Source organism: Dermacentor andersoni, chromosome 4 (assembly GCF_023375885.2).
Source record: "Dermacentor andersoni chromosome 4, qqDerAnde1_hic_scaffold, whole genome shotgun sequence".
In the NCBI taxonomy this organism is placed as follows: domain Eukaryota; kingdom Metazoa; phylum Arthropoda; class Arachnida; order Ixodida; family Ixodidae; genus Dermacentor; species Dermacentor andersoni.
Genome location: NC_092817.1, coordinates 200872647 through 200944735, shown reverse-complemented (window position 1 = coordinate 200944735; position 72089 = coordinate 200872647).

Below are 72089 nucleotides of genomic sequence, written 5' to 3'. Positions count from 1 at the left end.
AAGAGAACAGCAGTTTACGATAGGTAGCGAGGCACTGGAAGTGGTAAGAAAATACATCTACTTAGGGCAGGTAGTGACCACGGACCCCGATCATGAGACTGAAATAACCAGAAGAATAAGAATGGGCTGGGGTGCGTTTGGCAGGCATTCTCAAATTATGAACAGCAGGTTGCCGCTATCCCTCAAGAGGAAAGTGTATAACAGCTGTGTCTTACCAGTACTCGCGTACGGGGCAGAAACCTGGAGGCTTACGAAAAGGGTTCTGCTGAAATTGAGGACGACGCAACGAGCTATGGAAAGAAGAATGATAGGTGTAACGCTAAGGGATAAGAAAAGAGCAGATTGGGTGAGGGAACGAACGCGGGTAAGTGACATCTTAGTTGAAATCAAGAAAAAGAAATGGGCATGGGCCTGACATGTAATGAGGAGGGAAGATAACCGATGGTCATTAAGGGTTACGGACTGGATTCCAAGGGAAGGGAAGCGTAGTAGGGGGCGGCAGAATGTTAGGTGGGCGGATGACATTAAGACGTTTGCAGGGACAACATGGCCACAATTAGTACATGACCGGAGTAGCTGGAGAAGTATGGGAGAGGCCTTTGCCCTGCAGTGGGCGTAACTATGCTGATGATGATGATGATGAAAGAAGGAAGTGGCGCTGGTAGAATCTAAATAGCTGGGTTAGTTAAGTCCTCGTGTTACTACCGAGTGTTTCTGTGAAGAAATGCAAAAATTCGATATTATATTGACGCGTGTACTTATCTTTATCGGGCGACCACGTTTCGCCGCCTAACAAATGTAATCGCACAGCGCTGGATGCGCCTGCATGTATCCGAAGTTTCTGGAAAGTTATCGATGCTTCTATTCGCTGTCTGTTGTCGCCGAACCTTATGTTATCTGATTTCATCGCCTGACGCGAATGGTGTAGAACTTTGTGGAAGGCACGCGGGTCCCAACGATTAGTCTGGAACATTCGACGATTGCTGTATAAAAGCCGACGCGCTTGACCCGTTGATCAGATTTCCGACGATCGCCGACCTTGTTCGCCGCTATCGTTGTGCTATATGTGTAGCCTGTTCTTGTGGGCACAGGTTTGCCCAATAAAAGTTAGTTTTTGCCTTTCACAGTATCGCTACTGTGTTCTTAACGTCACCACCACGTGACATCTGGTGGAGGTGCGTGTGCGTTCATGTACCGGACGCCCCCGACAAACCGTGATCCAAGCCCGGACCGCAAAGACAGCACCAACGTAGTCCCGGACCATCGAGCAAGCCGCCGTCTTCAACAACTGCCCCCGGAGCACGGACTTTTGCCTGAAACCAGGAATATCACCACCAAGTCCACCCCAATGGCAGCCCCAGCATCTCCCATCGTGCTGCAGCAGCCCAGGGAGCCTCCGACGTTCCGCGGTTCAACGTTCGAGGACCCGGAAAGCTGGCTTGAGACATACGAGAGGGTCGCTGCTTTTAACAAGTGGAACAGCGACGACAAACTGCGACATGTCTTCTTCGCATTGGAAGACGCTGCCAGGACGTGGTTCGAGAACCGAGAAGCCACCTTGACGACCTGGGAGCTATTCCGAAGCGGCTTCTTGCAGACATTCGCAAGCGTTGTACGCCGAGAACGAGCCCAAGCGCTTTTAGAAACCCGGGTGCAACTACCAAATGAGACCACCGCGATTTTTACAGAAGAAATGAGCCGCCTATTCCGCCACGCCGACCCGGAAATGTCCGAGGAAAAGAAAGTCCGCCTACTCATGCGTGGTGTAAAGGAGGAACTTTTTGCCGGGATGGTACGAAGCCCACCGAAGACTGTCGACGAGTTTCTTCGCGAGGCCACCAGCATCGAGAAGACACTCGAGATGCGAAACCGGCAATTCGACCGCCGCACGAACTTGACAAACTACGCCGGAGTTCAGTCACTGGCCACCGACGACCTACGAGAGACTATCCGAGCTGTCGTGAGGGAGGAGCTACAAAAGCTGTTCCCATCATCACAGCCTCAAGTGGCTACGATTGCCGACGCCGTGCGTCAGGAACTCCAACAACAACTTGGAGTAGCCCCTGAATCGCCGCAGCCTGAGCCGCAAGCGATGACCTACGCCGCCGTCGCACGCCGTCAAGGTCCCCCTCCGCGACCGCGCCAGGGCCCTGTCACGCCGCAATTCCGTCGTCCGCCGCCGCCGCCGCCAGCACGACCACCCGTCGCCCAGCGCACCTACGCAAGGAAGACGGACATTTGGCGCGCTCCTGACCACCGCCCGCTCTGCTACCACTGCGGCGAAGCCGGCCATGTATACCGCCGATGCCCATACCGCGACCTGGGATTGCGAGGCTTCGCCGTGAACGCACAGCGCCCGAGGGAAGGTGAACGCCCTCGTGACATCGCCGACTACCTCGCCGCTACTCAGTGGAGCCCTCGACGACCGTCCCGTTCGCCGTCACCAGGCCGCTACCTGTCGCCGCAGCGCCGACCATACACCGGCCCAGCCCGGGGCCGCTCTGCGAGCCCATATCCGGAAAACTAAAAGCAGCAACCGATGGAGGTGCGGTTGCTGTTCGTCGAACTGACGAAGATCCTCCGCCGCCGACGGAGACGACAAAGAAACCATCTCGACGACCTAATGACGACACGCCGCCGTCCCGACGAAGTCAGGAAGCCAAGACTACACCGACGAAAGATGGCTTGACGACACGACGTTCCAGCTTCAGTTCAACACGACGCAGCCGTGATCCGACGCCAAGACCCAACTGCAACGCCAGACGAAGAACCACCGACCTCGACGTGCTTCTCGACGGCCACGCAGTCACTGCCTTAGTCGACACAGAGGCCGATTACTCCGTAATGAGTGGACACATCGCCGCCCAGTTGAGGAAGGTTAAGACTGCATGGGAGGGCCCCCAAATTCGGACCGCTGGAGGACACCTCATTACGGCGACTGGAATCTGCACTGCAAGAATTACCATTCATGACCGGACTTACCCTGCCACCTTCGTTATCCTGCAACAGTGTTCACGAGACGTCATTCTCGGCATGGACTTCCTGAACCAACACGGCGCAATCATCGACCTGAAGTCGCAGTCAGTAACGCTGTCGGAAGATCAAGCGATACCGTCGGAGAGCCCTCGTAGTCACCACGCCTTGAGTGTGCTCGAAGATCAAGTGAGCATCCCGCCTCGCTGCAGCATCGTTATTTCGGTCGGCACCGAAACACCCGCTGACGTAGAAGGCGTCATCGAAGGCGACCAACGTCTACTACTCGACCGTGAAATTTGCGTCGCAAGAGGGATCGCTCGACTGCACGGAGGAAACACGAAAGTGCTGCTGACAAACTTCAGCCAGGAGTTCAAGCACATCAACAAGGGCACGACGATCGCATTCATAGAGGAAATACAGGTAACCAGCGATGCGTTTGTCCTCTCGGATTCTGTCGTATCTACCCCGACGACCGTAGTTCCCGAGCCAGACTTCGACATAAATCCAAGTCTCCCCGTGATTAAGCAACAGCAGCTCAGAAGTCTCCTCCAACGATACAAAGGCTGCTTTTCGACGTCATCGAGGATTCGACAAACACCAGTCGCAAAGCATCGCATAATAACCGAAGAGTGCGCTCGACCACTCCGCCAGAGCCCTTACCGAGTTTCGACGCGAGAACGCGAAGCTATAAGACAACAAGTCGAGGAAATGCTGCGCGACGACATCATCCAGCCATCGAAAAGCCCGTGGGCGTCTCCAGTTGTTTTAGTGAAGAAAAAGGACGGAACCCTACGTTTCTGCGTCGATTATCGTCGACTGAACAAAATCACGAAGAAAGACGTATACCCCCTCCCACGGATAGACGACGCACTGGATCGGCTCTGCAATGCTAAATACTTCTCATCGATGGACCTCAAGTCTGGCTACTGGCAAATAGAAGTCGACGAAAGGGATCGCGAAAAGACCGCCTTCATCACGCCAGACGGCCTCTATGAGTTCAAGGTTATGCCATTTGGACTGTGCTCGGCGCCTGCAACGTTCCAGCGAGTGATGGACACGGTTTTAGCAGGATTGAAGTGGCAGACGTGTCTTGTTTACTTGGATGACGTCGTTGTCTTCGCCGCAAATTTCGACGATCACCTTAGGCGGCTTGCGACAGTATTAGAAGCCATCAATTCATCAGGGCTCACTCTGAAGCCGGAAAAGTGCCGCTTCGCTTACGATGAGCTTTTGTTCCTAGGCCACGTCATCAGCAAATCAGGAGTACGCCCCGACCCACAGAAGACAGCTGCCATCGCAAAGTTCCCGCAGCCAACCGACAAGAAGGCAGTGCGCAGATTCCTTGGCATGTGTGCCTACTATAGGCGCTTTGTCAAGGACTTTTCACGCATCGCGGAGCCGCTAACACATCTAACCAAATGTGATGTCGCGTTCAAGTGGGAAACGCCGCAGGCCAAGGCATTTCAAGAACTCAAACGACGCATGCAGTCGCCGCCGGTACTTGCACACTTCGACGAGGACGCCGATACCGAAATCCACACTGACGCCAGTAGCCTAGGCCTCGGTGCCGTCCTAGTCCAGAGGAAAAACGGAGTTGAACAGGTGATAGCTTATGCTAGCCGGTCGCTGTCAAAAGCGGAAAGCAATTATTCTACGACTGAAAAGGAATGCCTCGCCATCATTTGGGCTACAGCTAAATTCCGCCCTTACCTCTATGGCAGGCCATTCAAAGTCGTCAGTGACCACCACGCGTTGTGTTGGCTAGCTAACTTAAAGGACCCTTCCGGACGGCTGGCGCGGTGGAGCCTCAGACTACAAGAATATGACGTCACGGTAGTATACAAGTCCGGAAGAAAACACTCCGACGCCGACTGCTTATCACGCGCCCCAATCGATCCCCCGCCGCAAGACGACGACGACAACGACGCCTTCCTTGGGATAATAAGCGCGGAAGACTTCACTAAACAGCAACGAGCAGACCCGGAGCTAAAAGGCCTCGTCGAATATTTGCAAGGGAACACCGACGTTGTCCCTAGGGCATTTAAGCGCGGGTTGTCTTCGTTCACACTACAAAAGAACCTGCTCGTGAAGAAGAACTTCTCACCAGTCCGCGCCAGGTACCTTCTTGTTGTGCCATCAGCGTTGCGTCCAGAAATACTGCACGCCCTACACGACGATCCAACCGCTGGGCACCTCGGATTCTCCCGGACGCTATCGAGAATACAGGAAAGGTATTACTGGCCGCGTCTGACCGCCGACGTCGCCCGTTACGTCAAGACATGCCGAGACTGTCAACGACGCAAGACACCACCGACAAGGCCAGCAGGATTACTACAGCCGATCGAACCCCCTCGTCGACCATTCCAGCAGATTGGGATGGATTTGTTGGGGCCGTTTCCGATGTCAACATCCGGGAATAAGTGGATCGTCGTGGCGACGGACTATCTCACCCGCTTTGCTGAAACCAAAGCTCTACCGAAAGGCAGCGCAGCCGAAGTGGCGAAATTTTTCGTCGAGAACATCCTGCTGCGACATGGTGCCCCAGAAGTCCTCATCACCGACAGAGGAACGGCTTTTACAGCAGAGCTCACCCAAGCCATTCTGCAGTACAGCCAGACAAGCCACAGGAGGACAACTGCCTACCATCCGCAGACGAATGGTCTCACGGAGCGCCTGAACAAGACCCTCGCCGACATGCTAGCAATGTACGTCGACGTCGAGCACAAGACGTGGGACGCGGTCCTGCCGTATGTAACCTTCGCTTACAACACGGCGGTGCAAGAAACAACACAGATCACGCCGTTTAAGCTGGTTTACGGCAGGAACCCGACGACGACGCTCGACGCCATGCTGCCGCACGTCACGGACGAAGAGAATCTTGACGTCGCGACCTTTCTCCAGCGCGCCGAAGAAGCTCGACAACTCGCCCGCCTACGGATCAAGAACCAGCAGCGTACCGACAGCCGACATTACAACCTCCGACGACGCTTCGTCGAGTACCAGCCCGGTGACCGTGTTTGGGTTTGGACCCCTATACGCCGACGAGGACTGAGCGAGAAGCTTTTGCGTCGCTATTTCGGACCGTACAAGATCATCCGACGTGTTGGGGCACTGGACTATGAGGTCGCGCCAGACGGCATTTCGCTATCACAGCGGCGCCGCTCACGACCTGAAATAGTCCACGTTGTGCGACTCAAGCCGTACTACCAGCGATAATGAACTTCGGGACTTCGCGTAACTGACCTTTGGACTTACTTTCTTTTCGTTGTTTTGTTACTTATGTTTAATAAGTGTCCTTTTGTGTTTTGCTCTCTTTTATTTGTAGCATCGGGACGATGCTTTTTAAGAGGGGGGTATTGACGCGTGTACTTATCTTTATCGGGCGACCACGTTTCGCCGCCTAACAAATGTAATCGCACAGCGCTGGATGCGCCTGCATGTATCCGAAGTTTCTGGAAAGTTATCGATGCTTCTATTCGCTGTCTGTTGTCGCCGAACCTTATGTTATCTGATTTCATCGCCTGACGCGAATGGTGTAGAACTTTGTGGAAGGCACGCGGGTCCCAACGATTAGTCTGGAACATTCGACGATTGCTGTATAAAAGCCGACGCGCTTGACCCGTTGATCAGATTTCCGACGATCGCCGACCTTGTTCGCCGCTATCGTTGTGCTATATGTGTAGCCTGTTCTTGTGGGCACAGGTTCGCCCAATAAAAGTTAGTTTTTGCCTTTCACAGTATCGCTACTGTGTTCTTAACGTCACCACCACGTGACAATATCATGAACTATTCGTCGTGAGCAAACCGGTTTAGCAGATTAAAATCAAGGTAACTGTGGTAGAAGTCATATAACCAGCGTTTGTGATATACTTGTCGCACTGCAGCAGGTGTAGCATCATAACTGGATTATTCTTATATGCTATGTTCTTGCGGTCGTTGATCCGTGCATGAACAACCCGCAATGGGCTGGTCTGCGCTCCTTCGGCTGGTACAGTAGCGTTGCCTCCGAGATCTGTTTGTCGTCTAAGAAATAAGCTCTTTGAATAAGTTTACGCAAACGAAGACGTCACCGAAATATATTGGAGGCGACCGCCATAAGTATACAAGCAGAGGGAACGAGAGCGAACAAACGGAAACACCGGAGGAGGCGCCCGAACGCCGCCCGAACTGCAGCAAACGACAAGCGCGAGTCCATGCCCTGACGTCACGCGAGCGGCGCTCGCAGCGCCTCTGTAGTTCGTTCTCGGATAAAATACGCAAGCCCGCGGCCGCAGTGGTGCACAAATGATCAGAAAAGCAATCAAGACGCAGAAAAAAAAAAAAGACCGGTAGCTTCGCGGGAGGAGTTATCTCAATCACACATCTCATCCGGAATGCCGACAAGATGTCTGGCCAGGTGTCTAGCGAAATCTTCTATTCGGTGCCAGCCGAGCAAAGAGCTGCTCCTCTTCAAGGTAAGGCTGATACATAAGCGCACTCGTTTCCAAGTGCCAAGGTGAAGCAACAGTCTTAAAGTGTGGTTCCTCATGGCGCGAATTTCAATTGTTTAAGGCCTATACGCCACGCGGTGGCGAGAAAAGGAACCTGAAGGAAATGTACAGAATTCCTGGCTATGTAGTTCATCTTTGCCGAAAGTTAGATATAACGACATTACAGATGACAGCCCTGCGAGTGTCGATAACGCTTTTAGTAGTCACTTGTTCGAAATTTTCAGTCAAGGACGTAGCACTTCACATTGTAGCCTAAATCGTTCTAACGGCTCCTTTCTTTTTCTTTGTATAGTGAGCCCTGCTGGTGTGTCTACAGCAATTTAACACCCTAGAGACCAGCCCCAGTACAGCTAACATTTCTGCGCGGTACTTAGAACTTGTAGTCGATGTCAGTTGTGAAACATTTCTGTAATTATAAATATTTCCTTCAAAAACGACATTTTTCATAATCCTCTAAAAGTAGCTAAAGTTCTTTTGGTATTTAAAAAGCGGGATAGGCTGTCACTTTCCAATTACCGTCCCATCTGTATTCTTTTTTCCTGAATAAAAATATAAAAAATACTTTCTAATTCACTTTAAGAAATACCCCTGCAAAAATTTTATTTACTGACGTCCTGCCTATTTGGTTTTCATGCGCGAAGCTCCACTAACCTTGCCTTGTTTTCCTTAACTGACTATATTGACACGTGTACTTATATTTAACGGGCGACCACGTTTCGCCGCCTAACAAATGTTATCGCACAGCGCGGGACGCGTCTGCATGTATCCGAAGTTTCTGGAAAGTTATCGATGCTTCTATCCGCTGTCTGTTGTCGCCGAACCTTGTGTTATCTGATTTCATCGCGTGACTCGAATGTTGTAGAACTTTGTGGAAGGCATGCGGGTCCCAACGATTAGTCTGGAACATTCGATGACTGCTGTATAAAAGCCGACGCGCTTGACCCGCTGATCAGATTTTCGACGATCGCCGACCGTGTTCGCCGCTATTGTTGTGCTATAAGTGTAGCCTGTTCTTGTGGGCACAGGTTCGCCCAATAAAAGCTAGTTTTGTATTCCACCGTATTACTGCTTTCTTCACCGTCACTACCACGTGACATCTGGTGGAGGTGCGGGGTACGTTCATGTACCGGACGCCCCCGACAAGCCGTGATCCAAGCCCGGACCGCAAAGAGAACACCAACGTAGTCCCGGAGCATCGAGCAAGCCACCGTCTTCAACAGCTGCCCCCGGAGCACGGACTTCTACATGAGAAGACCAAGAATATTGTGGACAAGGCTACCCCAATGGCAGCCCCAGCGTCCCCCATCGTGCTGCAGCAGCCCAGGGAACCTCCGACGTTCCGTGGATCAACATTCGAGGACCCGGAAACCTGGCTCGAGACGTATGAGAGGGTCGCTACGTTTAACAGTTGGGACAGCGACGACAAGCTGCGGCATGTCTATTTCGCACTGGAAGACGCCGCCAGGACCTGGTTCGAGAATCGAGAAGCCACCTTAACGACGTGGGACCTGTTCCGAAGCGGCTTCTTGCAAACGTTTACAAGCGTCGTGCGAAAAGAGCGAGCCCAAGCACTACTAGAAACCAGAGTGCAGCTGCCAAACGAGACGATCGCGATCTTCACGGAGGAGATAGCCCGTCTTTTCCGGCACGCCGACCCGGAAATGTCGGAAGAGAAAAAAGTCCGCTTCCTGATGCGGGGCGTCAAGCAAGAACTTTTCGCCAGACTTATTCGTAACCCACCGAAGACCGTAGCTGAGTTTTCTGCAGAGGCATCGACGATCGAGAAAACTCTGGAGATGCGCACCCGGCAATATAACCACCAGGGGCACACGCCGCAGTATGCCATCCAAGGACTGGGTTCGGACGACCTTCAAGAGACCATCAGGGCCATTGTGCGCGAAGAACTGCGCAAGGTCCTGCCTTCGTCGCAGCCCCAAGTGGCTTCGATGGCCGACATCGTCAAAGAAAAAGTGCACCGATCGCTTGGAGTTCCCGAGCTGCAACCACAATTACCGCAGCCCCAGCCAGAAGCGATGACATACGCCGCCGTCGCACGCCGTCAAGGTCCCCCTCCGCGACCAAGCCAGGGCCGTGCAACGACGCAATTCCGTCGTCCGCCGCCGCCGCCACCAGCACGCCCACCCGTCGCCCAGCGCAGCTACCCGAGGAAGACCGACGTTTGGCGCGCTCCTGACCACCGCCCGCTCTGCTACCACTGCGGGGAAGCGGGTCACGTCTACCGACGATGTCCGTACCGGGAAATGGGACTGCGAGGTTTCGCCGTGAACGCTCCACGCCCGCAGCAAGGTGAACGCCCTCGCGATATCGCCGACTACCTCGCCGCTACTCAGTGGAGCTCTCGACGACCGTCGCGTTCGCCATCACCAGGCCGCTACCTGTCGCGGCAGCGCCCACCATACACTGGCCCAGCCCGGGGCCGGTCTGCGAGCCCGTATCCGGAAAACTAAAAGCAGCAACCGATGCAGGTGCGGTTGCTGTTCGTCGAACTGACGAAGATCCTCCGCCGCCGACGAAGACGACGAAGAGACCACCTCGACGACATAATAACGACGCGCCGCCGTCCCGACGCAGTCAGGAAGCCAAGACTACACCGACGAAAGACGAGTTGACGACGCGACGTTCCAGCTTCAGTTCAACACGACGCAGCCGCGATCCGAAGCCAAGACCTAACTGCAACGCCAGACAAAGAACCACCGACCTCGACGTACTTCTCGACGGCCACGCAGTTACCGCCTTAGTGGACACAGGCGCTGATTACTCCGTCATGAGTGGACACATCGCCGCCCAGTTGAAGAAGGTTAAGACTGCATGGGAAGGCCCTCAAATTCGCACCGCTGGAGGACACCTGATTACGCCGACTGGAATGTGCACGGCAAGAATAACCATTCATGACCGGACTTACCCTGCCAACTTCGTTATCCTCCAACAGTGTTCACGAGACGTCATTCTCGGTATGGACTTCCTGAACCAACACGGCGCAATCATCGACCTGAAGTCGAAGTCAATAACGCTGTCGGCAGATAAAGCGATACCGCCGGAAAGCCCTCGTAGTCACCACGCCTTGAGTGTGCTCGAAGATCAAGTAAGCATCCCGCCTCGCTCCAGCATTGTTATTTCGGTCGGCACCGAAATACCCGCTGACGTAGAAGGTGTCATCGAAGGCGACCAACGTCTACTGCTAGACCGTGAAATTTGCGTCGCAAGAGGGATCGCTCGACTGCATGGAGGGAAAACTGAAGTGTTGCTGACAAACTTCAGCCAGGAGTTCAAGCACATCAACAAGGGCACGACGATCGCGTACATCGAGGAAATTCTGGAAACCAGTAATGCGTTTGTCCTCTCGGATTCCGCCGCATCTACCTCTACGACCATAATTCCCGAACCAGATTACGACATTAATCCAAGTCTCCCCGTGGTTAAGCAACAGCAGCTAAGAAGTCTGCTCCGACGATACAAAGGCTGCTTTTCGTTCTCATCGAGGATTCGACAAACACCAGTCGCCAAGCATCGCATAATCACCGAGGAGTACGTTCGACCACTCCGCCAGAGCCCTTACCGAGTTTCGCCGCGAGAACGCGAAGCTATAAGAGAACAAGTCGACGAAATGCTGCGCGACGACATCATCCTGCCGTCGAAAAGCCCGTGGGCATCCCCTGTTGTCCTGTTGAAGAAAAAGGATGGAACCCTACGTTTCTGTGTCGATTATCGTCGTCTGAACAAGATCACGAAGAAGGACGTATACCCCCTCCCACGGATAGACGACGCATTGGATCGGCTCTGCAACGCTAAATACTTCTCCTCGATGGACCTCAAGTCTGGCTATTGGCAAATAGAAGTCGACGAAAGAGATCGCGAAAAGACGGCCTTCATCACCCCAGACGGCCTCTACGAGTTCAAGGTTATGCCATTTGGACTGTGCTCGGCGCCTGCAACGTTCCAGCGCGTGATGGACACGGTTTTAGCAGGATTGAAGTGGCAGACCTGTCTCGTTTACTTGGATGACGTCGTTGTATTCGCCGAAAATTTCGACGACCACCTTAGGCGGCTTGCCACAGTACTAGAGGCCATCAAGTCATCGGGGCTCACTCTGAAACCAGAAAAGTGCCGCTTCGCTTACGATGAGCTTCTGTTCCTAGCCACGTCATCAGCAAGTATGGAGTCCGCCCTGACCCGCAGAAGACAGCTGCCATCGCAAAGTTCCCGCAGCCCACCGACAAGAAGGCAGTGCGTAGATTTCTTGGCATGTGTGCCTACTACAGGCGATTTGTCAAGGACTTTTCACGCATCGCTGAGCCGCTGACACTGCTAACTAAATGTGACGTCGAGTTCAAATGGGAAACGCCGCAAGCCGACGCATTTCAAGAACTAAAACGACGCATGCAGTCGCCGCCCGTGCTTGCGCACTTCGACGAGCACGCCGATACCGAAATCCACACTGACGCCAGTAGCCTAGGCCTCGGTGCCGTCCTCGTCCAGAGAAAAGATGGACATGAACACGTGATAGCTTACGCTAGCCGGTCGTTGTCAAAAGCGGAAGGCAATTATTCTGCAACCGAAAAGGAATGCCTCGCCATCGTTTGGGCTACAGCGAAATGTCGCCCTTACCTATATGGCAGGCCATTCAAAGTGGTCAGCGACCATCACGCGTTGTGTTGGCTAGCTAACTTAAAGGACCCTTCAGGACGGCTAGCACGGTGGAGCCTCAGACTACAAGAATACGACATCACTGTAACATACAAGTCTGGACGAAAACACTCGGATGCTGATTGCCTATCACGCGCCCCCATTGACCCGCCGCCGCAAGATGACGAGGATGACGACGCCTTCCTTGGAATAATAAGCGCGGAAGACTTCGCCGAACAGCAACGAGGAGACCCGGAGCTAAAAGCCCTAGTCGAGTATTTGGAAGGGCACACCGACGTTGTCCCTAGGGCATTTAAGCGTGGATTTTCTTCGTTCACGCTACAAAACAACCTGCTCGTGAAGAAGAACTTCTCACCAGTCCGCGCCAGCTACCTTCTTGTTGTACCGTCAGCGCTGCGTCCAGAAATACTGCACGCCCTACACGACGATCCAACCGCTGGGCACCTCGGATTCTCCCGGACGCTGTCGAGAATACAGGAAAGGTATTACTGGCCGCGTCTGACCGCCGACGTCGCCCATTACGTCAAGACATGCCGAGAGTGTCAGCGACGCAAGACACCACCGACAAGGCCAGCAGGATTGCTACAGCCGATCGAACCTCCTCGCCGACCATTCCAGCAGATTGGGATGGATTTGTTGGGGCCGTTTCCGATGTCAACATCCGGGAATAAGTGGATCGTCGTGGCGACGGACTATCTCACCCGCTTTGCTGAAACTAAAGCTCTACCGAAAGGCAGCGCAGCCGAAGTGGCGAAATTTTTCGTCGAGAACATCCTGCTGCGACATGGTGCCCCAGAAGTCCTCATCACCGACAGAGGAACGGCTTTTACAGCAGAGCTCGTACAAGCCATTCTGCAATACAGCCAGACAAGCCACAGGAGGACAACTGCCTACCATCCGCAGACGAATGGTCTCACGGAACGCCTGAACAAGACCCTCGCCGACATGCTAGCAATGTACGTGGACGTCGAGCACAAGGCGTGGGACGCGGTCCTGCCGTATGTAACCTTCGCTTACAACACGGCAGTGCAAGAAACAACACAGATCACGCCGTTTAAGCTGGTTTACGGCAGGAACCCGACGACGACGCTCGACGCCATGCTGCCCCACGTCACTGATGAAGAGAATGTTGACGTCGCTAGCTATCTGCAGCGCGCCGAAGAAGCCCGACAGCTCGCCCGCCTACGGATCAAGAACCAACAAAGGACCGACAGCCGACACTACAACTTGCGACGACGCTTCGTCGAGTACCAGCCCGGCGACCGTGTTTGGGTTTGGACCCCGATACGCCGACGTGGACTGAGTGAGAAACTATTGCGCCGCTATTTTGGACCCTACAAGGTCATTCGACGTATTGGGGCACTGGACTATGAGGTCGTGCCAGACGGAATTTCGCATTCACAGCGGCGCCGCACACGATCTGAAGTGGTCCACGTGGTGCGTCTTAAACCCTTTTACGGACGCTGACCAACTTCGTTATTTTGTTGTTTTCTTTGCTAGGAGTGCTCTTCTTTTATTACTTTCGTTTGTTTGCAGCATCGGGTCGATGCTTTTTAAGAGGGGGGTATTGACACGTGTACTTATATTTAACGGTCGACTACGTTTCGCCGCCTAACAAATGTTATCGCACAGCGCGGGACGCGTCTGCATGTATCCGAAGTTTCTGGAAAGTTATCGATGCTTCTATCCGCTGTCTGTTGTCGCCGAACCTTGTGTTATCTGATTTCATCGCGTGACTCGAATGTTGTAGAACTTTGTGGAAGGCATGCGGGTCCCAACGATTAGTCTGGAACATTCGATGACTGCTGTATAAAAGCCGACGCGCTTGACCCGCTGATCAGATTTTCGACGATCGCCGACCGTGTTCGCCGCTATCGTTGTGCTATAAGTGTAGCCTGTTCTTGTGGGCACAGGTTCGCCCAATAAAAGCTAGTTTTGTATTCCACCGTATTACTGCTTTCTTCACCGTCACTACCACGTGACAATATCAAACGCTCCATTGATTCAGGATGTGTGACTGCTTTTTTTTACACTTCACAAAAGCATTTTAAGCCATTAATGATCTCGTCTTCTCTAACAAACTCGAAGCTTATGGTATTACAGGTCCGGCGCTCACGTTCTTTAAAAGTAACTTGCTGAACAGAAACCGAACTGTATACATTCCAGGCTCTTTGTCCGCTACTAAAACAAAACATCAACGGGTGCCTCAATTTCTTTTTTTTTATTTTACATCAATGATCTTTCTGACAATATAAAGATACGTCGACTATAAGACTATTTCCTTTGCTGATACATGTATTAACGCTTTCACTACTATATTATGTTCCTCTTTAGCGTGCCCAAGTGGTACCAGGAAAAATATTTACGTAATGTGCCGAATAAATCCAAGTTACGGTTTTTAAATCACCTCAAGGGAAGCTTACCTCATTACCGGGCATGCCAATTGACCCGCATTTCATTAGTGTTAGTTATAGTGTATCGTTTCTAAGCGTTCTTCTGGATGCTGATCTTAATTTCACTAACCATATAGCACACATAAGAAAGGTGGCACCATTCGGCATTCATGCACTGCATAATGTACGCTAACATATTTCTCATCAGACTGTTCTTCGTCTCTAGTTCGCTTTTATACATAGTCATATTGTCATGTTATTTATTCTTATCTCATTATCGCGGCGAGAATCAGTGTCGCTCGGCGCGTGTTGCGAACATTTAAAATTTGTTAGCCGGTAAAATTGGCCACCAGAGAAAGATAAAGAAGTACACATGCCACTATCAGGTATGCCATCGGATCACGGGGAAAACATATCCATGTCATCTATCATCCCTTCTGTATTTACGAAATCGGGTTCTCGGATTATATTTTGCTGTTCTCGCGACTACAGCGCCACTGCCCTTCTTCGCTGCAGCCACACCTTGACTGTTAACAACTTGATTGGTTTATTCTATAATGTAAGGCTATTCCAATTCTGCAATCAACCTTCCGCGATTGGTAAAAAACCTTTTCGGGCCAACGCCACTTCTCCTGTCGGTCACGCGACGTCACTAACACCGCGATAGCTCTCTATCTGATATGACGTGTACACAGTGATTATGCATGATAGGACTGAACAAAAGAAAAAGTTATTTCTGATTTGACGCCTTCTCGCCATTAGCCCTCTGCTATTGGTCGGAAGTTTTCGGGCTGCACCCACTTCACCTGCCTGTCACGCAACGTCACAAAACAGTGACATCTCACTGCGTCAAATTGACGTGTACACGTTAACATGCATTGCAATGACGAATAAACCTATTTTTTTTCTGAATAGCCGCAGGCTGCCCCGTTCCGAACGGAATAAAAGATTGCGGCTGCCGATCGTTCAAGCACAGCTGGCTATTAGCACCTACCGGAGAAGACGGGTTTATTTTCATATAATAAAACTTTTTCCCTGGCTGTTTAACAATTTGGAGCACTTTCGGCACGTTTACGATCTTGCTCTGCCAACCCTTCTTTGCTGAGGATCCGTTTAGCGGCATTCTTAACCTTCCGTTGCACGCCGCCGCGATTTTCGACCAGCCAGCGCAAGCTAAGTAAGGGTTAGCGGACGAATCGCCGACATCATCCTCTTCATCTGGTTATCTATATTCAGTGCGCTGGCTCGGCCCCATCAAATCTCTCTCCACTTGAGCGTGCTCCTCGCCTGCTGAAGGCCAACTACAAACAAAAAGCCGCCCAATCGGGGCAATGTTATTCATTTGGAAAGCAACGAAAACTCACCTCTTCTATTAAACGTTTGATTGGGCTGTTCAGGCAACGCTGCGGGTCACTGCCCGATACTTGTGTCCCCCGTACAAAAAAATTTTTGAGAAGGCATTGAATTATTATTGGTCAATGTTGAGTTTTTCATTGAGGGATTGTGGAAATTTTGTTGGAGAATTGTTGGGCTAACTGTTGAGTGGTCTTGAATATTGGCCACTGAAATTTAATTGAAACACAATTGGGTGTATCCATGTTGAATAATTGTTAAGTTAGCATTGAAATTCCATTGCGCTTAGACGGCTCGTTGTGTTCATTTTGTTGAACGGTTGTTGGGTTACCATTGATGCTGCATTGAACTGACGTTGTGGTAGTTCCGTTGACCTGTTGTTGAGTTATTGTTGTCACAGCACTGAAAAGTACGTTGTGGCCCAGTTGAGATGGCATTGAGATTTCAGAAGTGGCCATTGAAATATGATTGACATTTCGTTGGGCTAGTGGATCTTTAGTCATATATTGAAATTGCTTTGCTATTCACACTTGCATGCCCAGGTGCCTGCTAATAACTTTCACAAACACAAACAAAAGCAAAGGAGAGACTGATCAATTTGAAGTACGTTTATTTACACTAAAGATGCGTGCCCATGAAACATTATTACAGTACATAAGGCACCACTACATCGAACCTGGAGACATAGGCTAGTACCTACAGCACTCTTAACAGTGTAAATACATCTGAAAAAAACCTAAACCTATGAATTAAATCAAAACGACCATTGTGGTCTTTACTTGCGACTTAAGTTTATGACAAGAAAGCAAAGCGACTCAAAAGGCAGGGCTTAAGCATACCCTTTTAACCAACTTTGAACACATGAACACTTCAAGCTGCTTGCGTGTGGATACGCACAAGACATCTGAATACGTTATATTAAAATGTTTCGACAATAACCCATCACAGGAACAGTTACGGCTGACTGTGAGAAGGCAAAATAACAGACTTGAAACAAATGACTTCACGTAAATATATACAAGCTTTAGCACACGTCTTTCACCGCGATTAAAATTTAATGAAGTACCAAAGTAGACTTGTCTGAGCTTTTTGTCTTCGAGATGTATATATTTACAGGTTGGCCAATTATTTTATAAAATAACATCACTCAACTTAGCTATTAATTGAAGAGACATCATTTAGAAAGTTGTCGGGCATGGTGAACACCTGAATCATGTTTCTGACGAGCCAGGTTTGCAAGAACAGTACACCATTTGTATATGGTAAATTGAGGTACAGAAGAGTTTGTTGGTGGCATTTCCTTAATTTAGTGAGCTCATTTTCAGTTAATTTTTCTGGACTTGCACAAAGCTAATTAGAGCACCTTTTGGGGCCTTTTTCACTATACACAGCAACTAAGTGGTACCTCAGTCAATAAAGAGATAAGCCAAGGCTAAAACCTTGAACGATGAAGGAAAAAATAATTATTTAGCCCAGAAAATTGGTAGTAACACACGGCTAACACAATTCCAAAGAGCCAAATGGATGGTCACCTGCACTTGCAGTATCAAGTACCCCAGAAATAGTCATAAAGGATGGGAAAAGGTTTCAACGACTGGACAGCCAGATTGGTGAGACAGTGAAAAACGCAAATAAATGCGCATACGAATAACCAATGATGTCAATTGCGCAGGTAAAATGTTATTAAAATGCTACCAGAATTTTATTCCATAATATACATAAAAGTTGCATAAAAATTGGGACAAAGCAGTAAGAAACACGGAGGGAGATACAGCACCCATGTTGAAAAAAACTTACAAGTGATATACATGCATATTTAAATAATAATAATATATGGGGTTTTACGTGCCAAAACCACTTTCTGATTATGAGGCACGCCGTAGTGGAGGACTCCGGAAATTTCGACCACCTGGGGTTCTTTAACGTGCACCTAAATCTAAGTACACGGGTGTTTTCGTATTTCGCCCCCATCGAAATGCACATGCATATTTAAGCTCAAGACAATTGTTTCTCCAATATATACAAAAAGAACCCATGCACTGACGGCATAAAGGAGGTTCCTGCGCCTGAAGAATGCAGCACAGTACAAAGCAGCGTCATGAGAACCGCAAACTAGAGCTTAGTATGTTTAAAAAGTACGAATACCTGCATACCTACAGGCATGTGACATGTCATGCCGTGAATGGATGAAATTCATAAATCTTACACAAATGAAGTTACCATCACTCTTATTGGCTTCCTCAGGGAACTCCTTGAAGTTGAACTAGAAAAATGTACATCTGTGTTAAAACAGAAGATAAGACTCTATAGCGTTCTTCCTGAAATAAACAGTGCAAATATTTCATGTACCAATTCTACGGACACTTCGCCAATTCGGTGTACATTTATATTTGACAACCACACAAACAGAAACGACAAGGATGAATGAAGGTAGGAACACACATGAACGCTGACTCAACTAGAAGTTTATTCGTGAAGACAAAGTTTTTAAACACATTGGCCAACTTCACAAAGAAAGAGCCATGGATGTGCAGCAGAAACAGCCCGGCACAACAAAAAAGGACCGAAAGACATGTCCTGTAGAACAAACATGTGCGTCAAAAACAAAAAAAAAACACATGAAAGCTGAAAGGTTTGTCCTGTAAGCGATATTACCGAGAAATACTGCAGCAACTCTTTCCCACTAAGGGTCACAGAAATCTTGCTTATGAATTTTTCTTCGTGATCAATAAATAATTCTTCCATAAGTCCTCTTGTGTTCTGGTTTTTGTGATGAAACAACAGTTCTTTCTCTCTATACCTCAACACCAGAGGAGTTCCAGAAGCAATATTTATTGATCACAAACGAAACAAGTGCATAACCAAGTTATTTGTTGCCCTTAGTGGGAAAGACTTGTCGTTCTCAAGAGTATTTCTCATTGGGTAGTATCACTCATCGGATAAATATTTCGCTTTTTCGAAAGATTTGTCCGATAGTTCTCGTTTTTCACGCACGTTTATTCTACATGACATGACTTTTTCATATTCTTTTTCTTGTCGTTCGGGGCTGTTTCTGCCACGCATGCACGGCTCTTTACCTTTGTCAAGTTGACCAGCGTCTTTAATACCTCTGTATTCAAAAATAAACTTAGTTGAACTTGCGCTCGTGTGTGCTCCTACCTATTTCGTCGTCCATCTCTGTTCGCGCTGCTGTTTCCAGTACGCAGGTATCACTTGGTTAGGCTGGGAAACACTCTCGCAAGCAAAAGGAAATACCTCCCCCCAAAAGGTAGCCCATCCTCTACTACTAAAAGCCAGAACAAATCGAAAGTAAGCCTTCACAGCGTCCATGCGCGGCAGCTAGTACACCACAGAGCAGCAGAAAAAATAGTTAAAAATCCCACTTGATGGAGAGTGGCAACAGAGATGCGAGCTTGCTAGTGAATCAGCCACATATCAACGGGTGTCTCTTGCATGACGCCAAGCTGCTCTTGGGGTAGAACACTTTAGCATCTGGGCATTTGCTACATGCGCAACCTGCGAGAAGAGTATGCGGACAGAAAATGAGATTGCGCGGATTCAGAATCTGCCACACACTGCACATAACTACGCACAAAATAGTAGTACACACTATAGTGGCAAGTAAAAATTTGCGACTCTTTACGAGTGCTGTCTAGAAAAGGAAGAAATAGGTTGCTACGGTAAATATTAGCTAAGACACGCACAGCGATGTTTCACAGCGGGGAGAAATATTCCCGGCTCTCTCGCAGAACCAAAGACCACGCGACAGTGCATAGCCAACACCAAGCAGATATCGAATCTTTGGGTAGAAGTCCAGCAGCAGGAATGACCTAAATATACGCCGAAAGCGATGCGAGCGTGAGCGTGCCTGTACGAGTGAGAACATGCACCGTTTCTTAGAAGCTAGCTGCTCCGACGTGTCTCCGATCATCCCACGCGATTTGTGTGCAGAACGTCGCGTACACGCCCTTGCGCGTTTTGCGCGGTAGCGTCTGCGCAGTGCCCCCGACCGGCGTCGCCACAAGACGCCTCACCCCACCATCACGATTCACGCCAATTCCACCCCCGTTCCCGTCGTCTCGCATCTCCGGGTGCTCGGGCTGATAGTACAGTCAAACCGCCATAATGCTCACACCATCGACCAGCTCTCGCTTTCGGTTCAGCAAACCGCGCGCATGCTCGCTCGTGTCCGAGCGCGGCGCATCGGCATACGTGAACACGATCTCCTCCGCCTAGTCGACGCTTTCGTCGTTTCCCGTCTCACGTACGGCCTTCCTTATACGCGTCTTCTCAAATCGGAACGCGACAAGGTCGACGTCCACATCCGCCGTGCATACAAGACTGCTCTCGGCCTTCCCCCCCAACGCGTCCACGGCGCGTCTCCTCCGCCTGGGAGTCCACAACACGCTCGACGAACTGATCGAAGCTCACCGCACCGCTCAGGTGCAACGCCTTCATCGTTGGCCGACCGGTCGCTACATCCTCTCTTCCATCGGTCATGACACGTCTTCTCACCCACCAGACCTGGTCTCACTACCGCATGCTCTTCGGGCAGCCTTTTCCATCAAGCCGCTACCCAAGAATATGCTCGCGGGACACCACGACGCCCGTCGCCAAGCCCGTGCGGCCATGCTTCACGCCAAGTACGCCGACCACCCGTCCATCGCAAACGTGGATGCGGCCCGATACGCCTCGCCCAGGGACGCCTTCGCAGTCGTCTACGTCTCGCCCTCCTCGGCACCCTCGGCACCCTCGGGGCCGATAATCACGGCCGCCACCGTTCGAACGCCCTACGTCGTCGAGTCTGAGGAGGCGGCCATCGCTTTAGCCGCCACCTCGACCGACGCCAGCGTCATACTCTCCGACTCCAAGCACGCCATCTCCAATTTCGCCCGAGGTCTCGTCTCGCCTACCACCTTACGGCTCCTTCGCCCACTTCTACTGGAGGACGAACCGTGTCACATTGAACTGGTCTGGGTTCCCGCCCACTCGGGTCACCCCGGCAACGAGTCGGCTCACCAACACGCTCGAGGATTCGTAGACCGAGCGGTGGGCCCCTCCACGTCGGACACCCCGGTGCCGCAGCCCCCGGTCACCTACCACGACATTACCCAGCACTATCGCCTCGAACGGTACGCCTACCCACCCCCACATGGCAGTCTTCCCTAGCGGTCCGAGATCGCCTGGCGTCGCCTCCAGACCCGCACCTTTCCGTGCCCCCTAGTGTATTCGCACATCCACCCTGGTGTCATTGATCCACGCTGCTGCCTGTGCGGCGACGTTGCCTCCTTAAACCACATCCTCTGGGGCTGCCCGGAAGACCCCCCGCCCACCGACCTCGTCTCGCCACCCCCCACCGACGAACAATGGGAGGCCCTTCTCTCCAGCACCGACCGAGACATCCAAACACGGGTCCTGGCACGAGCTGAAGACTCCATCGTGAAGCACAGCCTGGAAGCCTACGTAGCTTAGCCACCCTTATCCCTTACCCCTTCTAATAATAAAGTTGACACTCACTCACTCACTCTGCGCAGTGAGCTAGCTTCATGCACGCGTCATTCTTCACCGCGCAAACGGTGCTCGAGGCGACAACGCGCCGAGTGTGGCTCCTTTCGCTTCTACAAGCAACGCACATTCGGATCGGCCCAGCTCAAAGAGGCAGCAGAGAACGGTAGCATGTTTCGGTTATCGCCAATTAAAATTGTACAGTACGCCTTCAACAGAAACGCACCGCGCTAGATAAAGATGCTTACTGCGGTAGTTTTGGCGGTGATAGGCGATAAGGCGAGCCAGTCGGCGGCTGTGTTCTTTGCCGAAGTCGTCACCACACTGTTCATTTGCGCTGTGTATCCGTGTACAGTCACCGCGCGGAAGCTGTGACTAATCGGTTGGCCGTTCTCCGCAAATCCCAAAGAGGCGAAATCTATTTCGCGGTGCGCCGCATCATTAAAAGCAACCTAAATCGAGGCGCGCTTAACGACTACGGCACAAAAGGTGATCACACTAACCGTATGGTGTACGATGAGCCACTACGGATTAAAAAAAATATTTATGATGTCCTACGTACGAAACCAACGATCTGATTATGAGGCAGGTTGTAGTTGGGGACTCCGTATTAATTTTGACTTCCCGGAAATTTTTACGTGCATACAATGCACAATGCACGAGCGTTTTTGCATTCCGCTCCTTTGGCATGCGGCCGCCGCAGGGATTGTATTCACGACCTCGAGCCCCAAATTGCCACGGCGGCCGCCATAGTTACGAAATGCGTATCGCGCGCTCTCGCTCCGGGGCATACGGTTTGCTTGAAGAAAGTGAACGGTGTGCTTAACATCTCACGCTTGTCAATGTCAAAACAGAAAAAAAGGCTACGTGCCCAAGAAAACGAGATTACTTACCTATCTGCAGAAGTGCGGCTGCGACTGTTTCGGGGTGCCTTCTCTCCAACAGGCGTCATGACCTCTGCCGGGCAACTCATCAAAACAGCCAGGCTCGCACATCAGTCGAAGACTAGTAGCTGAGTCAGCCAACGACTTCAACGGATAAACGTCCCACTTATCGTCGTTAAAACATTTCACTAAAATATGCGTCATGATGACGGAAAAGAAAAAAATACTTTCATCAAAATGCACGAGGCGTCAACCACCACGCAACGGCAACCAACTGAGTCCGAAAGCCGTTCACAGCTTCACTATCGTATGGAGCTCTAAAAACCTTATAACACAAAATAACCGCACGGGAAAACCACTAATTAATTAGTAATAATTTTTCATCAACTAACCTTCATAAAGTTTTAAGAACAACCTAATTTGTAGCTTAAACAACAAATACTACTACCAAAATATGCGACTATGAAACTAGCGGTAACGATGTGTACTGTTGAAAAAGTGTGCTCAAAACGAAGCCACGAAGCTACAACGGTTGCAACCGCGTGCGCGCACACACACACACACACACACCCGAACGCTACCTTGACGTTGGTAGCGCCACCTAGAAGTAAAAATTACTACTAATTTTATTACCTTTACAAAAGTAACACTACTAGAATAGTTTATAGCACCTTTGCAGATGACGAGGTGACAAGTAAGGTATGATAAGAGTCCGCTACCTGTATTTCATTTCCCTTTGGTGTTCTTCTATTTAACTGAACATACTGGACCTGTCCTGCAGGCTTGGGAGACGAGAGGACGACAGTTCGGCGAGGCTCAAATAAATCGCATGCTTCTTGCAAGGCGAGAGTCGGGAGCAGCCGCAGATACAGCGATTAGCTGCGATACTGTTGCGGCTGTTTCTGAATCAGAAGCTCTTTGAAGTCAATGGTTATAGCGGCTGCGCGCTGCGATCTCAAAGTGTGTTCACTGTTTAATCTAGTACCACGGCCGTTCGATAAAAAAAGCTATATTTACTTTCTGGACGGAGGGTGCGTCGCAGGAAATTCGAAGATCTCTCACGTGTATGTTTGCAGCGTGTGCGCCGCTTGGATCCTACGGTTCCCACAGCGCATCGGATGCTCGAAGGTAGCGTCGTCGCGAGTCGGCGCCTGTCTTATCGCCGGCCGCGCTGCCGACGTGTCTACTTTTGGGGAACTCCACATGCGCGTAGTCGCCGTGCTTGAGAGTGAACTTCGCATTCTTCTGCTCCCCGAAACGTGCTAATTTTGGATCGTACCAATTGCTATGTCATCTAGTGTATGTTAAAACGACGATGGCATTTGTACACCGGCGAAGAAATAAATCGTTATGAAGGTGGGCGGTCATGAAGCTAGTCTAACGCTGCAGTTTTTACAGAGAGAAAACGGCTACGAAAGTGGGGCAGTCCCGGCGATAGGCGCTTGAAAGCGCCAGCTTTAGCGACAGTACGAGGAAGTGGCCCGCTGCGCACGCGCCAAGCATTTCAGAACTTACTGGCTTTTCAGAACTTACTTGCGCGCGTTCGTGGCCTAATGGTTAGAGCACCGGGCTCGACGGCCGACGTTCAATGCCACCCCATCGGTCACACATTATTTTCTTTTTATGAAAACGAGGCGAAAGAAGAACCTAGCTGCCGCAAAGTGACACCAATGCGTTTGGAACGCTTCGCATTTAATTTTTGGTATGTCTTCATATGCGAGTCCTAATTATTGATTCTGGACTCAACTGCTACACAACAAAAAAACAACTACAAAAATCAACACAAATTACCCAATAAACTGTTTATTGAGAACACTCAACGGTAATATTGTTGTGAAAGTGTTGACCGAACTCAATTGCTTTTGAAAATTTGTTGAAGTCCGTTGTTTCAACAATTCCCCAACAATATATCAATGGTGAATCAACAGTCATTTTTGTACGGGCCAGTTGCGCAAATTTAACGTCAGGAGATTCGAATAAATCATATTGGAATCGTTTCACGTTATAGGGCCCCTAGTTGTGTTATTGCATAAACAAACAACAAATCAATTTTCTTCAAATTTCATTGATTGAGGACTTTTGATAAATACAATCTTTGCTAGGTTTGCGGAAAAAATAACTTCTTGCTACGTAAGGTTTGTACTAATTACGGTGAATAATCTTCTTTCTGTGCAATGACATTATGGAATCATTTGCCTGCGTCTATAAAATCCACCGTTTCTTTCCTTTCAATGAACAATTCATTAAAAGGTTATAGTTTAAATTGTTCATCTTTCTGTAGCTCTTAAGTCGAGGGTTCGACGGAAGCCCATCTGGTCTGGATGAAATACGAAGCAATAAAACGACAGACGCCGACCAAAAGAAGTGCTAAAAATGAATAAATCTTTGAGGCGTTTCGGCTTCGCTACGGAAGCCTTGTTCACTGTGGGTTGAAGAAAAGTTAATGGGAGCTTATGTATTCTTCAGCACGTCACGTAAGCAGCGCGTGTACGACGGGGGGAGGGTTCCCTCACTTCGATTGAGCGTCTGACCTGTTTTCTGTATCTCCAATGATTCCAGATGCAGCCGCTATTTCAGCTTTGTTTCTTGGCCGACAATTCTTGAGCTACCCAGTCAATCTTGTGGCCCGTTGCATCCGTGTGCTCTGCAAGGGCATTCGAAACTGTTCGTTCCTTTTCGACATCATTTTGATGCTGCCTCAGTCTCCGTCTAAAGTTGCCCGAGTCACCGATGTATGCGTAGTCGCAATCCGCACAGGGTATGTTGCAGACTACGCCAGGAAACGCCTCTCTCGGAAGCCTGTCCTTACCGCCCACGAGTGCGGGCCTCAGGTTGCGCACCTCAAGGTGATAACTGCGGAGAGCGCGAGAGAAGGTTTCGCTTATCCCAAGAACGTAGGGTATGGCAGCACGCTTTCTCGGTCGGGGATTAGCCGGTCGGACGGAATTCGCCAGGCGGGGTTCCACAGCACTCAAAAAAGGCGTGGGATAGTGGCTTGCCGAGAGATCGCCTCGAACGCGGTCCAAGTCGGTGAAACGACCTTCTGCTGTGGTGCAAATGCGGTTCGCACGGTTGAACAGGGAGGCAGCAGCCGACCTTTTGTGAGCGTCAGGATGAACGCATTGAAGGTTTAGGTAGTGACCAGTGTGAGTGTCCCTACGCTATACACTAAGCCGTTTAACGTATACCGTAAGGACACTCACACTCGTTTAGCGTATACCGTAAAGGCAATCACACTCGTTTAGTGTATAGCGTAAGCGCACTCGCACTGGCCGCTACCTAAACGCTCAATGCGTTCATTGCATTGCATTGCATGCATTGCATTGCATTGCACCACAGCACTGAATGCGATCCCAGGACGCGTTTCCTTCGAAAGTGAAGGGAAGTGCTGTTGAGCACGGTAGGGAATCGGCTGGTGTGGTGATATTTAGAAATTTGTACTCTGAGCATCGAATAAACTTCCATAAAAGCAATATACTAAATAAGCTGCTATAGCTCATGGCAATGATGATAAGATGTTGCCCATGATATTTATCTGGTACATGTGTTTATATGCAACAGCTTGTATTTATATTCCATTGCTACCAATTGTTTAATAATAGTTATATCCAGTGCCTGACAAAGTTGAGAAAGTACGAAATAAAAGATTTGAGCCATTTTGTTATTCTTTTTCCTTATGTAATGCTATCATTTGAAGTGCGAGATGTATGAGAATACAGCAAATGTATAAAAAATAGGAGAAATCTATGACTCCTACTAATGGCGAGGGGTGACGGAGAAAATGGGGAAAGGTAATTTGGCCCCTGCTGAACATTGCATGCATTAAACAACTTCACAAAGGCTTCTCGGGAAGTAGCCCACCAGCAGTCGGAATTGCTGCTGCTGTGTTCGTTTTCCGACCTTAAAAGTCGAAAGACTTAAAAAAAATCGCTGCACTAACATAAATTACGAATTTCAGGCATTGTGTACGCCTGACGGTATTATCAAAGCCGCGCAGGCAGAATTCAAAATAAATGTATCGCCGGCCTTTGTCAACGTTGTAAATTGCGAGGAACGGTATAGAGGGCACAGTGACAATGTGTAAGCTTGCGCGTCGTCGGTGAAAAGAAAGAAAAGTAAATTAAGAGGGCGCATAACAGAATAATGCTGCAGCGAGTGAGGCTTGCTCATAAATATGCTACTCTGGGATCGATTCCTGTAGCTGATGCCGGCGTATTCTCTTCTCCTTATTGGTTTCGAGGTCCAAGAAACAAAGCGCAAGGTTCGCCCTTACAGCTGTCGTTATGGCGCGAACCCCGCACAACTCTTTAGTGCTTTTCTTATATATCATGAGCAGTTCCCTGGAGGCATAACAGAAACACTTTATTTAGTATTTTATTTTATTAATCGATATCTTTCTGGGCTGGCACATACAATAAAACAATAAGCCTACGCACTCGCCATTACGGACGACGTAGAATAAGTACTTTCAGTAACGCATAGAACAAGCCGAAAACACAGCTATAGAAAGGATAATAATAGAAGTCTGACTTGTACAATAAAACGAAATTCTTTATTCGAGTTTTTCGATGAAGAATTGGCCTAGACAACAACTCTACTTGGAAATATAACTTATTCAAGACAATTATTGTGTGAAGTAAATCGGCGAATTTATCCTTGCGTCTGATTGTGGGAACATGCACGACATCAAAGATCAGGATGCCAGTTTTCAGTCAAAGACCAAGTACAAACAGGATGCACAATTTTAAAATTGTAACCATGTCCAGTTTTTCTGGCCACGTAGCAACTAGCGCCCCAAGCGGTCGCAGCGCGAAGCTAGCGCGTTTTCAAACGAGTGGGGTTTTAGCGAATAATTAGAAATACAAATCTGCTATTGAAAAAAGTAGGTGACAGACAGTGTCTAGAAGACAAGTGACACGAGACAACTGGAGTGATTATGCTCTGGAAAGCTAGAATTTTGGCCCCAGAGCAGGTAAAAATTTAGCAATGGAAGCTTATGGAAATGACGAAAATTTGTACTTGATTTTCGAGACAGAAACCGTTGCTGTGATAAAGCCACGGTCGCTATCGTAATAGCCGCTGCAGCATATGTACGGTGGAGACTCAGCTTTCGATTCATGCCTATCTCGACTTTCTACGCATGGCGTATTACTGTTCCCAAAAGCAATTTTCGAAGCATAGCCGTGGAAATAAATTCACATGGTGTCTCGATAAGCACAAGCGTGTCATTGTGGAATTGTTGTAAGCCGTGATTGAGGGGTTCAATCGCGTGCACCTATCGTCCCGCGTCATGCTGGTTAGATACCGTCTTCTGTGAGGTTTTCTTAAGCCACATAAGTCTTTGTTCTACAATCTTCGACCAGATGGCAGAAACACAAAACTCAAAATTTAGTTTCAGTTCTGGTTTTTCAGGGCAGCTTTAAAATATTTTATTCTCTATTTTCTCTCCCTGAAACGTAGCATTGTGTTGTTCACTTGTTAAGTCATCCCTTTTATAATAAGAACATATTCCTTGGACGACATAACTACAGTCATGCGCGTGCCTTTTAGTTACGTGAAAAAAGCTTTCTTGCATTGCAGCATGGAATGCACATAAAATAAAAAAATTTCAAGCAGATCCCTGAAAACAAGCAACATATAGTGATATAATCCTGCTTGCAAATGCCTCTAAAACTGCGACAAAGGAATGAAATAAGAAGCCTTGGTTTTTTTTTTTCTATTTAGTAGGAGAGAGGCGATGGTGCGAAGGCAAGCAATGTGCAGAAAGGACAAACTAGTGCTATGCATTCCTTTCTCTGCAAGAGTCACTGGAGTTGACAGAGGTATCGCAACCTTGTAGGCGAAGAAAACACATTATTGTGCCTTGCCGCTAAAGTTATGTTCCATTTCTTTGAAGACCATTTCCATCAATATTGCGGGCAGAAGAAATGGCTTCGTTTCAGAAAGCGTAGGCAAGAATAACGTTCGTGCAAAATATTACCTATGAAACACAAGGGGGTGAATTAGGACAACCTAGAAAAATAGGCGTTATCGACACCGAAACTAACAAAACGCCACTCACTCCCTCAAACGACGCGGAATTCAAGACATTGAGAATATGTTTGGAGTGTGCGTCAAATACGCTAACCACGGTGCGCACGCGCCATCACCTTAAGTGTTATTAGCGGGCTGTAATAAGAGACAAAATCAGACAATTACCGGCTCCGCATCTGTGCCAATATAGCTATTGATGATCATATACGCTACTCATTTATCACCAACTTAGCCGAAGTGCGGTTTCATTGCAGCTGGACTTTATATGGGATATAAAGCGCCACCTGGTCTTCAGCCCTTCGAAGCGATCTCGACACTTCAGGCAGGACGGTGGGAGCCACGTCTGTCTATAGCGGCGCACGCACTTGCGGTAGCTTTAACGCGATAGCGTTAAGGGCCCCGTGTCGCAGAAAATCCGTGTGTAGAAAAGGTTTATTTGAACAAAAGACCATACGAACACTGCGTCACAATCACGGCACAATTCCACCAGGACGATGCCATATACAAAGTACGAAGCATTGTATACATGGCACGTTTTCAAAGTGTCCGAGTCCACACTAACATATAACTACAAAGACCCACGGAAACGCACAGGTACACACAAACAAATTGTCACATTACAAAAAATGATGTCTAGTATATACAGTGTACACAATGGTTATGTACAATGATGATGAGACTTTACATAGTTTTGTAGCGATGCTATGAGATGTATATATACAAAAATGATCATGCGTACTATAGAGCACGCAGAAATCATGGTCAACTAATACATGTATATTCAGTGAATGCATCTGTTGGCATGGCTACAAGTACCAGGCTGGTTGAAAATTAGGCCATACGCGTCCATCAGACAGAAAACGGCATGACCCCTGTCGAAGCAGCCACGTGAGCAGCGAGCAGATGTAATAAAGCGGTTAACACCAAGGCCACGGAAATCAACATGCATTATACCCTAGCAATACCAAGCAATACCCTATGCCCTAGCAACGACGCATTGCAGCAGCACATGCTTGTTAGATTCTTGATGGGGCCAATTGGGACACAGCGAAGATGGGACTATGCCCCACCGCTCTAGTCTGTCACGCGTTAGAAACACTTGCCACCCTAGACGCCATATGAAGTCGAGTAGGTGGCTGAGCAGAAATAACGCTGTTATCGCACCCCACGATACATTATTGAAGCGTGCGCGGCACGCTGGGGGAACTAGAGCTAAGGCTGACATTATATCCACAACACGGTTTTCGAGAACCTCTACATGAGGACATACCTGCTTTACGTGGCGATAAAATGCCACGGCCGTAAGCAAAATGAAGGTGCGTTTAACACTTGTGGTCCACAATTTAAATGTGTGCCCGGTAGCATATAACGAATTTTTGTCCCTAGGAAACAGCAGGCGAGTTCCCGCGCGGGACACTGATCACGCTGTAACACGTGGAGCAGACATCGCAGAGCAAGCAGCCGGCAGCGGACAGACACGGATGGTAACGCGAACCCGCCGCGAGAGCGTGGTTGCCCAAGCGCCACGCCAAAGACCAGTTCTGTACTGCCTAACCAGAATAAGGAACCAAGAAGGGAATGCAATGATCTAGTAACCCGTAAAGGGTGGCTGTACAACGTGAGAAACGTACCTCACATGGCCGCAAAATCCAGACTGTGCTAAATACCTTCTTTCTAATAAGGGTAAATCACACCCTTGAACATTCTGAATATTTCGCTTTACATCTTCAAGAATTGAGAGCCACACATAGTCTGATATTGCATCATAGGTGAAATCAAGGCCTAAAATACAAATGCAATCGCTCTTTTGAAGACGGAAAAGAGGTCTTGGGCGTGTCCGTGGGGAACTAATGAACTACTAACGAGATTTTGAAAAATTTTGCGCAGCACCTGAAATATTTCCGTGCTCAGTGAAAATTGGAAGGCTACGGGATAAGCTGCCTTCATTCCTGAGATACAATTTGATATCATCGGCGAATGCTGTCACCTTCACAATACCGATACCAGGCAGCGGGAGACCGCTCACGTAAGGGCCTCAGTACCGAGCGCAGAAATGGCTCCAGGTTGAGCATAAAAAATACTGGGGACATAGGGCACCCCAGACGAACACCATGCGTGACGGGAAATGGTGCACTTTCACAACCATCAAGAAATAATGTACTTCAGATATTTGAATAGGCATTCCTAATAAGTTCAACAAAATTTGATGAAAAATCGAACGAGGTCACTGCAGTAAATATGTAGCCATGTTCAAGGCGATCGAAAGCCTTTTCTTGATTTAGTGAAACCAAGAGACCTCGTGCTGACCTGGTCAGCGTGTACGATATTATGGCACGCGTTAATGAACGAGAGAAAGCGTATCTCTCTGCAGGGTCTGAGCATGCCTGATGGTGTCCTATTAATGAAGCCATCAGGCTTTCCAAGCGTCGAGTGACAATAACTGTGAAGATTTTGTAGTCAACATTGAGAAGCGTGATTGGCCTCCATTCCTCCAGACTAAGTGATGATGGATCGTGTTTAGGTATTGGCACAATACGGTCATCGCGAGAACTGGCTGGGAATTCAAAGTTGTCAAAGCTGCGGCTGATAAGATATATGAAAGTGGCACTAATATGTTCCCAGAACGTTACATAAAACTTAACGGGTGACCAGTCCAGCCCTGGGGCCGAGCCGCGCTTCATGGAAGATAATGCTGCCTTCGCCTCATCATCTGATGGTCGTGAACAAAGACACTCAGCTACGTCAGGTGCAACCTCAAACAGCCCACTAAGCATTGTACGAGATCCTCGAGAACCAGGATTGATATGCATAGTAGTACGCGCCATGTTTTCAAAATACGTTACAAATAACGAATGATCACGCGTGGGAGGCGATGTAACAGTAAGTGCATTTGGGGCCGCAGAGCCGAATGCATTCGGCTGTCTAAAAAGCGAGTTTCTTGCAAAGCGCAGAACTTCAGGGTGTGCATACGGATTACGTCGGCATCGCCAAGCAGCAGGTGACAAAGACGACGCTACCATGAAGCGTTGGAAACGCCTCCGTAGCGCACACTGCCATAACCGCGCCAGCGGAGTCAGTTGATTGACCCGAAGGGCAATAAGGACCTTCGTGGCAGTATCCGCCAGTTCTTCTGACATACTTCGTCTGAGTGCACATCCTTCAACTGAACAATGCAGACGTCACAGCACCTTAACCCATATATGCCTGAACTTGGGGAAATTGAGAAAAGTGATTTATTTTCCCGTAATAATTGCTTCTGGTACCTCAGAAAGTAGAATCAACCTTTTATTCAAAAAAAAAATTTTTCGAACTGCGTTTTTGTAGCCGTCCTACATATAGGACACTAGGCACATATACTACTCCTTTGAGTGGTACAATTTGAAACATTTCACATGGACTCCGATGTCGCATTTTTCACGTGTTGTGGTCTTCTCATGGCAATGAGCACACCTTGTTTGCTTCTCTTGAGGAATCACTGTGTGGTCAATGCGGTCAAATCGGCTTTGGGCTTCCAGTAAAGATTGCCGGCTTTTTCCACGCAATGGCTTGGTGCCATAACTCTTCATATACGACACCGCTATCGTCCTTCGAAATGTGAGGAGCTCTGTTTTGGTCGTTCCAATTCTGTACAACTGGAATGCATTATTCACACATGCATCAACCAGATATATCAGGAGTGAAGAATACCACTTCTTTCCTCGAATGGCTGTGCGGTACTTTGAAATATTTTGGTCTAGTCTGTCAACTCCTCCCATGTTGCCATTATAGCTCGAAATCAAGAACGGCTGCTCCACCGTGACTTTGGACTTGCTTTCTCTCGAATATCTTTTCACCATTTGTGTTGGCTCGACCCCGTGAGCATTTGAGACGACGGTCACTGTGCTGTTGTCCTTCCAGCGACATACAATAATTTCAGATTCAGCGTCGACTTTGTAATCGTAGAAGCCTCGATTCTTGCTTTTCATTTCTTTCTGTGTCAGGATGGGACAGTTTTCTATTCGGTTCTCCCGCACGGTGCCTGTGCACTTGACACCCATTGACGAAAGCATTCTAACAAGTTTGAGACTTGAAAAGAAGTTGTCAATGAACACATGAAAACAGTAATCAAGCCTTTCTTTCAACCTGGACACCATTTCTGTAACAACAGATCCTCCTAGACCAAGCTTGTTTTTATCATCCACATTGACGCCATACCTCCCTTGGTAGGGCTCAACAGAAAGCAAATAGCCCAATGGGGTGCAAATGCACCACAATTTATAGCCAAATCGGATTGGTTTCCCTTTCATAAACTGCTTGCATCCATGCTTTCCGAAGTACTCGCACATGCTTTCATCAATGCTGAAGCAGTCTAGTAATGGAGCATACAACAGAAACCGTTCATTCAAGAGCCTAAACAGTGGTCGCAGTTTTGTGAATTTGTCTTCTTGTACTAGGTTGTTGTTGTCAGCCACATGTAGGTTGGTGAAAATGGCTTCAAATCGGTCCCGCCTCATAGAGTTCGCGACGAGTTCATTATGAGAATCACGTGAGTTTTCCCACAACATGCGACACCTTGGAACCGGCACATAGCCACTGAGAAGCAGAATGCCGAGAAAACATCTCATCTCACCTGCGTTCACGTTCAACAACCGATTCTTCTGTTGTGCATAGGTGTTGGTGTTTGCAACAAGCAGGTTGATGACTTCATCATCGAAAAATTTTTCAAATGCCTCTACTGGAGTTAGCGGTGCTCCTTCAGCGGAGTCTGAATCACACGAGTGGCGAGTTGGGAAACTCGCGTTCAAATCGCGTTTATCCCACTTGACACGTCGTTTCTGTTGCTTAGCTGGTGGCTCCTGGTCGTTCTCGTCCTCACTTGACTCTGAACAAGTGTCCAGAACTTCAGCATGAAGAGCGCTCCCCGGCAGATGGTCCATGCTGGTGCATTCTTCATCGCCGCTTTCTTCATCTGTCACTGCCGCCGCGTGATTTTCGGGCGGAAGAATGGCCACCGTAGACGGTACATCTTCCCCAGCGTCAATCTGGTTTAGAATGTCGTTGAGCGTTTGCGGATCTCTTCTGCGGTAAAATGAACTGCAGGGAATCTTCTGACTGCAATTGGAAAAAAAAAAGTTTCTGCCATACGTCCATATGTATTTTACTATGCTACTTCAACGCTACGCGCGCGACGCATCGCGCGTTCCAGAGTGACACAACAGCGACCCCCGATCTGCCTAGCGTCCTACATATAGGACACCGCTGTTTGACAGATCGTAAACAAAAAAATGTTGCCTATACCACATTGACATTGTTTTCACAGCATATTCAATTACTCAGGAATAACTGACAAAAATCTCGAAAACATCAAAAATCATTTCAATTTATATTACTTACATTTTCTTTCTCGGCATGGCGTTCGTCGAAGCTCACGCGGAACGCCGATTTTGAAACTGCAAGCACGTGGCGAGCTGTGCTCCCACGCTAACCAAGACTTGCACGCGAGAAGGCCATAGCCTCAGAAACACCCCCTAGGGGGCGCTAGCTTTTTGACAAAAAAAAATTTTCGAGTTATTTGAAAAATTTCAGTGTCCTACATATAGGACACTAGGCATATATGGGTTAAGCGCGTCCAATGATTCTCCCATGTGTGCGTAAATACATCCTAACTTGAAGCCCGTGCTTGACTTGGTTTAAATGACGCCTGTCGCGATGGCGCCGAAGGAAACGCCATAAGCGCCTTGGGCACGTTCACGCCATGGATCATTTAGACCAAGTCAAGGGCGGGCTTTAAAGTTAAGATACATTCCTGAATACGGGGATCTGGAAAGAGAGGCGCGCAAGGCTCTTGACAAACGAGAGCGTGAGCGCACGTCATGTAGAACGCAGATGTCGAGACGGCAAGGTTTTACTGCTGAGGAAGCAGGTAAGCAAATTTCAAATATGTCTGGTCTGTGATCGGAAATATAAACAGGAGATAGGGGTAAAGTTATTACATCAGATCGGGAGACATATTGAGCTAAATTCTTGGCACGCCTCGTCCAGGCAGATGAAGAACCATGAAAAAGTCCTTACGTACCAGCAACGAAAAGTGTTGGACGAGGCGACGCAACTCCCGTGCGTTCCAATCAGGGTGACCCCAGCCAAGGCCTTGCACGTCTGCTTGTGTGTTTAAAACCCCTATAAAATCCCCGACAAGCACCACGTGACGACCGTCCAGGAAATACACGTCCAGGTCACGAAAAGAATCATTGGACTTAATGGCTCGCGCGGGTCCATATATGCACGAAATCCATAACATAAATGAAGATAGTACACAACGCGAATTTAAGTACACAGTAGTAGTAGTACGCGATTTTTAGTACACAATGCGTCCCATCATAAAAAAAAAAAAATGATCTCTCAAGAGAGCTCTATTGAAAATAATAATATCGACTCCACTAGAGCGTGACGTCACGAAAAAGAAAAAAAAAACAGTCTAGGTTGACAGTACATTTGAAAGCAAGAACATCTCCAATTGTGAAAAATATTGTTTCTTGCAAACACAGAATGCCAGAATTTTTAGCTCTGGCCACGAACCCATGTGCGTATAATGAAGTAATATTCAGGATATCAGCCATATTTAATTAAAAGTGTCACCAAACTGACCTGGTCATGTTGTTCAAATCGGCGCCCCGGGAACAAGTCCATGGGATATGCAGTACACACGTCACTTCTTCGACCCTCTCGAAGAAGGCCGAGGCTTTTTTGGCCGCTGTAACTCGGCGCGACGATCCCGGGCGCCGTCCGAGTCAGATGCTGACGCATGGGCACGCTTTGCGTGCCGTGGGGCCGTCATTTCTGCGTTGAGTCCATCGAGGCTTGGCGAAAGTCCAACGCTGCTCTCAACTCCGAGGCTGAAGCTGTGGTGTATGGAATGGGGCAGTGTGTCCTCTGTACGGAAAAACAATGGGAGAAGTTGGGACGCTTCTGCGATGACGCCACCAGCAGGGCGCTGCGATGGACCACCGTGACTAGCGCGCGAACTTGAAACTTGTGCAAAATTTTCTGCATTTATAAACTAAAACGCTCTCAAAGCACAACTGAAATTCTTATAATTTGCAAAAAATAAATAATGCAAACTAGCAAGATACATCAATAACGCCGTCTATGCTTGCACATTTACGACCACAAATCATGCAGTGTTTCTGATTGTCTGCTCAGCCAATGACTCAGCGTTTCGGTTGCAGAAGGCAAACGCTCGTCTGCGACAAACACCGTTCGGTAAGCACGCATATGTTTTTAGTGTCTTGAAAGGCACGAAGACGAAAAACCCGGAAAGAGCACCTGCACTGTGCCTGGCAGTTGCACGGGATTCCTTTCATTTTGTATCAGCCAGAAAAGGGATCGCCAGGTTTCACTGAAGAAAAAAAATAGCCGCTAACGTTTAGGCATTTCGCTCCGTAAAAGGGCGCCGAAGGGTAGGAATACAGCCAATGCTCTCAATGCGCCCGATCTGAAGCAGCCCGCAGTTGTTGTGATCGTTGTGTGCGTGTGTGTGTGTGAGTGCGTGTGTGAGTGCGCGCAAGCGCGCACATACACACAAACACACACACACATACAAAGTACATTTGCAAACCCAGCGCTTGCCGTGCACACACAAAGGATGTGCGAACGCGGCAGGAAAAACCACAGCAAAGAATCGGCGAGCTCCAAACGTACATGCATAACCACTGCGACAACTATAACTGCCGATTTCAGAGGCCCTGTGTTGCACCATTATTTTTCCTCTTGCCAGCGATGACTCCAGGCTGCAGCGACAGATGGCGCTGCAGTAGACCGGCGTGCAGCAGACCGGAAATCAGGGAGGCCACCGAAAAACGACGGTTGGCATCACGGGAACACAGAGAAGCGAAGAGGGCGCAGTTATCTGAACAGGAAATAGGCCAATAATGGGAATCTTATCGACAAAAGAAACAACGAGTGCAGGTCCTAGTCCAGGATAAAATAAACCAGTCCTCTGATCGCTGGCTGGCTGAAGTTCGCTATGCAACTAAAGGGGGGGGGGGGGGGGGGGGGGGTCAAGAAAATTCTGGAACCATATAAGCGGGCTGGGTACAGCGAGTCACAGAAAGCAGGAACAGATTCACGATGCCGAGGGAAAATGTTTAGAGGGAGATGACGCTGTGAACTACATTGGTTCAGTTATAGCTGAGTCATTTAGGAAAGACGATAGGGTAATCGACCCTAATGAGGGAGCAACACAGGATAGCACAATAAAAAACAGCTTAGAAGGGACCAATCTTAACTGGAAAAAGGCGGAAGCAAATGTTCCAAAGTGCACGTCCTCAGAGATAGACGAAATTCTAATGAAGTTAATTAATGAACTTGGCCCAAGAAGCAAGAAAACGCTGATAAAATCATTGGAGGCAGTCATAACAAATAAGCAAATTCCGCACAGTTGGAAACTGAGTACAATAAATTTGATTTTTAAGGGAAAGGCGACAAGACGAACATAAAATCCTTCCGACCAATTACGATAACATCAGTTATATATAGGCTGGCGATGCAGGCGGTGAAATAGAATTCTTGGAGAACTTCAGAACGGGTTCAGAAGTGGTAGGCGCTTACATGATAGCCTGTTCCTGCTTACCTAGTGCACAGAAATAGCTAAAGCGGAAAAGGGACCTCAGTATTTACCCTTCCTGGACATAAGCGATGCATACGACAACGTGAATAGGGTACTCCTGTGGAACATATTAAAAGCTTATGGTATCAGGCATGAGGTAATTGATATTTTACAGGAAATATATCGAGAAAATAATGTTGAAATAACATGGGAAGGAATTAAGAGTACGACGACTGTCGAGGTACACAAAGGATTAAGGCAAGGCGGTCCTCTATCACCGCTGCTGTTCATGCTGTATATGATTAATATGGAAAAAGGGCTACAAAGAAGCAATCTAGGGTATAATCTGTCGTACAGATTAGGCGGAAAGGTTGTTGAGCAACGACTACCGGGTTTAATGTACGTGGACGATATTGTACTGTTAGCAGATAGCCAGGAAGATTTGCAAACTCTGGTAAATTATTGTGGAGACGAAGGAGACAGTCTAGGTTTCAGTTTTGGCGCAGCTAAGTCCGGTGGGATGTTTTTCACCGATACAACTGATCAGGAGCTTACAGTACAAGGCCATAAAATGCCCCGAGTGGCCGAATACAAATATCTCGGGGTATGAATAAACAAAGGGCAGATGTACACGGAAAAGCACGAACAGTCTCTCACAGCAAAGGGGCGAAGAAATGCCGGGATAATGAAACATAAGGCATTGTGGGGGTATAACACGAATGAAGTAGTGAGAGATTTTTTGAAACGAATAATGATGCCGGGGCATACTTTGGGGAATGCGGTCCTGTGCTTAAGGGCAGAGGTTCAGTCGAGACTAGAAGTAGAGCAAGGAGCTGTGGGAACATTAGCAATAGGTGCCCACGCAAAAACTACAAACGAGGCAGTACAGGGGGATATGGGCTGGGCATCGTTCGAAGCACGGGAAGCGAAGAGTAAAATCCTATATGAAAAACGCCTGAGGAAATTGGACGATAACAGGTGGGCAGCTAAGGTGTTTATATACCTATACAGAAAGAGCGTTGACTCACAATTGCGGAAAAGAACTAGGAAGCTAACCCGTAAGTATGCCAGAAACGAGGACGAAGAAAGACAGAGCATTAAACGACAGGTTAAAAACGCGGAAGGCAAAAATCGGATAAATTCAATGGAAAATAAGCATAGAGTGGAACTATATCGATACTGGAAACAGCAGATCAGGAAGGAAGCGTCTTATATTAACTCAAGAGGCAGTGCCCTACTCTTTGAAGCTAGGTCAGGATGTCTTAGAACGCGCAGCTATAAAAATAAATTTAACGAGGATGAAGACACATGTACTGTGTGTGGTAAATCTGTAGAAACAATAGAACACCTCATACTAAAATGTGATGGTATCCATCCCGATGTCGATGCGGGCACAGTCACGCTTCCTGGGGCCCTAGGGTTTAGAGATAACAACAGTCATCTAAATAAATATGCGGTAGAAATTAGCAAAAAGCGATCGTAAGACTGGTGGCTGAAAAACAGAGAAGTGACATAAGGTTAAAAGTGTAGGAAGACGTATTTAAGGAAAATGGCGAATTTTAATAACTTAAAACACCGTTAAACAAAAATAAAAAGCGGAGCATGGCGGCAACTGCCATCAGCGCGTTTCAAATGGGACGCTCCTACCTTCCATCCGTCCATCCGTGCTCAAGCACTCCCGGCCGTTATCGCAAAAAAGAGGCATGTTTTCGCCGCTGGACTACACACTACCTTACTCCAGTACATACTGAAGCTATTTTATGATGATGTCCGTAGCATTAGGGCTGAGGGACAGATTTCATCGCCATCGACAACTTCGGCAGGCAGGGGCAATGGATGCGGCGTTGTAGGCACAGCAATTGAAGCGCATGAAGCCGCAGCGAATTTCGTGGATGTATCGACTGTAAACATCGCAGGGAGAGGTGTTTTAGCCGTGATCAAAACGTCGGTGCGATCAGGAGGACTGATCATAGCAGCCGAAGTGAAGGCGCTATCGGCCACAGCATGCGTGTCCTTCGCTGCTTGGAAGGCCAGCGGGCATGGCGTGTTGTTGTTTTTGTTGTCCTGAGTGGCCGTGGCACATACCCACAGTGAGGGATTGGCCAAGAATCGGGTGGTTGAATAAGGTGCATAAAAATAATAATAATAACAAGGGAGTTAACAATTTGAGCGTTGGAGATTAAAAGTAAATGTTTTGTGTTTGGAGAAAAAAGGGAATAATCACACGAAACCCGGGTATAAAATAATAATAATAATAATAATAATAATAAGAAGAAGAAGAATTAATAATAGATAAGAAATAAAAGAAAGCTATGGTTGGGAGGGAGAACGATCAATCTAACATGGAAATCGATTGGTTTCAATGAGGTAATTTTGGATTGCCAAGCAAACATTTCTGTGGCTGAACCCAATAATGGAGGCTCCAAAAGATAGGATCACAGGCACTGATAAAGTTAGACCAATAGAGCGAAGCGCGATTTCGAGTAGTCGTTTTCTTATAATAGAAAAACGTCTGCACGGCAACAAGAAATGGTATATTGTCTCCGCTTCGCCACAGAATGAGCATAATGGTGAGGGGACCAGACCAGACCTGTGGAGGTAGAAGTTCAATGCAGGTCTGCGGCAGCGCAGCCTCGGATGGACACTTCAATTTTCCGCGTTCGGCAAAAATCTCTGTTCCAAGGGTGTAGGAGATGTCCGTAATCCACAGAGTTACTCAGTGCGTAGCCTGATACTGTCTGTATAATGACACTCCTGCGAAATCTAGCAGCAGTAACATAAACAGTCAAAGGGCAGCAAGGGAGAATCGGGCCACTTATCCATGTTTTGGCTAGAGAGCCTGCAATTTCATTTATGCTTAGTCCTTTATGGCCAGGCACCCAAATCAAACGCACGCTTCTCAAGTAACCAGGTACCAATGAATGAAATGTCCTCATCACGCGAGAATCACTAGAAGCAGTAAGGGATGAGCACAATGATAACGAATCAGTGACTATCACGGCTGACGTAATTGATGGTCCTAATTTGCGTAATGCCAGCACCACGGCCATGAAGTCGGCTAAAAAGATCGGTATGAAATCTGGCAACTGAAGAGAAAATGTCCAATCGAGAATCGGGGAAAATATTCCTACACCTGACTTTTCTTCACATTGTGAAGCATCAGTAGCAATTACAACGTTTGTTTGAAGGTTTTTCAGATGATATTGTAATATACCGTCTAGAATACGGTGTGGAAGTAATTTTGCATTATTAGGAAAAATGTCATCGAATTTAATATCCGTTGCAACAGCTTTGTCGGGAATAGGAAGTACATCGCATATAGGTACGCCGAAAGTGTCAAGTAATTTTTGCACGAATATAATTTGCGGAGTATGTAGTCGCGGCCAGATCACACCGAAGAACAATGCAGGTTGGGAAATAAAAGATTGTTTGGCGATGACGCAGCGGTGATTCATAAATCCTTAAGAACGTCTGCACCGTCAAAAGCCGGAACCTGCACGAAAGTGGAGGAACACGGAAAGTTAGATAAAGAATAGAATTTGCAACAAATTTAGGAAGACTTAAACACAGACGTAATGCTTCTCTTTCTAAGAGGATTAGAAGACGGGACATGTAGTCTGGAGCTCCAGAGAAGAACACGCAACCAAATTCAAATACAGGGCGGACGTACATACGATAAATCATCAGGAGTGTATCTCTTCTCAATCCTATTCGACGACTGCTCAGCCTACGCAATATGCCAATTGCACGGGTACCTTTTGCAGTCACATGATCTATGTGTCAGCTCCATTTGAGATAGGCGTTATACATAATTCCGAGGTATTTAACAGATTCCACCTGTGGTATGTCTTGAAGGTGGTAAGACAATGAAATGTGCACTATGTCACGTATCAGAAAAACGAGAACAGCACATTTGCTGGCATTGAGTGTGAAGTGACTAACATCTAACCACCTATCCAGCGCATAAAGGTAAGTTTGCAGTCGTTGGTATAGCGTGTGGATATCGTTTGCAGATGCAAAAAACGCAATATCGTCTGCATAAACATAAGTAGTTTTTTTCTTGATGACAAGGTAGTGTGCTCACGAGAATATTAAAAAGCACCGGGGAAAGAACTGAGCCTTGCGGTATGCCTCTCGTTTGTTTTTGTTTAGAAGAAGAAACGCTCCTTTCGTAGCAATTGAATTCTCTTTCACCTAAGAATGACTGAATCCACGCTACTATATACCCAGGAACACCACAGGAAGTTAACCGATAGATCAATACAGTGTGCTCCACAGTGTCGTATGCTTTAGCGATATCGAGCGTCACTAAGGCAGCGTATTGCTTAGGACGTCGAGCGAGTTGTATTCGGCTTTCTAAGTCGACGTGGGCATGCCAGATGGAGCATCCGGCCCTGAAACCAATCTGACAGGGACTAAGAATGGAATTATCACTAATAAATTTCATGATACGACGGCGAAGAAGCCTCTCAATGAATTTTACTACGTTTTATGTAAGCGCAATGGGCCTAATGTTCTCCAATACATACCTTCCTTCTTGTTTCTTAAGCATCAATATTACTTTGGCGAGCTTCCAGTGCAACGGAATCCAAGCATATTTAATTGAATAATTCACCAGGTCTAAAAGAACGTTAGGCGATTCTTGTAACAATATTTTTAACATTGCATTTGTGACACCATCAGGGCCAGGGGCTGAATTCGGTAAACATAGTGCAGTCTCATTTAGTTCAGCTAAGGAAATTGGAGTAAAGCCATCCCAAAGATCTAATGTCGAATCAATAGCGGGAAGCCTGGCCGTAAATTGATTTTCTAAGCCTTCGGCAATCTCTTCTAGGAAGGCGCTCAGTTCCTGCGGGGTGAAAACAATTACGTCTAATGTTAAGGGTGTTGGTGCGCACCTTCCTAGCAAGAAGGAATTCAAATAAAGCACGCTTATTTTTTGAATTAGATAGATAATCGTGATGTCTAATATCCTATTCCTCTTTGGCTCGATTAACAGTACGCTTAAATACATCAGCGTGAAACTGATAATGTTTCCGATTTGTCGGGCACTGATTGTGCAGAAGCATTTTCCAAGCGGCCTTTCTTTTTCTATAGTCCCGCGTACACTCATTATTCCACCAACGACAAGCGGTGCCTTTAGGTGAAGAGATGACAAATTCAGCTTGCTTCCGGGAATCCTCTAGAATTGAGCAAATGGTTGAAGCGATTTCCTTATCATTTGCACTGGCAAGTTTCGACACGGCAGAACGCAAGAAAGTCTTAAATTTCGTATGGTCCACAAATGTGCATGCCTGGTATTATGAAGATGTTATTGGACAATTGATTTCAAATGACACAGTAAAATGATCACTGTTGGTTGCTGAGTCAACCGCTACCCACGACAAAACCTTGATGGCAGCGCTACACAATGTTAAATCTAACACTGAACGAAAGTGTCATCTCGCAAACGTTACTTGTCCGGTGTTCTTACATGAAAGGTGACTATCAATAGTCCACTCCCAAAGTCGCATACCACACAAATCTGTTTTTAGCCTCCACGACACGTGATGCGAAATAAAATCCCCTACAAACAAAATTTCTTTTCTACAGGCAGCCACAGCCCTATCAAATTGACGTGTACTTTGCACACCGGTGGGGAAATAAGCATTTATAATTGCAAATGGATGATATCCTGGGAGACATAAATCTATGGCCGAAATTTCGCAGTCGCAGTCCATGATTTGAAAAGAAATTTTTCCCTTGTGACAAATTTTACTGGAAACAAGTATCTTTAGTCCTCCACCTCGCGAGTCTCGATCTAATCGGAAAGACCGAAAACCTTTTAACTGAAAATTTCTCTCTGGTGAAAGCCACGTTTCTTGAAGAAGTAAGCTATCTGGATTGAATGAATAGATAGGCAAGATAAATCTGTTAAAGCTGAAAATATAGAACGACAGCTCCACTGCAGTACTTTCAACTGTCCGATGGTGTTGAACGCACAGCAGCGGCAACTACCGCCTTTAGAATACTTTCTGTAAGCACAGGAGATAGCTGACTCTTTTTTATTTTGGTTTCATAGGTTTTGAAATTGGGGACCCCATGCGTTTGGGAGCTCGAGTGTCAAGTTCCATATCTGTGACACTAAGAGTGTCTGAATAAAAGGGCTCATCCTCGCGTGGTTGGAGTAGCGAAGTAGTGTCTGTGGAATGTTCTGCAACTGTGGAAGGCGTCTCTACCTCGTTGCTAGGCATTCGAGGTGTGGCGTTAGATACTGGGGACAGCATTGGTGTCTCAGTGGTCTGCATTATTTGCATCATGTGACTCGAAATGATTTGCGCTAAGCAATCAGAGACACTGGATAACAATTTATCCATAGCTTTAGCCATTGCTTTTTCCACAGAAGAGTCAATTGCTTCTGAGAGATTAAGATCCACGCTTGGAGCGTTGCGCGCGGTAACACCAGAGTATCCGAAGGCCCTGTCTTTGATAACTGAAATTGCGTCTCTTCGGGAGCAGCGACGGCGGTCGATTATTTCAAGAATTTGTATTTCTTGAGTGCGAGCTGAGCAGTTCGAATAGTCTGCTGGGTGTTCTCCCCCACAGAGGCAGCAGTTTTGAGATTGAGTAGAGCATTCACTTGAAGAATGACCATCCCCGCAGGTGCGGCAACGCAGGCTAGACTTACATCCTCCTGCGGTGTGCCCGAATCTCGAACAATTCTTACACTGGAGACGTGACGCAAGCGGCTCTACACGGCACACAAGAGGCCACACCTTTATTTCAGATGGACATGATGCGCCCACAAACGTTGCAATTTCAGATTCTGTTGGAACTCTCTCGTTATTTGCCAGTCGATTGCAACGGTAGATAGCAATCACGCCTGCTGCGGATAGCTTGTCCAGGGTTTCAGTAGGACTTAATCGGGAATCTGCGCCCGTACAAGACGCTTGGTGCACGCAAGTTGAGGCGGAATGAAAGCACTCACCGGGGTGGAAGCGAATGAAGTGCATTTCAAGAGGTCTTCAACACAGGTCTGGTCGGGTGAACGACACACTATACGTCCCCGTCTGAATCCTCGCACATCAGTGATGGTCTGCAAGTGGTTGGACGTGGCCTTAAGTACCTTCTGGACAGCCTGTGGATTCGTGGTCCTGATGGAACCTCCATCGGTAGGAACAAACGCCACAGGAATGGTGCTGACGCCACTGCGAAAAAATAAATCTACGGCCAATTCATTAGGTGGCAGGGATGCTGACCAGGCGGATCGCGCCTGGCCAGGAGAACTGGTCGACATCAGCTCAAGACGGCTGACGCAAGGAATGCCAATCAACAAGGAACTAAAATAAGGTTATTGAGACACCTGAAACCACCCGATACTCAGCCCAAACACCACTGCAGGTCAACGAAACGGTCGCTCTGTCGAGGCCAGCAGGAACCAGGGAACCAGGACGTCAGTGAACGCGACTGGGCAGACCAGATCGAACGCCTTCCGTGTTGTGATTGCCGAGCTGCATACTTCTTCTTCGTCATTAGCCGAGGCTGGTTATTGCGGTATCAGGGCACTTTCTTTGGTTGCGGTGTCACGCGCAGTCCCGACCGCAGCTGACACAAAGCGGTAAAAGGGAAAAGGCTCCAACAGTAGCGTCCGAGTATAAACGCCGCACAGTGCACGCGACTGTGCGGTGACCATCCCTGCAACGCCGAAAGAACGGTCACATCCATCGATTTTGTGGCCATGGATGCCACAACGGCCACAGAACGCTGCGGTGCACTGTGCATGATAGTGGTCGCTGGAACCGCACCGACGACAGAGGCGTTGCAAGCAGCGGTAGTCAAACGTCATACGATGACGAGAGACTCAAAGGTAATTGGGGACAGGGGTTGGGGCGATGATTTCCATCCGAACGAAGCGGGTGGCTGTGAGCACGCCACGTCGTCCGCTCATAAGACCAGCGTTGACAGACAGAACCTTGCCGTATGGTGATAGTGCCTGGATGAAGAACGGCAAGAAGAGGCAGGTTACGTTGGTGACCTTCGGGCAGACGGGAACGACAGGACAACGCTCGCCACCGATAACAAGGCAGCCAGCATCGGCGATTAGGGTCATGGAAGCCGTGCTCTTGACGGTGACTTGGAAGTTGAGGCGTTCCATAAGCTGAACGAAGCAGACTCCAGAGAGGCTAACTATTGAGGCCGTCGCGTCGACGATGGTCTCGGGACCATTCCCCGTAGGGACAACATTGGGTCTTCGAGGCAGTCCACGACGCTGTAGGCTCCATGGCGTGAGAGGTGGACGTCCCTGACATGAAACACAGAGGGGCGCGCGGCGTCCCGTACCCGGCGTCCAGCATGGGACGTCGCTTCGGCAAAAAGTATTTCGAACCACGCATAATCAACCACGCCGGCCCTCTATAAGGCGCAAGGAAGTTACTGAATTGAATTTCTCAAGGTAAAATACGTAGAAAAATCGCAAAATACGACTTAAGCACAACCTAAAGAAATGATATCGTCGGATTGTAATTGGAATATACGAGAAAATATAATTCTGTCACGCGGAAACTCAAACATAAACACCTTTTAACGCGATAGAGTTTTGCAGCTGCCGTTTGAGGTATGGCTCAGTAGGAGCGGTGCGGCCCCGCGGTTCCTTGCGCACCATCAAAAGAAAGAACCGCAAAGCTTGCCTTAGTGCACAGCCTTCGCTGCCAGCGTTTGCCGGTAAACATTACGGTTACATAAGCTGCAGCTGTCAGCACTCAGGAACCATTGGATGCTATCGCATTCCACTCTTAAAGGCGAAGCTTAAGCGTCCTCGAAATTTTCCACAGTTACCCAGATTTAGTTATCTTGAGGCGGGCACTGAACACTGAGCTGTGTTTCGGGGTTGCTCTCATGACTAATAAGTGTGTCAGTCAGCTGCATAAAATTTGGTATGTCTTCTAGGAAAAAAATATGCCTTTTCGTATTGCGTTTTGCTGGGCGGCGCGTTTTCTTCGACTTTCTGCTGTCCTCAATGCGTACTCAGGGTACTCTGTACACGTAGCTGTTGACATCAGAAAATATCGACCACCTCCGCACGCTGACAGTAATATTGTCAGTGACATCTTCGCATGTACCTTTGACATTACGGAAGAAAGTCGCAAATATGAGTTGACAGATTTTTTTCTTTCACTTAGATTACTCTGGGTACACCGTGATGCTGAATGAGCAACTATAAAATTGCTAGGTTGAGTCGCTGTATGTGTTCACTCATAAAACCTTCGGAAAATTTGGGGAGATACAATGGAGTCAAGTAGCATGGGCAGAGGAAGCAGGAGACTCATCCTCTACCCAAACTACAACGTTTTCGTCAATGATCTAATATCTATTTACCAACAAGCAAAATTTTTAATGTATGCCGATAACACAAGTATTTTCTTATTGTCTCATAACTACACAGAATTACATAGAATGGCAAATGAACTTCTTGATAGGCGTTCTATTTGGTCAAACAAGAATTGTGTACAGGTTAATTGCAATAAGACCAAAGCAGTAATTTTTCAAACTCCAGGTAGAGAAATCCCACAACATCACAATATAATCTTGGATTCTATGAATATTGAGGTTGAGAACGCAATTAAAATTCGTGGTGTAACCTTCTCCAACAGCTTAAAATAGGACGACCACATAGACTCAGTCCTCAAGAAGCTCAGCAGCACAGTTGGTATGCTAAGTCCCAATAGACCCAATTTCACCACTTCTGTTAAAATACTGCTTTATAATGTGTAGTTTGCCTCGCATATCAATTACGGTCATTTCGTATGGGGTACTACCACACAAACAAATCTTCACAATATACTTGTCATGCAGAAAAGGGCGCTACGTATTATTGCCGATGTATCTTACACTGAACACACCGCACCACTCTTCGATAGGTACCACATAAGAAAAATTCATGACTTGTACAAACACAGACTCATACGGGAGTATTACTTCAGTATAAAGAAACGCAATGTTACGCTTGTGTTAATCGCCAAACTGCATCCTGCCTGCTTTCCGCCTTACTGAAATATGGAATGTTGTAAGACATAGGACAAATAATAGCAAACAGATGCTTGAAAATAATTTACCGAGGTTATTAAATTCGTTTAGAGAAATCGGCATTAATATTGGAAAAATGAACCCTCCAGAATTTAAGGTCTTTCTACGCTCTTATACTTAGATGTCACTACATAAAATGTAACATATTCTTCCCTCAATAACTTTTCAATAAATCTTCGATATCGCTCATCTCTTAAAACTAATTTGGAAATCTTACATTGCCTTGTTTACGAGCTTCTTTCGACCATTTTTGTGCTTTATAACCACTAATCTGCCAAGTGTATAGGATGCAGGGCCGGTCAAGCCTCAAGAATGCTTTTTACCTGTCATACTCAACATTGCATTTGCCTTGTATTGTTGGAACAAGTATTTTGATTTGATTTGATTTTACTACTCATCCACTCGAGAACCATGCTGCCCTACCCTGAATACCTGGCCCGAATCTTAATTCTTTCTGGGGTGAAAATTTATCCAAAGAAGGAGTGCATCAACTAGGCCAAGAGGTGCAGCGTCTTGATTGCCGCTGTTAACTTGTTGGCTGCAGTCGTGTGATATTAACGTGTAGATGCAGCAATAAAAAAAGGCGTTTGAATGCCCCCTGCTGCGTTTTCCTCGGTCGATGTACACAGAAGCCGTGGCTAGCCGTTGCTACTGATGATCAACATATGGTGCCCCTCGTACGGTGCAATGGTTCTTTTTTTTAAGCTGTTGCAATGCACTGGTGCATAGCCTCGACCTGTGTATCTGCTGTCTAGGCTCGTTGCCGCGGAAAGGTTTGCGAGAGATGATCCTTGTTGTGGATAGCGGACAGGTTCGCTTAACGTTACAATGAGGGTGGTAGTCAGGCGTGGACAATTTAGCCTTGTTTAAGAATGGCGGTCGCCCACAGGAACTGGCAGGTGGGGTACCTGGGCCGCAATACGGCAGCCTTTTCCGGTGCCTTTCTGCAATTTTCGCGTGGAACCGACGCTCCGACCGCGCTATCAACGGGAGCAGACGGGGCGAACGACGAGAGTGGCCCAGAATTGAGCAGGAGGCTATAAACACTGTGCGGCCGTGAGTGTCCTTCTGCATAGGGGTACTGATATAGCTACACTAACGCTCGCGCGCTAACGCCATCATATTTTGTCTCGCTTGCGCGGACACCAATCAGCAGTATGGAAGCGTTTATAGGCATGCGAGTTTTAATGCAACATATTGCTACGGCATGAGCCGGGCGAGCAGAAGAGAAAGAAGACGTTAGCTGGTGCAGCCTCGGGACGCCATCTTGACTACACCATCAATGTCGTCCCTCAAATAAAGCCGGTTCAACATTAACCGTAACAGTTTTGCGGTGGAGGTGCGGGGTACTTCGACCAAGACGACGGAGCTGCTGCAGCAATTGCCACGCCGGAGCCGACGCCTCGCTCGACTGCCTCCAACACCACTTGATATCCCGTTGTCCCACAGCGGCGGCCAACAGCCTTCTCTGGCTGCTCCAGAGCGAACAACCGGCACCTGGATGCATCAGATGGAGCCCCGACCTTTCTCAGGAAAATTCGGCGAGGACGTGGAGGAATGGCTCACCCACTACAAGCGTGTGAGCAAGTACAACGGCTGGAACTCCACGGCTTAGCTTGACAATGTGGCTCTGTTTCTCACAGACACTGCGCTAGTGTGGTTCGAGAACCATGAAGATACCTTCACAACGTGGGACAGCTTCGTTACTCACCTGACAGAGTGCTTTGGCGATTCCACCACGAAAAGGAAGCGGGCGGAGCAGACATTGCTTCAGCGCGCTCAAGTCCCAGATGAGACCTGTACTACGTACAAAGAGGCGATCCTGAAGTGTTGCAAAACGGTCAATCCTGGAATGTCCAAAGAGGACAAGGTTGGACACCTTTTCAAAGGCATAGCTGAGGATGTTTACAATTATTTAATCGGAAAGGAGAGTTTCGCTTCGGTCGCCGACCTCATCAAGCATTGCCGCACATTTGAGGCCTTGAAGCTGCGCCGTATCACGTCAAAAGTTCGGCAGGTTAGCAAATGTCACAACGGTGGCAAGCGTTGACGAAAACGACAACTACAGTTTTCAATTTGACCTTGCGGCAACTATAAGGCAAATTGTCCACGAAGAACTTGAACGACACACCAAAGGGGCGGATGTCGAACAGCTTGGTTGCGCTTCCAACAAACCTCAAGAACATGCATCGGCTGTGTCCGCATCGTCTGCCATGCCAGGCGTTGCAGACTGTCGAGTCGATCAGCTGCGACAGCACCGACGTACCTTTCCCGACGACATGACGCACGATCAACGAACTCGTCGAGCTGCCACAACGAATCGGAATTCGGAAGATCGCGTTTATTATTCGGAGCGTCCCAGGGTTGACCCAGAGGCTTACAACGTCGGTCGCACATCGCCTGTGTGTTACAGCTGTGGCACCTCAGGACACAATGCTCGTTTTTGTCGCCGGCGCCGACAGACAACATATGGCCCACCACCAACTTGGCCGAATTTTGAACGTGACAGTTATGACGACCGTTGGCCGACAGACCCTGATACTGCAAACACCACAAGCGCGCTACCCCGGAATACCTTCCGTCAATATAGTAGAAGGAGTGGCTCGCCAGCTTCAGACCGCACCCTGACGCCCTCAACCGGTCGCCAACGCCGTTCACCATCACCACGGCGACGTGCTACGTCACCACCGCCGTCTGGAAACTAGCCGCCGCGGCCGATGGAGGTGAGGTCGCCGGGCAGTATGCGTCTCTGCGAAATACTCCTCTGGCTATTATGCTGGTGAAGAACAAAGTGCGTATACATGCAACAGCATTAGTGGATAGTGGTGCTACCGTTTCCGTCATGAGTGTGACTTTCAAAGAGAGGCTGGGTTGGAAAGTTATGTTCCCGTGGAATGATGGTGTGACCTTTCGTGGTGTCAGTGGAGAGTGCCTAGTTCCCCTTGGCATTTGTGTTGCAAATGTCTTATTCGCAGGAAAAGGTCTTAAGACAGAATTTCTCTTACTACCGCGGTGCACTCATGATGTGATTCTCGGGATTGACTTTTTTCAGGATTGTGGTGCATCCGTTAACTGTAGCACAGGCGAAATTACTTTGAATAGCGCGCTTCTCGCCACCCTTGCCGACACATCCTCACCAGTGAAAAACTATTGTGTTGTTTCGAACGATTTGCTGCTACCGCCTTGGTCGCTGTCACGTATCCCGTCAATCACGTCAATTTCGCTGCTGCCGACCTTTCATCGTTTGACGCGCAAGGCCAGCTACTTTCGTCGAGCTGAGCAAGGAAAGATGTACGGGTACCACGCTCTGTCGTGAGAGTAGTGAATGGCGCCTCAAATTTGTGGTCTTTCAATTGTTCTTGCGTCCCTGCTGTTCTCCCGCGTGATATGAAGCTCGCTGAATTTGACGAGAGTACTTACAGCTTCATTACAGTTCTAAGCGAGGAGGAACAGTCTCATACTAGCGATCCCACCGAAGCACTTCTGAAGAGCAGATCCTACGGATGATCAACAAGGCGCTGCCCTCACATGAGCGCCACGCTCTCGCACTAGTTTTGTGGGCACATCTTTCTGTGTTCGATTTCACAGAAGGCGACAAGCAGGCTTCACTCCCGCGTTCTCGTGCTCACCACAGAATTGACACCGGATCTGCGCACCCCATTTGGCAAAAGCCTTACCGGGTTTCTTCAGCAGAGAGAACAGTTATTGCTGAACAGGTGAAAGACATGCTGCGGAAAAGTGTTGTTCAAGAGTCCTCTAGTCCGTGGGCAGCACCAGTAATCTTAGTAAAGAAGAAGGATGAATCGTGGCGGCTTTGCGTTGATTACAGGAAACTGAATGCGGTCACTAAGAAGGATGTGTATCCGCTTCCTAGAATTGATAATGTCATCGATTGTCTACATTCGGCTGCCTAATTTTAATGACTGGATTTGCGATCAGGGTATTGGCAGATACCCATGCAACCAGACGATAAGGAGAAAACGGCCTTCGTGACACCAGACGGTCTTTATGAATTTAACGTTATGGCGTTCGGCCTTTCTAACGCGCCAGCAACATTCGAACGATTCATGGATAGTATCCTCCGAGGACTTAAATGGGAAATTTGTTTGTGCTACCTCGATGATGTGGTGATTTTTGGCAGCACATTGAGTGAGCATAACAGCCGTCTCAGTCTTGTTCTGGATTGTGTCAAACAAGCCGGCTTGACCCATATTTCCAAGAAATGTCGTTTCGGGGACACGAAGACGTTAGTACTTGGGCATCTGGTCGACAAAAACGGTGTGAGGCCAGATTCGCGGAAGGTTGAAGCAGTCAGCTCCTTCGAAGCACCAAAGTCATTGCGGAAGTTGAGGAGTTTCTTGGGCCTGTGCTCGTATTTTCGTCGCTTCGTCCCAAGATTCGCCGACGTGGTGTACCCCCTAACATGTCTTCTCCAAAAATCCGTCCCTTTCAACTGGACCTCGGCTTGCGACGACGCGTTGCGCCAGATAAATTTCAACTAACGTCACGGCCCATATTGCGTCACTTCGATGCATCCGCACCTACGGAAGTGCACGCGGATGCCAGTGGCATCGGCATCGGTGCCGTACTAGTGCAACGTCATCAAGGAGCTGAACACATTGAGGCTCATGCTAGTCGCTCTTTTACTAAGACGGAACGCAATTACACTGTGACCGAGCAACAATGCTTGGCAGCTGTTTTCCCTGTCCACACATTTCGGCCTTATATCTACGGGCGCCCGTTCACTATCGTTACTGACCACCACGCGTTATGCTGGTTGGTGAATCTTCGTGACCCGAGTGGACGACTGACACGTTGGGCTCTTCGTCTGCAGGAGTACGACTTCGTTAGTTCCTACAAGTGCGGGCGTCGCCACGCAGGTGCAGACTGTCTCTCGCGCCTTCCTGTGACGACGACGGAGTGTGACGAAGACAATTTTGATGACTGTTTTGCTCCCATTTCTTCTACATTCCCAGATCAATGACTTTCAAAGCAGAGCAGGAAAATGATATTAGTTTGGAACCTATATTTGTAGCCGCATCGCGTCCTGGAGCCACCGGTCGATTTTGTGTCCGTGACGGCCTGCTTTACAAGACCAATTATTCGGCTAAAGGCGCACGCTTCCTTCTGCTGGTGCCGCAGAGTCTGCGAACGGACATACTGAGAGCCATGCACGACGTTATGACCTCTGGCCATCTAGGATTCATCAGAACTTTGAACCGGACACAGAAGCGTTTTTACTGGCCCAGAATGCGGGACGCACTCAAGCACTACGTCGCCAGTTGCAAACAATGTCAACGCTACAAGCACCCTACAACCGCTCCGCCAGGTCTTCTCTAACCTCTGCCGCCACCTCGCTTGCCATTTGAACAAGTGGGTATCGATCTTCTGGACCCATTTCCCCGATCATCTAGCGACAACCGATGGGTGATCGTATGTGTCGACCATCTGACCCGCTACGCTGAAACTGCGGCCGTACCATCTTCAACAGCTGCGTTCGTTGCAACGTTTTTGCTTCGATTCATTATTCTTCGACATGGTCCCCCACGTGTCATCATTAGCGATCGCGGTCGTCAGTTCGTTGCGGACGCCGTAGAAGAACTGCTTCGTCTCTGCAGTTCGCAGTTCCGTCATTCAACATCTTATAACCCTCAGACAAGTGGGCTTGTACACCGTACGAACAGAACTCTAACATGCTGGCCATGTACGTATCTTCCGATCACAAGCACTGGGATGACGTACTCCCCTTCATCACCTATGCTTATAATGCTGCAAAGCATGAGACGACCGATTACAGTCATTTTTATCTCCTTTACGCACGTTCACCGCTAAGCTGCATTGATACTATACTACCGTTTGACTTTCACAGCGAGTACTCTGTTGCCAAGACGTTTTGTCTTGCCGAAGAAGCCCGGCGTATCGCTCGTCTTCGTACTGTGGCATCACAACACCGATCGAAAGAGCGCTATGACAGCCTACACCAGTCTGTCTCGTACGCTAAAGGAGACTTTGAGTGGTTGTGTACTCCGGAACGTAAACATGGCTTATGCGAAGGGTTTTTACCCCAGTAGACGGGCCCATTCGTCATTGTAGATCGCTTGAGTGACTTGACGTACGTGGTGGCACGCTTGAGGTCCGCTGGTCGTCGGTCTAGCCGGACCCAGTTAATACATGTTGCCCGTCTTAAGCGGTTTCACCCTACGCTTTCCGAGTGATTTGGACTTGCCCAGCGGGCTTGGCTTGGCAACCGGGAATTGCTACGGCATGAGCCGGGTGAGGAGAAGAGGAAGAATACGTTAGCTGGTGCAGCCTCGGGACGCCATCTTGACTTCACCATCAATCTCGTCCCTTAAATAAAGCCGGTTCAACATTAACCGTAACAATATTCTTCGCACCGTTGCGAAACACTGCAGCAGGTAGGTCCCCAGTGAAAATTAAATTTTTTATGGAGCAGTAATTAGAACCGTCATATTAGGTCATAGACGGGTGCTATACCGATAGGTCATATATATACGCAGACATCATACATAGACAGAATAATTGTAAATGTTGTGCTTTGCGGAGTGGAATCTGCACAATTTTCTCCCTCGTTTTCAATGTAGCGCCTATTATTCGATTTTTAGCAACTATGATACAGAGAAGGGGTGACCAAGTGCTGCCCGTCAGCCCATATAGAAATCTCAAGTCTTTATTGTTTCAGTTATTGCGAGCACAATCGGTGGTATTGCTCGAAGCAAATGTTTGGCGGCATCCCAGATGTTGCAGCGGAACGTTGCTACACGAGTGTCGTGACAATTTGCCTATGACTTATGCCTTCGCTAAGAGAAGTGATTCGAAGAATATTGGCCCACAAGTGCAATCTAATATACGCATTCATAATCCCATTCTTTCAGTCTTTGCCTTTGCAGTTGCATTGTAGCATTTCCCTTCCGTGCGTTTATTCACAACTTTTAACTTATTCGACGCAGATCTGCATGGAGCACTCTTATTTTATTTTAAGTCTGACAAGGTTAAGGTCAAAACGCCACATGGTCACACACACACGCAAACTAAACCCTGATGTCCAGGAAAGCTGGAAGTGAGTAGGTTTAGTTGCAAGCGTATGTCCACGAAAAATATGAATTTTAAAACGTTATCATGACGTTTATTTTGGTATATTTCTGTGCATGATCCCAGTATTTACTTGTTAGTCTAAGGCATGGCGAGCAGCCGGAACTTCCCATATCATGTTACAGTTTCAACTAATTCAACTGAGTATTATAGTTGAAAAACCACGCCTAAATGTGTGATAACCTTTCGTAAAAGAATTGTGTTTGCCCAGAAAGCTATTTGTGTGTTTATGAAGCATGTTTCTAAGATTCCTTACGGGGTGTGAAAATCGAAATTGGGTAGTAGTTTTCCGCTAACATTTCTGTTTCATGATTTATGTAATTTATTGTATTTCTTCCACGGGCGCATACATATTCAAAAGTATAATCATCATGATCGTTTATTTATCCTTAAACACCCCTTTTGGGACATTTCAACTCACTTATTTTATTTATTATTTTATTGTTTATAATATATTTTATTTATTCCATAGGAAACACATTGGACACGATGAGTAACCAACACAAAGAGAAACAAGTAACCAAAAAATAACTTAGTATACAGGTTTTAAATCTTCGAGAGAAACAAGTGATATTTTAACTTTACCCAAAGAAAGCTACATATCGAGTTGTCACAATACGGTAACCTATGACAATGTGTTGTGAACGATTCACGCGATAATGAATCAAATATTCATAAGGTGGAAGAGCATAACTACTTGACATAAAGCCCAGTGCAACAAAGTGATCGTGAATGAACGTTTGAAGTAGCACGACAGTAAGTGCTTAAAATTATTAGGATCACTTTCATTGGCTGTAGCCTCCGGTGCGTTCCAGTGTTCAAAGCAGCCGGCAATAATCACTTGTTGAATAATATTAGTGGCACAGTGTAAACGTTGAATATTCAGGCAGGCGCATGAAGTACGGTTGGGTGCGAGCGAAAGAACTTTCCCGAAGTGCGGGCAGGTGAAGTATGGTCGATGCAGTATAGAAAGCCGTGAACTCTTACGGCGAAGCGTTATAGTAGGGGTACTGAGGAACGAATTCTTCCTGATTATTCTTGTAGGCCAGTAAAAATTAGATGTGGTAAAGCGTACCGTGCGATTCTGCACAACTTCTAGCGAGTTAATAAGGTGAGTCTGTTAAGGATTCCAAATACCTTAGGCACTTTCGTCCGGGTGAAAGTTCCATAGGCGAGCTGGCATACGTAAAGAGGAGACCGAAGAAAGCGATCCTTTGAGAAGGCCAAGTGATCTGCAACAGCTATTTATAAGACTCGTAATGTGTACTGTGATTGTGATGCCGGCGTAACGGTACGAACCAACTTGCGTGAGAGCCGCAGAATCTAAGGATGATCGGTGATTTACCGACTGACAGTTATCAGTGACAGTCTGTAAAAAAGTTTGTGACCGATACACGGTACGGGCCAGGGCCCGACAACATAGTCGTGATTAATTTGTAGCGCATATGGCCGCCAAGGAGCCTACGTGGATGGTAAGTGTGACGAATAGTAAGTGCGGTTGCCACAGCACTGCCTTGTGATTTAAAGCTGCAAGGCCGAGAGATCATTCTTCAACCACGACCGATTGCACACCCAGCCGTTGTAATTGTTTTGCGAATGCTTCGGCCGACAGCGTTTCTCTTGATCGATCCACTTCACTGCGAACAGTTCTGCCTCGGCGGCTCGAACCACAAGGTCGTGGCGTCGAAGATGGTGTGCATCTGCGACTCGAACTGATCGTCCTGACTTCTAATCAAAGTTGCGCGGCTGCTCTGGGTACAGTACGGATCAGTATAGGAGTCCGCTGCTGTCTTTACTATAGCATCTAGATTGCTCGTGACATTACCCAGCGTATGTTTGACTGTACACTCATCTTGCCTTGTCGTATGCCCCCTTCTCTTCTGACTGATTTCGCCTTGCGCCGATTTTTACTACTTCCTCAATGTTTACGACGTTAAAATTTCCAATAACACTTAGTTCCTTTTTGTTTATCAGCCCGGATAGTTCAGCGAATTCAATCTGATCTCTTAAGTAAGACACTTTCAGGCTTTGTCATTCCTTCTTGGGTGATTCATTACTCGCGACAGCTTATCTATTTTATCGCTTCAGTTGTTGCCCCTGAAATCAGCCTATAGCTAGGGTTTTATTCATTAACTGTATGTTAGCTTCATCTTGGTATTTTAAAACAGCATATTTGCCGGCGAGCACCAGCCTGTACTGAACTGTTTCTACCCTGACTACGTCTAGGTTGGCCTGCTTTCTCTTAATTTTACTCTTTCTCTCTTGTCAATGATGGTGTCTATTCTCTTTTTGGTCTATATGAAACGACCCTTAAAAATATGGATAGCGATTCAGAGATTCAAAGGTGACAAAAACAGTTTGATCCCTAGCACTTATCTTCGACAATAAAGAATATACTGACACTTCGCTAGTAAACAAATTTAATAACACTTTGCAAGCTGGGGTTACAAATACCATTCGCACGTATAATTACACAAAGGATCTAAATGATCGTGCAACCGTTTACAGTACTGCCGCTATGTTTGTTTCCCCCATGCAGTTAAGTTCAAATCATTAATTTAAGTAGGTCACTAAAAAGAGTCAGTACAGCCGGATATGACAAATCAAAGCGGAACCAATAATTCGTGTTGCTGATATTTTGTGCACCCCGCTGTGTCATATATGCAACAACGCGCTGGTTACTGGTATTTTTCCTGGTCGTGTGAAAATAGCGAAAGTAGTAGTTATCAATAACGGTGTATCCTTAACCGACCTGAATAATTACAGGCCAATATTTGTGCTACGTCTTTTTTTTTTTCTTCAAGAAGTATTACAGCTAATATTAAAGATCAGTTTAACCAAACTTGTGGATCAAAAGCAGCCGCTTTCCGAACATAAGTACAAATTTTGCAAGAATAATTAAACAGAAGAAGCACTACCGAAGGAAAAGAAGGGATACTTAGTAATTTGGCAGATAACGTATGCACTGTCGGAGTTTTTCTTGACTTCAGAAAAGCTTTTGATTCCATCAAGCATCACATTCTGTTTCAAAAGCTTTGTCTGTATGCAATGAAAGGTGTTGCTGTAAATCTTATTCAGAATTATTTTTCCGGTAGGTTTCAGTTTGTAAGCCATAACAGTGTACATTCAGAGTTGAAGGAAATATCGTGCGGTGTACCCCAGGGTTCCGTTTTGGGTCCCCTGTTTGTTATCGTTTATATTAATCATATGGTAAATATGCCGCTTACATCCAAAATGATCCTCTACGCAGATGACATCAGTTTATTCTTTTATTGGTCGTAATTTAGGTCAATTAGAAACAGTAGCAAATGATTGGTTACAAGAGTTGCTAATCTGGTTGTTTGTCAATCAAATTGAGTTAAATGCCTCTAAAACGAAGTTGATTGTTTTTAAGCCCAGGAAAAACCTGATATCACTGATATTTCCCCTTGTTTTGATACGCGTGCAATTGAACGGGTCTCTGTATTTAAATTTCTAGGAGTGCTTTTCGAATAAAATTTAAATTGGGCTCCTCGCTTAAATAAAGTACATTCTAGCACTTCCAGGTCAAACCGAATATTTTCTAAACTCCAGCATCTGGTTTCGACTTGGTTAAACCACCAGTTGTGTTATTCCTGGCTAAATCCAGAGCGCGAACTGTTGGGACACAAGCTGAGGCACAAGAAAAGACAGGGCACGGTGCTTCCGGTGCCTTAGCTTGTGTCCCAGTAGTTCGCGCTCTGAATGTAGCCATGGTTCCGTACCAACTTGCCCATTTCTCACTTTTGATCATGCATTATTCATTTTCCGTTCTCATCTACACTAGTCCTTATTGATCTGGCGCACCGCAAGCAAAACAAACTTAGGTAGGCTAACAGTCCTTCAAAAACAAGCTGTCTTCACATAGAAAACCTCGGATGGCTCGATCAGACAGCAGAGTTCTTCTGAAAAAAGTGAAATACTAAAAGTTGATCAGCTATATAAACTAAAGTTAGCTACACACATACACGGTGAAATACATAACAATGAGTCTGCATTTGTTGACACACAATTATGTAATAACAAGCAATACAAACTAAGATATAGCGACTTCCAAGTTCCACTCTGCACAGCCACGTATAGAACTAAACAGCTTAGATACATAATACCTACTTTTTTAAATCAGCACCCGCAAGTTCTAATTAATGTGAAAGAATGTATGTCAACGTCTCGTTTAAAAAATGTTAACTCCTTTCCTGTACACGTTCATAGAATACGTATGGCCTCAAGCACCACGTGGTTTACGATGTATGTAAAAAAATTTTGTGTGTGTGTTCATATGTGTCACTAATTTTGCTGTGCAAAGTTTTTTTCCCCGCGCAATGCATCCGCTATCTACTAATTGATTTCTTATAGACTGCTCACGCTACTGCTGAAGAATATATCGGTGGTAGGGCCATAGTCAGGCAGTCTACTCGAGCTTTAGCCGTACCTTACCCTGAGCTGTAATGCGTCGGAAACAATGAATGGAATGAAGTGGAATGAAATAAATAACCCTTCAAAAGCCCTTCGAGGCTGTTCGAGGCAGTTTTGTTCAACAAGTTTAATAGAGTCTGCTCCATTCACATTCCACCCAGTTCGTATCTTCGCTAAAAAAAGAAAAAGAAAAGGAAACTGATTCCATGCTCTCATTGACCAGCTCACGGAACGGTTCATTCTGGACGGTGATTTCCATGTCCAAACAGCGTTTTGAGACACTGCCGGTGCAATGCGACAGGTTGGCTGATCGAGAACTCTCTAGTGACCTCCGTAGCGTGTTTTTTTAATAAGAAGGACCCTGTTTACAATAATGTCCTAAATAATACATAGGCGTCCACAGACTTGGCAATTTTCTCTGCTTCTCCTTGTTCTTATTTAGAACGGAGTGTAGACAAAAATCTGTTAGCAGCGATTACCTCCCTATAATACTGAACATAATAAAACAACGCGATTCTTCTCCACATGGCCCTCTATGAAAACTTACATCGACTAATTGGAAACTTTTTAAGGGGTCGACGTAATAAGAGTATATTTTATCAGAAAATTTTGTACTCACGATCTGGTAGCGTATTTTACCGCTTTTATTATCGACGCAGCAGAAAAATGCATTCCGCCAACAAATGGCGTCTTATGTAAACGGCGGGTCGCCTGGTAGAATAATGACTGCAGGAAGGTGCTGCAATAACAAAATTAAGCATGAAATACGGCGTTGTTTCCCAAATGCGGACAATATCACACAATACGAACACGTAAAGCCGCTGGGAAGGCGGACGGGACGGCAAGCAGAGATCGCAAGCTGGGAGAAATTTGTCTCAGCCTTAAATCTTATACATAAAAAACAAAAGTGCGGAATGGGCTGAGAAAACAAAAGTGGTAGCAAACCCACCCCTTGCCCCTCTTGAATAGCTCAGGGAACAGCTTTGATGTCAGAAGAAAAAGAAACGGGCGAGCTCGTAGGAGGTCGCACAAGGTTCGAAACAGCGAAGTTGGTCGATTAGGGGCTTTGCGATCAACCTCATCTTGAAGTGAACGTCAACTGCAGCAGCTTCGGGTAAAACTTCGAGGCAGCAACTCCAGTGTCTCTCGGACGTCCATGGGAACGTTTATCACCTGTCCCCGTATGCTGTATTGGCCATAGCCATGCGTTAGTCGTCTAATGTTAATCAACGGTTTTCGAGGAGATACCATTCGTAACTACACGTCGTTCAAAGGCGGTAGTTTCGCTGGCTTGGGCGGATACTTGAAGCCGTTCGTCACGCTGAACTGCGGCACCTTCCCGCGTAAGACCCTTTCTCGAGAGGTCCTACACTGCCGCATCTCGTCGTGGTCGCTGGCCTCCGGAAAGATGTCTCGCAGCGCACATATGCCTCGCGCACGTTTCTCGACAGACCAAACCGTGTTGGGTGTCGATAAGTTCGAGTAAAACCACAGTCGATCGCACAATCGACAGGAATGTCCAAACTCCAACGAGAGCAACTCACGTTGAAACCGAGGGTCGGCACCCTCGGTTGAAGCGCGAGCTCGGCGTCGCTCGTACTCGGCCTCCCGCACTGCAGCGTCTTGGCGTAATCGTCGACGCTTCGCAGCGATCCTGGCTCTCTCTCGACTGGCGCATTCTGGGTCTTCGCGTAGTCGCCACCTCTTGGCTTCGGCCTCTCTGGACAAGTAGGTCGGATGGGCCCGTCGTTGCCGTTGTTTCTCCCGCATCGCAGCAAGTCTAGCTTCGCGATGCGCAGCCTCTTCTTCGGCAGTGCGAACTTCCCTAGGCCGCCCCATGGCGTTAACTGGCCGAGCGCCCCCGAAAAAGTTGCCCTGACGTCACTCTTTGTGAAGCTAAGTGAAGCCTGAACTTGGCGTTGTTCCGCCATCATAAAGCGCCACTTGTCCACTCTTGTTTACATTTCTCACGAAACCACGCCGCGCTGGGCGCAACCGGGCGCGCGTTCCGCAGCAATACTAAAAAAAGACTTAATCGCGATGTCTCATTGCATTACCGTCGCCGAAGTCATATTGAAAGAAGTTCATAATGAACTTCGCAAATTGGGCTGTGAGGTCGAATCGGCTGCTTTTACCGGCTTTTATGAAGCTTTATAAGGCTAGACAGTTAAACAGTTCTCACCAACCGCAGGTACCGGCCGCTGCCCTGTTCTTGCGTGTTTTTTAAAAAGAAAGGTGACCTTTATCGCTGCCTTCTACTTGCTTTTCTCTGCTTGGGCTTCCTGGGGCTCTCAGACGGACTTGTGAGCTAGACGTCTGGCGATACGAAAAAAGAAACTTTACGCATTCTCACTGCACTGCAAGAATGCACTGGACACAGACGTACGACACACCGACGCATCTGCGATCCATTTGGAGTTAATGAGCGCAAACACATATTATCGCTGTGGCTTGAGGAATTGTCGTGCTTTATTGAACAAATTTAGGGTTGCCTCGCATCATACGACAGCACCCCGGCGAGGAGGTAGAATGTCATTTCTGACTCGAATCCGCGTCTAGATTCATTGACTGCAGCCTCAGGTGCCTTCTTCCCACGGCAAGGACGACGACGAAGAAGAAGCGCTTGTCCCTAGTCACAGATCGGCTCCGTGATTGCTAGCCAATTACGCAGTGCTAATTACATCGAACCAAAGTTTTGCTTGCACCAAAGTGTCCGTGAAGGCGAGCGGCATCGACCGATACCAGCTGACCCCAGAGGTGCGTTTTTCTTTGCCACATTTCGTGACTATTTCTACTGCCGCGGTGCGAAGGATTGCTAGGCTTAGGCGTGTTCTGCGGACGCTAGGCCCAACCCCGTCGCACCGACAGCGGCCTGCCGTACATCCCGGCAGCTGCCGCTCGTCAGCTCCGAGATGGAGGCGCCCTCTCAAACAACAATGATCGTGGACAATCATATGTGCGTTCATATTCAAGGAAAAAAGATATCACACGAGGAATACCACAGCGACGCCAGATGGACGATCGCGGGGGAACGCATGTCGAGGCTGCGCCAGCGGACCCCCGCCAGCGGCAAGCCCGACGGACCCGGCGGGAGACAAACAAGCATGAAGTCGAAGTTATACAAGAACGTCAGTGCCTCGGCCATCAAGGCAGCACGCATGCCAGCCGTGCCACTGGAAGAAAGCAAGATAGTTGTCAGACCCAGAGGGGGACTGGGCATCGTCAAGACCGGCACCACCACCGTCGCTGCGGCCATACTCGCTGCGGCCAAGATCACGAGCGAGGAAAGCGCCGCGGACACCATCTGCCCCAACACGCAACAGAACATCATGGTCGTCAGTACACCGAACGAAGACGACGCGGCAAGGTACGTTAAAATCCAGTAAATATCTATTCAAGGCATACCCTACGAGGTCAGCGCATATCGCACGGCTCCTCACGACACCGCAAAGGGCATCATCAGAGGCATCCCCATCGATGCGAGCGCCGACGAGCTAGATAGAAACATCGTCAACGAGAGGAACCCGCCAGCAGTGGGCGCAAAAAGGATTGGAAGCACGACCACTGCGATCGTGGTGTTCCAGGGACCCAAGCTACCGAACTTCGTCTGATACGGAGTCACCCTCATACCGTGCCGCCTCTGTAAGAAACAGATCGACGTTTGCCAGCAGTGCGGCCGAGTGGGACACCGCAACGACGTGTGCCCGACCCCCCCCCCCCCCCCAATCAAGACGTGCCAGGCCAGCGGACTCGCGAACCCTAGAGAAAACCATCGCTGTACCCCAAAATTAAGTTGTGCGGGGACGAACACCCGACCGGAGAACGAACGTGCAAGGCGAAATACAAGATCCCCTACGTAGTGCGCAAGCGACAATGGGAGCGCCGACAGGCCAAACGCCAGTTGCTGTCGGAGAGCGATTTTCCGCCACTCGACAAGCCGCCAGATACGCGAAAGCAAAGACCCCATCGGAAAACCGCGCGCCTAAATCCACAGACAGCAGCTGCTGCAAGAGAAGCCTCAGCAGGAAAACGTCACCATCATGTGAGCGAGTGAGCTGGGTCGATGCAGGGCAAGGAAACAATATAAAGAACGCGCAGGAAATCACCCAAGCCACCAAGAAAGTAGATATGAACAAGGTGCGGGAGGCAAATGAGATCCTAAGACAAGAAAACGCGGCGTTGCGAGCGACCATCAACAACCTCACGAGAGAGATCGCTGAGATCCGTCAGTTGCTGCTATGCAACAACGAGCCTCTACAGAGACCCACGCCAAGCACAAGCAAGACCGAGGAAACGACAACGAACATCGAGGAGAAAGCCATAGAGGAACCGGCACCGAAGAAGCGAGCCATCGAGGCCACGCGCACGCAAACAGAAAACGATCGCATCGACAGACTCGAAGCGAAATTCGAAGCGACATTCACCAAACTCGAACAGCTAATCACGGCGAACATCGCAGCAGTGACAGCATTGAAACAAACAATGGAGACCTACCAAGCCGAGAACACGAACAGATTCGCCTACATCGACAGGACCCTACAGCCGATGGTAAGCCACCCGAAGTTCGCGCCCCTCTTCGCGCAACATCCACCCAACCAGGGAGCCCCGTACACGCCAACGCAATCATGGCCGTCAACGCAACACCAGCAGAACCAGGTGTACCGGCGTGGCAGTGGAACTGTCGGGGCTTCGGAAGGAAGAAGGCTCTCATCTAACAGCACATCGTACATGCCGCGCGCAAACCGGACGTTATACTACTACAAGAAACACTAACCGACGCACCGTCCCTCCCCGGCTACAGAGTGCACAAGCGATCGGAATACGGGAGAGGCCTGTGTACCTTGGTCAGGAATGGACTCACGTTCGTCGAACACGAGCTGCAAAACAATATCAAGATCGAGCACACACTCACTGAAATCATCCCGGGCAAGAAGAGAAAAGGAAGCATAATTCTGGTCAACGTCTACAGCAACCCATCGCAGAGAAAACAGAGATTCAAGACATTACTGCACAGAGCCAGCACCGCAGCGGGCCGCAACACGCTGATCGCGTGCGGAGACTTCAACGCGATGAACCCTGCCTGGGGCTACAAGTACACAGCAAAGGGCCGCGACCTGTACCAAGACGCCACAGAACTCGACTTCACCCTCATCACGGACCCGACACATCCGAAGAGAATCGGTAACTCCGTGTCCCGGGACACCACTCCGGACCTCACGTTCGTCAAGAACGACATCCCGGGCGTGCTCACCTGGAGAAACACGGGGACCGACCTAGGCAGCGACCACACCATCGTGGAAATCGGCATACCGGAACACAACGACACCAGCATCAAAACACACAGATGGGTATACTAGGATGCCTTTCGAGACACCAGAAGCCAGAAGAGTGACGGCGACGACGAGATTGAAGACATCGACTCGTGGACGACCGAAATCACCAAGAGCGTACGCGACGCGACCAAAGAAATTGAAACGGGCGCGGAGATCGACAAAGTAGACAGCCGGCTAGCGCATCTCATCGAAGCCAAACAGTCGATACTCAATCGCTGGAAGAAACAACGGCTTAACCGCAGGCTCAGAAAGAAGGTGGCGGAGCTGAACCGAGCGATCGAGGATCACTGCTGCGCTCTGGGCACGCAACAGTGGAACGAGATCTGCAACGCGGCAGACGGGCAGATGCACAGCGGGAAGACGTGGAACCCGCTGCGGCACCTGCTCGACGAAACCAAGACCAAGTCGCACCAGAGGGATAGACTCGGCAGGCTCATACATCGGGCGGTCTCAGCACACGGCGTCGACGAAGTCACCAGGCGCATTAACGATAAATACCTGCCGACTACACCCACCGAACAACACGCACCGTACAGCGGCCTGCCGAACGCGAAGCTCGATCGTGACATCGACGTCGAGGAGGTACGCGCGGCCCTGCACGACCTCAACGGCCGGTCGGCAGCCGGCCCGGACCTCGTCACGAACAAGGAGCTCAAGAACCTCGACGACGGCTCGATTGAAAACCTCGCAAAATACTTCAACAAGTGCTGGAGAGCGGGCGCGCTGCCAAAGCTGTGCAAGACAGCCAAGACCATCCTGATCCCCAAGCCTGGGAAGCCGCCGGACACGGATAACCTCCGGCCCATCTCGCTCACATCCTGCCTGGGCAAGGTGCTGGAGCACGTCCTGCTCAACAGGTGGCACGACTACCTGGAACGAGAAGGGCTGTACCCGGCCACTTTGATCTGCTTCAGACAGCACCTCAGCACGCAGGACGCGATGCTGCAGCTCAAATACCAAATCATCGATGATGGCGGCAGCGCCCGCGACAACAAAGCAATGCTGGGGCTCGACCTGCAGAGCGCCTTCGATAAGGTGAAACACTGGGCCATTCTGTTCCAAGTCTCCTAGCTCAACATGGACTAAAGGTCCTACAACTACATCAAGGACATCCTCACGGATAGGACCGTCGAGCACTTCTTGGCGCTCATTGGCCATCCCTGGTTCTTGTGCCACGAAATTCAATAAATTATTATGATCACCATTTCTGCAATATGTTCAGCATTTCTTGCAACATTGCATGCCGTACCAAGGAGTGGTGGTTCGAACTTTCGATCACAAACTTTTCGCAAGAGCCCACTTTGCAACTGTCATCGTATTACCTCCGCAGCCGCAATTCTAATATCCATAGTGCCTTCAATATAGTATAGAAATTTTTAAAAGCAGTCAGTGCATTTCCCGTGAAAACTGCTGAGAACTCGCATGAAGGCACATCAATGTCAGCGCCATCTTTTATTGATGGACGGTCCCTCGGTCGGCCGCAACTGCTCATCGGCAAGCTCCTGTAGGAGCAGTGAAACGTTGTCGCGCTCGAGCTCGTTGAAATTCACCACCAGCTGTCCAAAGGCTTTTTCGAAGCAAAACAGGCGTCAGTCCACGATGTCGGCTACGCTCGCCCAAGCACACCCATTGTGTACGACGTTGTATATTATACATGCGAGCTCCTCCCGTCAACCCTGCCACTTGCGTGCTTTCTACAGCTGACGCGTCCTCATGTTCTCGAGAGACTTCATAGAAGTGTTAGTACAGTGAGAAAGATAACATCAGAAAAAGAAGTGGGAAAAAGAAGACAAACTAATTCCCATACGATGTTCATATTTCTGCGAGGGAAGGCCAGGAAAAAGAGTAGAAATCGGCCGTGGAGCTTCCACCATGCACCGCTTTTCGTAGGTTTGTACTCGGCTCACCCTAAATTATGTAGTCTTTTAGATCACTTCTCTTGCCTTGTTATAGCGCAGATTCGAGCACAGGATATTTTTTTTCTTTCGCGACGTGCATTGTCCCATATCCACTGTCACACAAATAAGTGTGCGGGCTGGAAAGTAAAAAAAAGGAAGCTACATGAGCCTTGAAAGATTTACGTTTCAAGTTACGACGGAGAGGTTATGGAAAGAAATTTATTTTCGAACAAAGTTGATGCGAAAGGCTCACGGCATGCTTGTGTCTTTCGCAATGCGGGGCGTCTTTTTGCAATTTGCTCGCCAAATGCACGATTCTCTCCAGACAGCGCAGCAAACCAGCGTCGTGTCTATATATATATATATATATATATATATATATATATATATATATATATATATATATATATACTTTCATTTCCATTTATTTATCATTTGTTTACTTCAGTTCAGAATTACAAATAATTTCCCCTATGCTGTCCTGCTTGCACTGTTTATTAGCTTCTTACATTCTAACAAATATAGGGCCACTCAATTTCCTATTATCTCGTTCATTATATATATTGCCGCGACAAACTTGGTGACATTCAAGTTGCGCGCCCTTTGTATTGGACACTGTGCACGCCGTACCGTGGTGTTGCTCAGCAACAACCGGCAGCGACCTTCATGGCATGGGCAGCCGGTTGGGCCCGGCTCGCATGCGCCACGCGCACGAGGTGTCATGCGAGAAGAAAGAGGAAGACGGTTCGAGGCCAGTTTTGAAAACGCGACTGCCAGGGATTTCTTCACGACCGCAGTGACTTTTGCTTGTGGGCACAAGTTCGCCCTTAATCAATATCGTTGTTTTATTAACATCGTTACATTTCTGGTGGAGGTGCGGGGTATGAATCGAAGCCCCACGAACGGAAGTCATCGTAGTCCCGACAACCAGCGAGTCCATCCCGTGGAACTGACACCTGTACACCAGCGGACCAGCCGCCGTCTTCGAGGTGACTCGCCCGAATTCGGTCCTCTTCATGTCAACAAAAAATCAGACAACGGACGCCGCCACAATGACTAGCCAGGTAACACCGGCACAGCTAGTCGTAACCCAACCTCGCAAGCCGCCAACATTCCATGGTGACTCGTTCGAAGACGTGGAAGACGGGTTGGGGCTGTTCGAGAGAGTGGCGAGTTTTAATGAATGGAATGGGAGACAGAAGCTCCGTAACCTATATTTCGCTTTGGAGGACTTCGCAAAAACGTGGTATAAAAACCACGAACCTTTTTTGTATTCTTGGGAGGAATTTTGACGACAACTGCTAGCAACGTACGCCAGCACGGATCGCAAAAAAAAGGTGGAAATTGCACTTCTAGCCAGGAACTAGCTCACAAACGAGAACGTGGCAATGTACATCGAGGACATGTCCCGCTTGTTTAAGCGTGCTGATCCAACCATCAGTGAAGATAAGCTGTGCGATCTCATGCGTGGAGTAAAGCAGGAACTCTTCGCAGTTCTCGTCCGCAACCCACCGTGCGCGGTCGCCGAGTTCAGATACGAAGCAACAACCATCAAAAAGACGCTGGAACGGCGGGCTCGGCAATACAATCGTGAGGTAAGCTGTGCACTTGCCCATGTCTTGCCTGGAGGCGTGCCAAACGACCTTGAAGCCCTGCGGGAGTTCGTCCGGTCAGTGATCAAGGAAGAGCTCAACAAGTGGCGAACACCTCAGGCTCCAACTGCACTATCTATCGTCAAGGTTGTCCGGGACGAACTGAGGATCGTCACACGGGATCCAGAGCATCAGCCACAGCCGATACGGCGCACCTCAACATACGCCGACGTACTCAGGCAACGCGCGGTACACAGTGGTGAAGCAGTTGCGACGACCATTCCCTACCCGCCGACAGTACGCAGTGCACCTCGTCTGCTGGAACCACCGGCTGCCTATCCGCCTTCAGCACGTAGTGCACCTCGTATTGTGGAACAAAGGCCCCAAAATAGTGAAGTCTGGCGTGACCACGAGCGCAGGCCTCTGTGTTTTCACTGCGGAGAAGCGGGTCACCTGTATAGGTTCTGCCCGTACCATCAAGCTCGATTAAGGGGTTTTCCCTTAAGTGCACTATGCCCCGAAATGGTGAACGGCCATCAGAGATCGAAGAATATTTGTCCACGCGCCAAAGCCCCACTACTCCTCGCCAACATCAACCACGGTCACCGTCGCCCATGCGCTACCGATTGCCTAGCCCACGCGCGTCTTCAAGATTGCCTAGGCGTCGTTCCCCAAGCCCAAACCAGGAAAACTGAAGCAAGCGACCTGTGGAGGTGAGGCCGTTGATAACCAGAGTTACGAAGATCCTACAACCTGGTTCCATTGCGATGACGAGATAATTCCCGTAAACAGGCGCAGGAACGAAACGATTACATCAGATTTGCGGTTGACAATAGATGGATGCGAGCTCTATGCCCTAGTCGGCACCGGCGCGGTTTACTCGATAATAAGCTTCTAGATGGCGAAGCACCTGAAAAAAGTTGCGACGCAGTGGACTGGAGCGCAGATACGCACGGCAGGCGGTCATCTTATTACGCCCCTTGGCCGATGCACCGCAAGACTTACGATAAAAGGCTTCACTTACGTTTCTGACTTTATTGTCCTGTCAAAATGTTCACGGGAACTTATATTGGGAATGGATTTTCTACAAGCTAACGGCGCCATAGTTAACCTACGTAGGTCCATTGTGTCTTTCTCGACAAAACAAGCTATACCTGTGGAAGGATCGGAGGAGCGACGTCTTGCTGCACTGCGCGTCGTTGATGATGATGTAACTGTGCCGCCACGCCGCAGTATAATAGTTCTTGTGGAGAATGAAACATTTTACTACCGCGAAGGCATAGTGGATGGAAACATAGAGTTCCTTTTCAACAAAGGTAGTTGCGTAGCTCGGGGTCTTGTTCACTTAAGCGATGGCCGTGCAAATGTCGCACTTACGAATTTCGGAAATGAATTCCAACACATCGCAAAAGGAACAGCTTTTGCCTATTTCCACGAGTTCTGTGTAGCGACCGAATTATGCAGCCTAACGACAACGTCAAATGCTCTGCCAGGAACCTGCAGTGTCGACATATCAATTACCGTCAACCCGAGACTTCGGGATGCCCAAAAGTAACAGATATATGCCCTGCTAAAGGATTTTTCCGACTGCTTCTCCACTTCCTCGGAGGTACGGCGCACGTCTGTTGAAAAGCACAGAATCATAACAGAGGACGCCACAAGACCAGTATGCCAGCACCCGTATCGAGTTTCACCAAAAGAAAGGGACATCATCAAGAAACAAGTCGAGGAGATGCTTTCAGATGGCGTTATTCAGCCTTCGAGCAATCCATGGGCGTCTCCCGTAGTGCTCGTTAAGAAAAAAGATAACACTTTGATTCTGCGTCGACAACCGTGAATTGAACAGCGTAACTAAGCGGGATGTATACCCCCTTCCGCGTATCGACGAATACGTTAGATCGGCTCCGATGTGCAAAGTTTTTCTCCTCCCTGGATCTCAAGAGTGGATATTGGCAAGTAGAGGTGGATGAGCGGGACCGTGAAAAGACAGCATTCATAACCCCTGATGGTTTCTACGAATTTAAAGCACTTCCATTCGGCCTCTGTTCCGCGCCCGCAACGTTCCAGCGAATGATGTACACTGTGCTCGCAGGATTGAAATGGCAGTCATGCTTAGTGTATTTGGATGATGTGGTCGTATTTTCCACCACATTTGACCAACGTCTACAGCGCCTGCGACTAGTATTAGAAGCTATTCGCACAGCAGACTTGACAATTAAGCCGGAAAAATGTCGATTCGGCTTCGATGAACTTCGGTTTCTCGGACAGGTCATCAGTGCTCAGTGCGTTCGGCCCGACCCCAAAAAGACAGCAGCTGTTGCAATGTTCACGACACCCACAGACAAAAAGTCTTTGCGACGTTTCTTGGGTTTATGCGCATACTGCAGAAGATTTGTGGAAAACTTCTCAAAGATTACTGAGCCCCTTACAGTACTAACAAGAGAAGATGAACCTTTCATGTGGAAAAGCGAACAACAAGACGCCTTGACGAGTTAAGGAAACGTCTGCAAGCTTCTCCAATCCTTGCCCATTTTGATGACACAGGCGACACTGAAGTTCATACCGATGCGAGTAACGTCGGCCTCGGTGCCATACTAGTGCAGTGGAAGAACGGCCAGAAGAAAATAATAGCTTACGCCAGCTGTAAGCTCTCCAAAGCAGAGGCAAACTACTCAGCAACCGAGAAAGAGTGTTTTGCAGTCATTTGGGCAATATGTAAATTTCGGCCCTACCTCTATCGTAGACCATTCAGAGCAGTCAGTGATCACCATTCGCTTTGCTGGCTGGCGAATCTCAAGGATCCATTCGGACGACTAGCAAGATGGAGCCTTAGGCTTCAAGAGTATGACATTACTGTCGTATGCCGTTCTGGGAGGAAACACAGCGATGCCGACTGCTTGTCACGCGCACCAGTCGAGACTACTGTGTCAGAAGAGGAGGCTTTCCCGTTCCTTGGCATTGTTGAAGCATGACAAATTGCTCAACAACAACGAGATGACCCGGAATTGCTTCCACTTATACAGCGCCTAGAGGGCCTTGACGTTCAACATCCGCGTCTTTTCTCTAGAGGGCTATCCTCGTTCTGTTTGCGAGGAAGTGTCCTCTACAAGAGAAACTTCGAGAACAGCGAGACAAAGGTTTTACTTGTCGTACCCACACCTATGCGAGAAGAAATTTTGCATGGATGTCTCGATGAACCGACATCTGGACACACGGGCGTGAGCCGTACATTCGCCAGGATTCGTCTGAAATACTACTGACCCAAGTTATTAGCATCAGTGCAGCACTATGTCAAGACTTGTCGCGAGTGTCAAAGGCGCAAGACTCCATCCGTAAAAGCGGCAGGCCTCTTCCAGCCAATAGAGCCACGAAAAGCCCCATTCCAACAAGTCGGTATGAACCTTCTTGGACCCTTCCCAACATCATCTTTAGGCAAAAAGTGGATAGTTGTGGCCGCGGACTATCTGACCCGTTACGCAGAAACTGACTCCCTGTACAGTGCAACGTCTGTCGAAGTTGCAAAATTCTTTGTCCACAATATCGTGCTCAGGCATGGTGCTCCCACAGTTGTTATTACCGATCGTGGAACGGCCTTTACTGCCGACCTAATGAAATGGTTGTTGCAAATGACGCATACTGATCATAGGAGAACTACGGCGTACCACTCTAAGACAACCGGTTTAAGTGAACGCCTCAACAGAACAATGACTGACATGCTTTCGATGTATGTCGACGTTGAACATAGGCTGTGGGACGAAATTTTGCCGTACATCACCTTCGCATATAATATGGCCTTTCAAGAAACAACACGAGTCGCCCCGTTTGAACTTGTATTCAGCCGACCAGTAACCACAACTGTGGATGCTATGTTGCCCTTCGATGAAGAAAACAATAACTCATTTGACCTAGATGATTGCTTGCAAAGATCCGAGGAGGCACGACAGATGGCAAGGTACCGAATACGCCGCCAACAAGGCATCGACTGCAGCCGGTACAACCAGAGCCGTAGTGAAGCTCAGTACCAGCCCGGTGACAAGGTGTGGGTATCGACCCCAGTGCGACGCCGTGGACTGTCTGGAAAGCTTCTGTGGCGATACTTCGGCCCTTACGAAATACTTCGTCGCATAAGCGACGTCACTTACGAAATGAAATCTGCTGGACACGAGAGCCCAAGAAGGCGCAACTCCACGGAAGTTGTGCATGTTGTCCACATGAAACCCTACCAAGAGAGGTCATGAACAAAAAAAAGGTTAGAGCACACAGGAACCCCTACTTCCTCTCACGCATCGGGCCGATGCGGTAAGGAGGGGGATAATGGCGCGACAAACTTGGTGACATTGAAGTTGCGCGCCCTTTGTATTGGACACTGTGCACGCCGTACCGTGGTGTTGTTCAGCAACAACAGGCAGCGAGCTTCGTGGCACGGGCAACCAGTTGGACCCGGCTCGCATGCGCCACGCGCACGAGTTGTCACGCGAGAAGAAATAGGAAGACGGTTCGAGGCCAGTTTTTTTTGAGAACGCGACTGCCAGGAAATTCCTCACGACCGCAGTGACTTTTGCTTGTGGGCACAAGTTCGCCCTTAATAAATATCGTTGTTTTATTAACATCGTTAGAATATATATATATATATATATATATATATATATATATATATATATATATATATATATATATATATATATATAATGACATATTATCTAATGTCAGGTCAGTCCTCCCCAGTTCGGCTTCAATATCTCGATCCCATGCACATTTCGTAAGTCTTCGCAGGCAC